This window comes from Rhea americana, unplaced genomic scaffold (assembly GCF_003343005.1).
Source record: "Rhea americana isolate MKP2758 unplaced genomic scaffold, rheAme1 scaffold_82, whole genome shotgun sequence".
In the NCBI taxonomy this organism is placed as follows: domain Eukaryota; kingdom Metazoa; phylum Chordata; class Aves; order Rheiformes; family Rheidae; genus Rhea; species Rhea americana.
This window is the reverse complement of record NW_028187001.1, coordinates 1241588-1296803: the sequence shown is the minus strand read 5'-3', so window position 1 is coordinate 1296803 and position 55216 is coordinate 1241588. Positions and strand designations below refer to the sequence as shown.

The 55216-nt window shown below is 37.4% G+C and overlaps 2 protein-coding genes across 9 annotated transcripts in view; one reads left to right on the top strand and one right to left on the bottom strand.

Annotated features, from left to right (window-relative positions):
* The first annotated feature begins 11238 nt into the window (after positions 1 to 11238).
* Positions 11239 to 43617, top strand: AP1S2 (adaptor related protein complex 1 subunit sigma 2). 7 transcript variants are annotated; one of them, XM_085323184.1, is made up of 6 exons: positions 11243 to 11362; positions 12747 to 12925; positions 20881 to 20989; positions 21965 to 22102; positions 30366 to 30460; positions 41575 to 43617. In XM_085323184.1, the coding sequence occupies exons 2-5, from the start codon at positions 12747 to 12749 to the stop codon at positions 30408 to 30410; spliced, it is 471 nt and encodes a 156-aa protein (XP_085179310.1). In that variant the 5' UTR covers positions 11243 to 11362; the 3' UTR covers positions 30411 to 30460; positions 41575 to 43617. The 7 variants fall into 7 exon arrangements, with proteins under 7 accessions (XP_085179313.1, XP_085179310.1, XP_085179311.1 ...); XM_085323185.1 differs by lacking the exon at positions 41575 to 43617 and adding an exon at positions 37877 to 39286; XM_085323186.1 differs by lacking the exon at positions 41575 to 43617 and adding an exon at positions 30958 to 30993.
* A 3825-nt stretch (positions 43618 to 47442) lies between these two features.
* ZRSR2 (zinc finger CCCH-type, RNA binding motif and serine/arginine rich 2) overlaps positions 47443 to 55216 on the bottom strand; it is a 15271-nt gene continuing 7497 nt past the window's right edge. For both annotated transcript variants that reach the window (XM_085323170.1, XM_085323169.1), the window contains exons 8-11: positions 52504 to 52717; positions 50094 to 50149; positions 49795 to 49904; positions 47443 to 49097 (exon numbers count right to left, since the gene is read on the bottom strand). In XM_085323170.1, coding sequence (XP_085179296.1) covers positions 48616 to 49097; positions 49795 to 49904; positions 50094 to 50149; positions 52504 to 52717 — 862 coding nt within the window. In that variant the 3' untranslated portion in view covers positions 47443 to 48615. The remainder of the gene's footprint in view (positions 49098 to 49794; positions 49905 to 50093; positions 50150 to 52503; positions 52718 to 55216) is intronic.

Genomic DNA, 55216 nt, shown 5'->3' with positions numbered 1-55216 from the left:
CCCTCTTCCCTCTTCCCTCTTCCCTCTTCCCTCTTCCCTCTTCCCTCTTCCCTCTTCCCTCTTCCCTCTTCCCTTCTAAACCCTACCAAATCCTTCCCTTCTATTCCACCCCCTCTTTTCCTCCTCCTCCTTCCTTCCCTCTCTCCTTCCCCCCTTCCCTCTTAGCTCACCATAAAGAAAAAAAATGAAAATTGACCTGTATGAATTATAAAGACCTAGAAGTCAAAAAGCAAGGAAAAGGCACCTTCCAGTGTATTTATTTTAAAATCATATAATTTTGGGCTGGGCTTCTGTGGGCCTTGAAAACACAGAACTGATAATAAGGTCATCCACTAGGATTTAAAGCCAGGGCTGTCTCTACAGCACAGTATTGAGAGTGGCAGGTGGCAGCAGTGCACAGATACAATCTGTTAAAGCAATAATAATGATTACTACTCAGTGTTCCTCTCCAGAAGCAGCACCATTAATGAAAATGTGATCTGCTGTAACCTAAATATGTCAGTACCAGCAACTTCTAAGACAAGTCTAATAGCATGGGTTGCATATATTGCTGGCAGGGCCCAGTGCTTCTGCTTCCCATGAGATGGCAAGGCACTGGCTCCACTCTGCAGCACAGAGGGGAAAAGAGCAACCTTGCAAATCAGCTTGACTACTGTCTAAAAAATCTGCCTTTTTCTCAGAGACAGACCCCATATGTCTGGCGTTGTCCATCTCCAGATGCATCTGACTGCTTTCTTGAACTGGTGATGGGAGGTTGTGCCTGCGTGGGGGAGCCAGGAGTGCTACTTGTCCCAAAGCTCACTCCGACCCCTTGCCAGGGCACGACCTCTGTGCCCAGCAGTCTGCTTCCTTGGCATCCCTCCCTGGCCAGATGCTGCGCACACCCCTCAGCTGAGCAGGATGATTCAGCACTCGGTGCAAGGTGAGCCTAGATGCTGCCAAAGTCTCCTCCACTGTAGTGATGTTCTAAGCTGCAGAGTTATCCAGGGCGCTCAGCCAGTTTTTAGCCTGCCCCCATCCATCATCGGCACTTCAGTTTGGTGCTTTCAGCCTGGTATTGCTTTAAGGCCTAAAACTGACTTAGCTTCCATCTGTTTCTAGAGCTGGGCTGATGTGCAGTGAGAATATAGGCAAAATGGGAGGGCTGGGGGCCCAGCCTTGCCAGGCACCCACAGGCAGCACAAGGGAGCTGAGCAGAGAGCTGCTAGCCCCATGCTCCACCCACGCATGAATGGGGACAGGAGCATCCCTCAGATGTGGATGTGTAAGTACTCACATGTCGGGCTAAGGGGTAAGCCCAGAGCTGCTTAGCTCTGAGCGAGGTCCTGAACGAACTGTAGAGTGGGCATGTACCCTGCAAGCACTGGATTCAACTATGCACATCCCGGTCTTAAATAAAATTTGCTGTGTGGTGAGTCAAGCCAAACACAAAGAATCTTTTAAATCCTCACCATTCTTGCTAAGGAGGTACTTGCTCACATAAAAGCGGGTTTGAGCATTTACTAGATATAAATGAAAGGCAGGGAAGAAAAACAATTATTTTCTCAGTCTCTTAATATTTTTAATGTAATCAATTAAATCAGTATGAAATATATTAATCTCCAGGTCAGACTCCATCTGTTTTTTATATTGCACAGCCACTGTCCATATTCTTTTTTCAGCAAGCAACCAAGCTATATAGTCAGTAATTCTTTTGAAATCAGTGCAGCTCTTTCTCAGACATACACAAACACACACTTTGGGCTTTTGCTGAATGGAGGCTTTTGACCCCAGGGAGGCTGAGCGCCAAGTCAGACAGTGAAATGATGATGGTACCTTCACCTCTGCACCATCTACAGTGATAACCTCCTTAATGAGCGACAGCGCTGCTTCTTGCCACTTTCTAGAACTGGAACAGGAAAGTCAGCTCCAGTGCAAATATTTACAGGGTACTGACACGTAAGAGAGGGGTTCTAAGCACTCATGTTTCCATTTTTAAATCACTATTTGTTCATTATATTGCCCATTCCATTTAGGGTGATAAAACTGGGTATTTTATTCCATCTCTACTTTTGTATCACAGGTAGTTCCTTCCAGCTGCCTTTGAAGACATAATCTTTCTCCTTGAATTTATGAGTAAATTAGGTATTCAAGAACTAGAGGAGCCCAGCTGAATTAAACAGGTTTGGTGGGAGGTAAACAAAAACTCTGTCCTGTACAACAACTCTAGGTGTGACATTCTTCAGTGTGAGCCCTTTTTGGGGGGGAATTCACCTCCATTTCTACATATATGTTTTCTTTAGACAGTATTTTTAAACATATTTGTTATCATGGGCCGTGCTCTAGCCTCTAAAGGCTTTAATAACCAACATATATGTTGTACTTAGGAATAAATCTTCAAAAAATGATCTTTTGAGTACAGAACTGTCACTTGAAGCAGGCATCCATGATGGAGAAACCATTCATCTCTAGTTTCGGACAACCATGCTGCTTTGCTGGTTTTATATCTACATCTATTTCCTTTTCTAGCTACTTAGCTGTGTGATGAATTGTAATGGGAGTTGTTCTAAGTAACGCATGTAAGAGTAGGGCAAAGAAGGAGCTCTGCTACATAAAATGTGCTGTTTGTTACAGCTTTTAAGTTTGATTAAATGGACATATTGATGAAATCTTGGTAACCATCTGCTACCAACATTTGTAAATAAATATAAACCAATTTAAATGTTCCCTTGCTGTTGCTCTGTTTCAGGCATGAGTCTCTCTTTTTTTTTTTCCTTGGGTTTACATGCAGTTTATGTACAGATTTCATTTCTTCAGCCTGTTCAGATGCTCTGAGATGATTTCACTACATTGCTCTTTGGTATCTCTCAATGCAAAATACTCATGACCAGAGAGGAAAGGTGCGTAATTCTGATTCTTCAGTAACCAAGCAAGCTGTAACACATCATTTCTTTGTGGCAGAGTGGGAAGAGAAGTGAATTATAATTTTTTTTTTTTTAATGAGTTCCTTCTGCAAATCTGATCAAGTAGGACAGATATTTTCTAGTTACAGAAGGAAGAGTTTTCAAAGAATCTGGGAGCCCTACCCAAAACTCATCTGTGTTCAACACTCTCTAGAAATAAGAGCTGGAATTTTGAAAGTTTGAATCTTTAGTTTTGGCCTTACATCAGGATTGACTATACTACAGAAAACTTCACAGAAACTCTGGAATGCAGCAACTACTCATTTTAATGCATCCTCTCCCATGCATGTCTCTTCTCCCGTTTATGATCGTAGGATCTCTCTTCTGTTTTTACAGTTGCTTACAGGGAAAAATAATATTTATAAATTTGTACTAGAAATCAGCCATTGGATACTTCTTCATGCATACAGCACAATAAATGTTATTTGTTGACTGTAGCTATCATTTTGCACCATACTGTCTCAGGGAAATAAAAACTGCTCAAACTGATCTGATTTCCTTTCTGACAGCTTGGTCTCTGTCACAAACAGTGCCTCTAAGTTAAGAGAGCTCAAAGAGAAACCCATATTTGGAATAAAGTGTTTACAAAAACAAATGATCAAAGAAAGGAGTTCTTGATGGCCAAATTTTACTATTAAAATGTTAACTTCTGACAACTGGTAGTTAAGTTTTACAATAGGAACTTACAACTCCTCTAACACATCAGGGGCTGTGCACATTTTAGACACCTTTTTTTTTTTTTGATGCGCTGCATTGAGTTATGACGTTGCATTGAGTTATGACGTCTCATTGAGCATGACCTCTAAATAGATTTATTAAATGTAATACATTAGAAACCTATCTTAAGTAAAAAAAAAAAAAAAGGTAAGTATTCCTTACCTGCTAAGCAGCTAGATCAAATATGAGCATAGCTGTATTATTTTGCACAAATCATTTTTTTTTCCTTCCAGATGACTGCAATGCTTACAAAAGCTGTCAGGATGGATTAAAACTATTCATGAATTTGTAGGAAGGGCCTTAGATTCAACACAGCAAGTATTTTGTAGTACTAAGGATGTGTTGCTAAAGGATCCATCCTTGTTAATAGCATACTCTGCAGTTTTGAAACACTGGCCTTTCAGACTTGAACAAATAATTGAACCTCATTTTGGCTTTGTTCCACTAATGGCACTTTGGTACATGTATTAGAATAGGACAGAATCCTAAAGTCAGGGAGCAAATGGGGTCTTCCTAATGGGACATGCTTCTTACTGTATTTGATGTGTTATTGTACAGAGGGAAATGAAAGTGAGATTTGCACTCGAGGAACAAAATGTTCAGGGAAAAAAGGAGCAGCTTCTTGGTTCTCTTGCAGTGATGTGTAACAAATACTAAGATTGGTATTAATGGAGTATGAATAGAAAAGCGTGTATGTATGTGTACAAAAGCACCAGAACACATAGAACACGGATTAAAAAGAAAGGTATGTGAATGAAGACTGACCTACAGATAAGAACAAAATGAAGAACAAGACCAGAGCCATAAAATACCCAGATAAGGACAACAAAAGAACCATGATATTCATGAATTTTGCCTAAGATTTGTGAAGGGTGAAACCAAATAATGAGAAAATAGATCCCAAACACTATCCACTTTTAAAGTCGATGTCCCAGAGACACAGTGAAGACTCAGCACTGAGCATCCAGGTCCTCTGTACGACCATGCAGGTGACCTTGGCCAGACTACCTGGCCTACCTACTACTGACTACCTACCTACACACATATCTTGGTGCTTGTATGTGTGTGTATGAGTGCTAAGGAATAAAATAAACTATTCAGATATTTCATTAAACAGAATTACATTTCTCTTCCAAAAGATCTCATAGTGAGCTTTATTACACTCATTACCTATACTCTTTAGCTCTTCAAAAATTCTTCAGAAACTAGAGACTTCAGGTATATATTCTTTCAATTGATGCACACATTCCTTATGCACTCCCAGCAAAGATGTTTGCTGTAATTGCTCTTCAGCAGCTTTGAACCAGGTGAAGGATAGCATTGCGAAGACAGGCTGTACTAAGCAAGGGCAACTGTGTGCATCAAGTTTGAAAAACTAGAATCTCTATGGATAAAATATTCTTTCATAGAGGCACAGTCAGCTCAAAATATATTCATCATTTAATTCTTCTTGAGCCTTCAAAACAGGGAGTAAATGGTTTATAGGTCTTTAGCTGCCTCAGTTTCATCCACTTTAAATAGTTCAGCCAAAAAGAAAATGGCAATAAATGAAGGCACTATATAGTATGTTTTCCTTTATGTTAGTAGTAAGAAGGATGCAGATCATGTAATATATTTTCTTTAAAATGACAGATGAAGTTGGACTGAGTTATCCAGAAGAATTTGAAATGAAAGTCTAGTGTAATACTGTAGGATCAGTGTGGAAGCTTGAAAGATTTAGGAATCTGATTATAACATGGAACATTTTAATTCTGGATTATTATTTCAGAATGAGGCCAGCTGCCAAGTTCCCATGAAAAATTACTATTTGCTGCATGATTAGAGACATACTGTGTGAGTCTGTATCCTCTGTCCTGGTTACACCAAGCAACATGCCAATCTAAGAAAGTCAGAAGATAGACAACGGATTGCCTCCTTGTTGCAAAAGGCAGTATTATACATTAGTCCACACACAAAAGGATCAATAGGATCATCACTTGGGTTTGTCTCATATTAAGGACCAGAAAACAACATAAATGCATAAACCAGGACTTCAGAGGGTTCAGGGTGATCAAACTGTACTACAGAAAACCCAGATTCTGTCTTGCTCTGAAGACACCTGATTCCACAGGTGCCCTATGCCAAGTTGTGCTCTGGTATATAAAAAGAATCACTTAACCTGAGCAAAACTGAGCAGCTCAGCACTAGCCTGCACAAGTAGTTCTCTGTCTTGAGGGGATGGATCCAACAAGCACTTACCGTTTAACCTGCAGCATCAGCCACTTTACAAAATGCATTGGCAGCTACTGTTCTCTTAAAAGAGCTAGAGGATGAAGAAGATGCATGTGACATGCTTTATTCAATGACTCCTTAAATTGAAGTAGTGACACAGTATTAGAAATCCCAGCCTCTTCTGTCCCTCCCAGCAACTACTTTGTGAGGCTTAAAAGCCAGGTTTGTCCTGTGCTTGCTTTTGGTCCAGGAAACACTCAATTCTTTGCTGCACTGTGGCAGTTTGTACCAGTGGACTGGGAAGGGACACTGCGAGCCCTGACAATTTCTTCATAAATGTCTGTGGAGAAGCGTGTTTCTTCTTCATTTCTGAGGCCCCTGGGCACTACTGCAATATAAACATTGAATAAAGAAAGGTAAAAACATCACCTAAATTATAGTAAGAAGATAATCCTGCTACTCACTAGCCCAACATACGTGACTACCTGCTGTCTTGTGTATGTCTTACTCAAAGGGCTGCTGTGCTTTGTGGTAGGCTCAGCTTGATGAACATTTTAAATAAAGGGAAGCCTTTGCTGAGTGGCAACTGTGGCATTCCCTTATCTCACCTATGCATATATAGCTATTTTAAAAACGGGTTTTTATTTATGAAAGAAAATGACATTTTTAATTTATCGTTTAGGTTCTGTAATTCAGATAATCAGACTGGAAGACTGACACTTTGGCTTCAAAATTCTCCTCCAGCCCTGAAAAGTCAGCTTCAGGGACGAACACGCTCAGTGCCCACTTTGTCGACGTGTCTATCCCAAATGTGGCCTGGCATCCATGTTCCTGAGAGAGAGGCATATGCGACTCTTAAAAATCAGTCGTATTTAACAGGATTTTAATGTCTAGAATTCTCTCACAGACAAACTGTAACACCTATACCAAGTGGAGGTAAAGATTCTGGATAGACTCTGATGATTTACTAGCACTTAGCAATCAGGCTACTAGATTGCATTAAATAGTATTTCATCAAGAGAAATAGCTCCATATAAAAAAGGAGCATGGCAATGAAAATTGTCATTTATGGTCTTATGTATACTTCTGGCTCCACTGAGAATAAGTGTTCTGCATGAAGCAGTGTTACACTGATAGTTTGGCCAATGATCAGACAGTACATCAGGGAAGAGAATTGCATATAATAATACAACACCCTGTTTAGAGGCTTAAGAGGCAAAAATCTAGCAGTAATCACTTCCAAGGCTAGTAACTCAGTTCTTATTGCCTTCCTAATGACTCCATGGTTATTCAGTCAATGAAAATGGAGTCTGATATTGTGCATCAAGGAGATAAATTAATAATAAAATGAGTCTCACTCATACATCCATTGCTTCCTTTAATGGAGACCTGCAAAGATATAGCATGCACTTTTAAAGTATGTTGCCCTCCTATTCAAGGTAAAGACATTTGAAAGGGAGGGGAAAGCAAAACATTTTTTCCTAAATATTGGCTTGCTGCCCTGCAAAAAAAAATGTTAATATTTAATAACTGATTGTTCCTTTGGAATTAATAAGTAGTTCATGTTATGAAAGCCTCATGTTACCCATCGTTTTGGCTAACAACAAAAACACAACAAATTGCTATTAGGAGCTTCAGATTTGGCACTAGAACAGTGCATGAAGTGCCAGGTGCCAGGATTTTGGTAGTTTGCCTTATTAATTTTCATATCCATATTCCAGACAAACCTAATATATTCTAATTAATTGGAAAACAAAACAAAACAAGAACAGACATAAACTGTATCACGCAAAACCAAGCAAATGTAATCATATTTTGTGTAAGCTTCCTTCCTCTCTTCTCCCTCTCCCCCTAGCTTCAGGCAGTTCTCGTGTCTCAGATCATGCTGAAAATAATCTAGTGAGTTAACTCTTGGCTGGGGACCCCAAATGTTCTACGGTCAATGGATATATCCCCTGAAGACTTGCCTTACATCTAAAATGGAATATAAAGGACTTCTACTACTACAGCAGTTAAAAAATACATACATTATTAAACCAGGAGCTTATCATTCATGGCTTAGAAACCAAAATACTGAGCTCATTCTTTAAAATCCATCTTGCTAAAGCTGGTTATAAGACAATAAACAAAGGCTAACAAACAGAGGACTCACTGTGTCATATCTAAAATTAGGCTGCATGACATTTGCATTGTCATGGGCTTGTGGAATACACAAAGGCTAGTATATTATTATTATAAATATCATATGTATTTTTATCAGTTTGTTAATTACAGTTAACTCAGTATATTGCTAGATCAATGCGTAAGTGACAGCATAATTTCTTACAGGAAAGAAAGATGGAGTGAGTATAAAGAGAGGTAATTAATACAAATCACACATCTTGCAAACACAAGTTGTCTGAAGTTCCTAGAAGAAACGGCACAAATAGAAAGGACAACATTACCTCTGTCACTGCTCTCCTACCAGAAGTACTGAATCCTCTGACTGATTCAGTTGTTTATTTTATCCTCACCTATGCAGCCCAAACAAGCCTCATTAGCAATGTCCTGTTGTTTAAGTGAGAGGCAGAATAAGCACTGATGTCAGTACAGGATAAGAGATAGCAATGTGAAGCTGAGAATAAGCTGAGGGATGGGAGAAGATAAGATTTAGATAATCTGAAACCACCATGGAATCACACCTTAAACTGCATAAAATAAGCGGGCTCATTTTGGCAGAAATGAGTTAAAGAATGATCATATGAGTGGTGGTACAGGCATGTTTGAAAAAATGGCATCCTCCAGCTGGAACAGAGATGAGGAGGCAGGAACAGGCTGAGAAGATGGACATGGTGAACTTCAGTTCACATCATGGTTCGCACATGCCTTATCATACCACCTGAAACTGCACGTAACAGAGTGATTCTGACCAAGAGGAGATTTAAGCAATAAACTTCAGGCTAAAAATTCTGAAGGAAAGGAATCCAATCATGTAATTGATAGGCGAGAGAAAAAAAAGAGAACAGTGCTCTTCTATCATTGGAAGAAGCAATAAACTGAAACTAAGCAGGAAATATTACAAAAAAATAAAACAAAGATGCAGAATACAAAAAAAAGTGAAGTTTTTAGACTTTGTCTTTAGGATACCAGAATACACATATTTCTTGAACCATCTGGGTAGTTCTAGTGTTTCCAATTAACTAAGCATTTGTAGAATATGTGATTTGATCTATATGCAGAAATACTTCAGTATGCTGGGAAGTGGCAAATCATAATACAGATCTGGTGCGACTCCTTCAGAAATTCAATTTTGAGGTCTCATTACCACAATGATGCTAATATAGTGGCTCAGATAAAGAGAAATGAAAGCTTGGTGCTGGATTATACAATAATTTAGAAGATCTATAAACACCTGAAGTGTGTACACACTTGTGATGGAGAAATTTATGAAGTACAGGAAGCTAAAAATCAAGAATAACAAAGCAGAGATTAGAAAGGAGAAAGATTATGAAAGCTTACTGAAAAACAGAGTATTTTAGACCACGGAATAACCTCACAAGGAATCACCAAAGCTGCACTGCTTGTAAACTTTAAAACTACTGAGGACAAAACAATGTACAGAAAAGAGTAGTTCCACATTGGCAAAAGGGTAGACTGTCTGAGCTAACAAATCCATATACATCTGTTCCTGGACCTAGTAAAAGACAAGTTCAAATGAGAACAGGATGGATGCTACGTAAATATTAAATATGACGAATACAATCACCAACAATAGCAGTTCTCCTTTTCTATGTTACTCTAACATTGTAATTGCCTTATCCATTCAGTTTAGTTTCATGCATGTCTCCTTGTCCCCACGTCTTTCATCTTACAGTTATAATCTGTACTATGAGAATGTAACGTATCTGCAATTTTCCTCAAGTACAATTGATCATAACATTCCTTGAAATGCCAGAAAATTGGCTTTCCTTTCAGACTATCCACATTTCTATACAAAAGCATTTCCACCACTGGTTTCTGCTGCCACAGCTGTTTTGTAGCCAGAAGAATGGATTTTTTTTTTTGGTGTCGATAATAAAAAGTAATAAAAGCATGACACATCCCAGAGCGATTGAAGCTACTCTTAATGATGAGGTAGAGAGGTGAACACAATCCTTCTCCCTTGTTCTGTCAGTCACTGTGTTAGGACATTTAAAGATCACCTGGTAAAAGTCATCTCGTCCAGTTATTTCCATCCTTAATATTGATAAGGTGAAGTGCACCAACAGCATCAAGAGATACAAGTCACCAGAGATTTTTTAACATACTCCAATTTCAGTTGAAAGAGTCGTTTCTCTTAAATTTGTTTTCAACTACATTTGCACCTCATATTTTTGGCTTAGCAGAATTAAAGCCAACCAATCCCCATGCAAAACAAGTCAAGCTGTATTGGTGTGGAAAACCTTTCTGGCTGTAAACTAATGAAAAAAATTGCATTTTCGTAACTCAACCCCCTAAACATACGACTGTGGTTAATTCTGAGAATTTAATTAGTGATCACAATCAAGGTGACTTTGGGAAAAACGCTGATAAGTTCAACCCTGCGTACTGAAGCCCACCGCCCTCCCGCCTCCACTCCCACCCCCCCCCCATTCGGGCGCTCCGCCACTGGGCGGGGATGCGTCTCTTCAGGGGGAAGCGCCCGCCGCGCACACCCCCTAACGGCCGCCCGCGGCACGCGCCTCGCCTCGCTACAGCGCCCCGCCGCGTCGGCCCGCCCCGCGCGCACCTCCACCCCCCCCGCGCCTCGGGGGTGGGGAGAGCGAAGGAGGAGCCTCTATCCCCAGGCGCCTGATTGACTGATGTCATTTCCCCAGCTCCTTGCCTTGCCGGCTTATTGGCTGCTTGCGAACCGCTATCTGCATTGCGCTTCCTGGTTGGCTGTTGCCGCACTGGCCGTTGCCCTATCCTAATTCGGGCCACGCGGATTAAGTTCTTTAACACCCCCTTCCTGCCCCAGCCCCTCCCACCGCCACGGCTAGTTCCTCCCTCCCTTCCTTTTCCCTCCCTTTCATTGGCCATCACCGTGCTTTCATCCCGCCCACCGCCGCGCTGAGCTCCCCGATTGGGTGGCGGCGGGCTCCGCGCCGTTTCCCCCCCACCCCGCACTGCGCCTGCGCTCTGCGGTCCCCCCGCCTCTCCCGCGAGCCGGCGAGCTAATAAAGTTTTGTTCGTGGGTGGGGGAGGGAGAGTGAAACGGCGGCGCCCTCTGGCCCCGCCCCCGCCGCCCGGGAGCGGCGTCCGCGAGCCGGGCTCCTCCCCTCCCCTCCTCCCCGCTCGGGCAGGTCGGGGCGGGGGTGGCCGTTGGGCGGCGCGCGCGCTCCCGCCCGCCCGCGCCGGGCTCGAGGCGGCGGCGTCTGCCTTCCCCTCCCCTCCCCTCCCCTCAGTCCCGCTCGGCAGCCGTGGCGGCAGCACCAGCCTCGGTAGCGGTGCCGCGTCCTCCTCCTCGTCCTTTCCCCGCGCCCCGGGGCACGGTGAGCACCGCCGCGTGGGGACGGGCTCGCCTTCCCCCCGCCGCGCCGGAGCGCGGAGCCTTGCCTTCGGGGTGCGGCAGGACAGCGGGAGGTGCCCCCCCCACACGCCCCTAATTGTCGGACCCCCCTTCTCTGCGGTGCCCCGGGGGGAGGCCGTTAACGGCTGAGGGACGGGGCGGCCGGCGCTCCCAGCTCCCCCCCTCCCCGCACATACAGCGGCGCAGCTCGGCAGCAGCGCTGTCCCCCCCCCCCAACCCCGCACCCGGGCCGGGACGGGCGGAGCTGCCTGCGGCGGGCGCTGCCCGATGCTTCYCGGCCGAGGGAAGGGAGCGGGCGCTGCTCTCCTCGCGGGTCGGCCCGCAGCCCTGTAGCTGCCCCTTATCCCCTCGGCGAGGCGACGGAACCGGTGCCGCCCGCCACCGCTGCCGGCTGCGGAGGAGCCGCGGCGGCTGCTCGGGGACAGCGGGAGCCGCGAGGGTCCCCTCATGCCGGGGCGGGAGCTGAGGGAGTGATGTGGCGCCGGTGCCCCCGGAGGGGAGGGCGGCTGCGGGCACCGGGAGCGCCCCGGCACCGCCGCGCTTCAGAGCTGCCACCGCTGGGACTTGTCACCCGGGACTGGGCTCGGCTTTCTCGTGGTATTTCACGCTTGTGTGATCGCTTGGGAAACTTCCTCAGACCGGTATAACTCAGCGAAAAGGGTGAGGGGGAAAAAGGAAAAAAAATACTATTTGCTTTAATGTTGCAACCACTGAAAAACATAGCCGGGAAGTTCCTCTTAAAATACAACTGCAACATCACTCCTTTAGAGGAAGCAAGACCTGGAACGTAGGACTGCAGGAAAAGCGCTTAATGTGTATTGCTTTTGTGTAATACGAGAGCAGGCAAGGCTTTCTGTGCCATAGGACTCTCCATTGGGAGGTTTAATGCCTCTTAAAGTATTCTGAGGCTTTTCAGAAAGATCTTAAGAGCAAATTGCTCTTGCTGTAAGGCCGTAATCCAGTCAATTGAAAATGAGTTTGGGAGTTTGGGGAGATGGCTGTGCTGCTTTTCATCCTTGTCTGTAGTAAATGCAAATGCAACTATACCACTACTGGACATGATTTGTCTGAAATTTAGGTTTGTTTGCAGTTGGGTGGCTTTGACATCTGTTTCTGAAACTTGTGCATGCTTTCTTCTATCTTGTCTATGACTAACCTTGTTTAGTTGAATCTTTTATTATTTATACTTCTAAATCTTGTATAATATTTGCCATTGCTTTAGAAATGCTTAATGTAGTTAGAGCTTTGGATGGCTATATTGCTTCCTATTTGGTTCCCCTCATAAAAATCTTTATGAAACTAAGAGATTGAGATTAATCCTTTTTTTTTTCCTTCCAATTCAACAGATGCAGTTTATGTTGCTTTTTAGTCGTCAGGGGAAACTGAGACTTCAGAAGTGGTATGTCCCATTATCTGACAAAGAAAAGAAGAAAATCACAAGGGAACTTGTTCAAACAGTATTAGCCCGCAAACCGAAAATGTGCAGCTTCCTGGAATGGAGAGACCTGAAGATTGTCTACAAAAGGTTGTTCTGTCTCACTAACCTCGTAATTGCCACATATCACAAACAATGTAATAAGTAGCAAGAAAATAGTGAAGGTTGATTTCACTGCCTTTTTCCCCCTTTCTCTCCTTCCCCACCCTCCGCTGGTTATGGAGGAGGTTAGAGTTTGAGGGTGTTTCCTCAAATCTAATTTGATAATCAAGTAAGAATCATTCATGTGTGGAAAATCACTCATGCATTTAGAAATATGCTGAAGAAAAGAGATGAGATTTCCTTCTACTTTAATAAGAAGTGGTTCTTACTCATTCTCTATTTAGATGCCCACAGTAAATAAATGTATACAAATATGAAGCATGCGTGCATGATTTAATAGGTAATAAAAATAAATTTTGTAAACATTTACCTCAGGCAATGACTTCATAAATCATCTGCAAATGGAATTTGCTTTTAAAGGTTCATAGAAATAAGAATATTACTCTGTTATTTTAGAGTAAAAAATTTTCTTTGCTAGGAATACAAGAAAGAACATCTCCTAATWTGAGAAATCATACCTAACTTTCTTTTTGGTGGAAGTGCTATGTAATTTTCTTTGGCTTTGGTTTCATTTCTCACTTGTTCGCTAACATTTCTAAAGGTATGTGACCAGAACCTTTTTGCTTTATGCTGCCCTTTAGAATGTAGTGCAGAGTAGAAGTGTGAAAATACTTTTCTGCACAGATGACTAATTCTTGTCCTGATTTGCTAGAATGCATCTCTTCCATCTAAAGCTGATGCTATGAAACCTTGRGTTAACTCCCTTCCCTAGTTATATGTAAACTTTGAAAGGTTTGTGCATTTTATTTCTCTTTGATATAGTAAGTARTTTCTGTGCTGTACAATATTCTCTCTGAAGGGAAGAAAAAGAGAATTGGACTTGAAATTAAGAGTTAGTAACTTTTCTCTAAGGATCAGACCTTTATATATCCTGATCTGATATATCAGTACTTGTAATGTCATGCACGTGAATGTTACCAATGTATCTGGGTGTGGTGCTCTTACACTTGTAAGACTAAGGATGCGTACATGGGGAAGGAAGAGGAGCAATGCATAAGGTCATGCTTAAAGAAAGCATACACCGTTTTTTTTTATCTGTTGATTTGCTTGCAAAAACTTATTGTGCATACATGCAGACAAGCTGGCTTAAATTCTTTATGTGTTCCTTTAAGTGATGATGTATGTAAGTACTCTTTCAGATGGATTTTATGGGACTAGATGAGAGGGGGAAAAAAAAAGGCATGAATAGGCTGATGGATTCCCCTCCTTGCCCAGCATTGCAGAGCTGTAGCTGTTCTGGTGGGGAGTTAAGTCTACACAGCTGTCCTCCCTCCTTGTTTATTTACTACTATTAACTATTTCTTGTCATGCCCTTCTTTGCCTAGAAAACTGGTGGAAACTCAGGTTTGGGTGTTAAAGATGCTCAAAGTTGTGGTGTTCATATATTGTGGTAGCATGCTGTGGGGCCTATGGTCGAGCAGAATAAAGTTGACTAGTAGATGTATGTAGACCATTTTGGGCTGGATGTAGACCACAGTCCATCTGTTAGACTGCTGGTGGGCACAGATGACTGCAGTAGCTTATTTCACTGTTTGTGAACCAGTCTGGTACGGTTAGCGTATAAAATCTTTGCTTAAGATGAGCTTTTATCAAGGTAATTACTAGCTCAAAAATTCTATTTTGCTTTTGTAGGCAAGTTTCATTAGGCTAAAATTTCACCAGAAGGATTGGGTATAATAGGTGATAGTGCATTTAAATTCATGTGATCTGATAAAAATAGTTACTGCTTTACAGGAAAGATTTTTCCAGTCATCTTACCTTAATTAAAGTTGATGAGTACCAACTAGCATAATCTCTTTGAAAATGGAGATCTGTTAGCTCAAGAAGATAATCCCAAGAAGACAACCTTAATAATTAGAGTCCAACAGTTTCTGAAGCATGGGTGGCCAAAGAAAGAAAAGCTAGATGACATCTGCAAACATTTGGGGTGATATGTCATTTGCCTCTGGTTTATGAAGTTGCAGAAGCTGCTCCCAGTTGGTAACAGACGAGAAGCTCCTGGACCGTATCTATTATGATGCATTCTCATCTGATCTATTTATAACAAAGAGCTGAACCTTTGATGTAAAAGWTTTTTTACATAAATTATTAAAGTTTGTGCATATTGCTATTAACAGATCTTAAATTGCTGAAACTGATGTGTAGTACTTAACTTTCTTGGTTTTAGAGTCTCAACTGTCAAAGTTTCATGTGTTAGAATTATCAAACTCAAAGATTGGGTGGCCATATTAAAGGTATACCCTGGGCTCTTATTAATTTTTGCCTTTTTGCAACAAAACCAACTGAAATATAAAATTGACAAGTCAGTAGCTTCAGCTGCATTCTGATATTTCACGTTGTCAAGAAAGCTGGAATATTTGATTAGCCTCTGTAGTTCTGTAGCACTTCATCCTTATCATTTGTATAGGACACTTTCTGAATGAAACTTCAAGAAGATAGAGCAAAATGTTTTTAAAATCCATGTAAATGTATATGAATACTTTTTATTTTCATAAGTTTAATACATGCAGCATTTATACAATTGCAATTATGGTTGCAGAATTGGACTGGTCGTTGTTGTCTTTATAGTTATTTATTTATTTATAGCTACAAAAAAAAATATGGAAAGGTGGCCCTGCATTTGACATAGCTCATAAATTAGGATGGAAAAGAGTTGTTCAGGTCAGTGGACACCTGAAGACTGAAAAAGGTTGTGAACTTGTTACTTCAGGACACAAATAAAGATTTGAAGTGATTTGCAGAAAAAAATTCAGTAAGCCAGCAACTATTGCACTTCATTACAATAGAGGAGGAGTCATCTGCAGATAGCAGTCAGATGATTACTGTTCACATATTATTACCTTCTAAACTACCCCAGTAGTAATATTGGGGCATATAGGGTCAGAGTTTGTGCAGCTTTCCCCTTGTGGCAATGGAATTGGTGTTAAATATTAAAATTTCCAATATTTTACTGAAGAATAAGATAAGAAGCATGCAGTCTGAAATGTTAGGGGCAAAGGAGGGAGGAGGAAAAAACAGGAATGTGTGTATGGGCAGCTTTTTTCTTTTTTTTTTCTAAGGTACTCTGCTGTTCAGAGCTTTAGCTTCTGATGTTATTTTCATTGTGTGATATATTGCTATCAAAATTAGAAATTGTAGAATAGCTACTTTTTACATAAATTTACTTTATTAGCATTTGATAGTGAAGATAATGAGATCATGGGACTTAGTTATTGTTGACTGGTAACTCAATCAAGGATTCTTTATATACTGCGTATGGAGTTACGTAATGCAGTATTTTTTGTGTTGCTCTTGTCTAACTCAAGTGCACGTGTCTAACTCAAAGTATTTTAATTTTAACTGTCTAATGATATGTGCCCAGTAATGGACATGATCAGTATCCTTCCTTATGTACATCTTAACTTCCAACTACATCTGTTAAAAATGGTGTAACAAATAGGAAGCTCTGTAAAACTGACTGAATGCAATAATTATACTGAACTGGGTGCTTCGATATGTTTTTTTTAATTTGATTGGACTGTCTTTGTAGAATATCCTGGCTCTGTATCACTTGAATGATCACTCAGGATCAAGGAAAGGAAGCTTCCTCTTAGAAGGTTACACAGCCTTTGTTAATTTCTAAAACAATTGGATATTTTTTTTAGGTTTGAAATTAGAAACTGAAAGAAATACGTGTCTTGGGTGTCATAATTATTATTGATTTTTGTATCCTTAAACAAATAGTAAGTAACTAGTCTGTCTGTCCTGGAGTCAATGTCATGCTTTTAAAGAAACGTGTAAGTTCTCTGACGGAGGAAAAAAGTTTGCTGAGCACAACTCCTGTGGTTATAGCTGTCACTGAGTCAATCATGGCAAACTATCACCAAACCYCAGATTCTTGAGCTCTCTGAAGCACCTGCCTGCTGTTTAAAGATAGCTTTGTTGTCATTTTCAGTTCAGCTCTGCTCCTACTAAACTCTGTAGGCTTTAAATTTCTGCAGTTAGAATTTACATGCAAAGCTACTTAGATGCTGACATTTGGCTTGCAGCTTTATGTCATGATGCTTCCGGAGATGACTTCAAGTGGTGGTCTCTTATTTGGTAGGAGAATGCAACTGGATCAGTGGGACTTGAAAAGTTATGCTCTGCTCATGCTGACCTGATCTGTATCATATCCTGTAGCAGAATGATGAAATCTGGCTGTGAGCTGAGTAAYAGAGGAGAATTTTGTTGGGTTAAAACATTGCCTACCGAATAAGAGACTTCTGACTACTGAGTTAGTGTGACTGTTGTAGGAAGGTTGTATTTGTTTCCTTCTAACAAGAAGATGCTAAAAGGAGCTATCTGAAGGTAAGAATCTGTGTAAGTATGTTTCCTGTGCTGCTTTTCTGCCCTTGTGTCCCTATTACAGTCTTAGTTTGGGTGAGTCCCCTACTGTTTTTTGCTGTCCCTTTTCTAACAAGGATAGTATGGTTATTGTAAAATACTTCTGTAAATGAGCGCAAGCAGCTGACTTAGGATTGAGGATTCTGCTAATAATATCTACTGTGGCAAGAAATTGTAATAGGAAGGAAAAGGGCAGAATGTTCCTTATAGACTGTGCCACAGTTCCTTTTCAGTGTGGGATGACTTACGTTCTTACCAGGATTCGCCATTTCATTGGATGTGTCTGAGGGCTAGTTTGGAAGAAATAACACTTCTGCAGAGTGGAAACTTTTTCGGCCCAGGTACAGAAATAYACTCATTTGTGTGTAGACACTCTTCATGCAGGCTTCTGGACTTGAGAAAAATCTCTAGTTTTTCTACTCATGAATATATATTGACACATTTTTTTCTGAGCCCTGGCCTTTGAGGGTGGGAGGGAACTCAACAGATGGCTGTCTTTGAGAAAGTGTCTTACATATGTATCTTTGTCTGCAGTGTGCACATGCCCATTGCAATTATGATTAATTTGTGCATACTCTTCCTTTTTTTTGAAGAATAAGCATATTGGGTCTGTGTTTGTTTTCTTTTGTTGGGCAGTCCTATATTAGTCATGGCTCCCACTCGAAAAAATTTGAAAAATGTTTTCTGCATATAATAATAGATACCCAGGCCTCCATTTTCTGTTTAGATGCCCACCAGACAGCTTTGTTTCTCAGTAGTCTATTCTGTGAAACTGTGGTTGGCAGAACTTGAAAGTGTACTGTACTCAATAGCTACTAAATACAGTCTTTCAAAAGTACGTTACATTTCTTCTAAATGAGGACACTGAGAGCAGACTAGTTTCCTGCAAAGTGTTCTAGGTTAAGTAAAGTTTCTATCTTTCTTTTTTTTCCTAAATAGTTTTGTGCATCAAAGAAACTTAAGTAATAGAGAAACATATCAGGAATGTCCTGTGTGGAAAAAATTTAAAATATTTGAATCAAAGTTGATTTGATGAGTCTACTGTTAATGAGGTTCAACTTGTGTCTAAGCACTGGAAGTGCTTACAGTTTGACTATACTTCATTGTAATCAGTGCTGCTCATTGGAATAAGTTTTGTTTAAATGGATTTAGTCTGAGTGCTGTTAATTAGAGTAAGCATCAACTAATGTCCTAAGGCTAATGTTGAGCTTGATTTAGAAATTTCTTATTAGGCTTGAAAAYCTTATTTTTCTGTAGAGGATCACTTTCCAATACTTCTTTTAAACAACTTTGTCTAAAAAGCACCTTATACAAATACTGCGTATTGCAAGCTACTACAATGACTAAATATCCTTGAAATATTAAAGTTAGGGACAAAAGCAACTGTGTTAAATCAGAAGACTCTACTCAGATGGGACTTCTGATGAATTAACAAGTCACAACGGTGAAAGAATAAAARAGCATGCAAATCTAAATGTTCAGAGCCTTATTGGAGGGAGATGTCTCACACAACATCTGAAGTCAGTTTTTTTTTGGCAGGATGGAAACAAATTGTAGGCACTAACTTTTTTTAAAATAGGAAGTTCAAACTTTTGGATAAAAATGATTCTGAACATTTGTGCATGATGAAGCCATATCAGTTTGATTCAGCTGCAGTAGACTAGAAGTGGGACTTGCAGATCATAACTAATACTAGCTTAGGAAGTGGGAGACAGATTTTAACAGAAATTGGATAGAAGCTTTCCTCTATGAGTACCAAGACAGAGGTATTTACAGCACATCAGACATAGGAGCAATAGTCCAATTATATTTTTGAGGTGAAGAGCTTGAGTGAAGTTTGGTTTGAAATGGGCAGAATAGGTACTGTTATTTGAAGGAGGACAGGAGTAATTTGTTCTTTTATAGCCCTGAGATACTTAGCTGAAGATGTCTTTGGCCATGCCTATGCTAGAGGGATAAGATTTTTTTTTTAATAGGGAATAACACAAGAAAGCAAGATGTGCCTTTTTCTAAAGGTAGACAAGGCAAGCGGTAGTTCATTTCAAGTGCTAGCAAGAAAATGCTTAACATGCTCTTCATGTTTATTTATTTATTTATTTTTAAAAAGAACAGGCTTATTTTGAGGTGATGCTGTTGACATCCTGGAGCAAGCAGGGAAACTCAAAGATATCCTGAAGGAGAGAGGGTGAAAGTAGCGTGAGGTTTAATTGGCCAAAATCCCTTCCCTTATTAAAATGCTTACTTAAAGCAAGAAGCATAGGTGTAAGTCACCTGTATAGTAGTATTGATATTCATATAATTTTGTATTTTTTCCATATTACAAAGCAAAAATTTCTTGTATGACTTCTAACCAAAAACTCTAAGAATTTCTTCTAGTACTTACTGTTTCCCAGCTGATAAAATTTGTTTGCAGCCTTTAAAAGATGTGCATTTCTGTGTGTGGGAAAGGAACATGCATCTTATAAACTTGGCATTCACATCTGAATGACTTCTGTTTCAATAGGGTTAGCTACTCAAGGAATGCTTATTGTTGCCTGTTACTCTCTAAACAAGCAAAATAGAAGCTGTTCTTGGTTCACGTAAGTTAGCAGTTCCAGCAAGTGTTGTTTGAAGTCTCATTTCTACCCTGTGTATCTGTATGGTGTATCATTTTGGCACTTTTTTATAGAAGACTGAATGGATTTTTCAGTTTTCCTGTTTCCTTTTTGCATTATTAAAAACAAAACAAAGCACAAGTGTATGGAGGGGTACAGTAGAAGGGATGCAGGAGTCTTTTGTTAAAAGTAGAATTCAAGATCATATCTGTAGTAAAGAATTTAGTGTCTTCGGGATGGAAGTGGATTGCTCGTGATTTGCAGATGGCCTTTCCTTTACCAACTGATCTGATACCAGGTTGAGATAGAGATGTTGACTTAATAGCAGTTGAGGTATATAACATTAGTGTTTTGCTATTTGTTTTTTTTTTTTGTTTGTTTGTTTTTTACTCTCTAAAGACCAACTTCTGAACTCTAGAGATTACAAAACTTGGTATATCTTAAATTGGTAGTTCATTTTACCTATCCTAGTTAGCACATTTTCAGTGGCTGTTTAAATATCTGTGTGTGTATCTTATGTGTTACAAACTTAAGAGTGTAACCTGTTGGTTAGAAGACCAGTGCTTGGATGTTAGAGATAACAGAAAAAAGCATCTTGCCTCAAAACTTAGGGGGCTAAAAAATTAAAAATATATTTTCTTTTCCAACAACTTTGGAGGCTAATCTAATCCCATCAGTTAAAAGATGATAAATACTGAAGTCTTGATTAACTCAAGGAAGTAAATGTGCCTTCTGTGCTTGTGTATGTCTCCTGGTATCTTAGCCGTTCTCCTGGTGTGGTACTTCTGAAGCTCTTTATACAAAATAACAAACAGTGTGATGGTAGACTTCAGTATGAAGGACTACTGAGAACTGAACGCTTCTCAAATACATTCATTTTGCCGATGTTCTTATGCTAATGTAAAGATTATTTTGTTATTACAGATACGCAAGCCTTTATTTCTGCTGTGCTATTGAAGATCAGGACAATGAACTAATAACTCTGGAAATAATTCACCGCTACGTGGAACTTCTTGACAAGTATTTTGGCAGTGTGAGTTAGTGCTTCTTTTTTAGTTAATTTTTTACAGATTGATTGTGTATACTGTGTTGTGTCACTTTTAAGTGCTGTGCCATAAARCAAGTAATGATCAACTAGCTTTTGAAAAGATGTATCTAATAAATTTCATGTTGTTTGGTCAAACAAAACTGATAATTGACTATGTAACTTAAATTAGAAAACTAAATGATGGATTTATGGGAAGATGATTGTTGTTAATGTGATGTTAATTGCCCATATTTGTTTCGTTTCTTAGTACTCAGTGTTCTCGCTTGAGTTTGGATAAAATCTTACGATTTCTTAGCCTTCTGTCCAGTCTCTCTGCTTTCTCTCACCTTGGCACTGCTCTTTTGTGTATGTGCTACCCCCAACAGCACTTCTTACATCTGCTTCCAACTCAGGCAGTTGCTTGTGAACTAATAGCAGGGCTATAGAAAGAGAAGATGGGCATCTGCTATCCCAGATACTGAATTCAAATGGAATTGTAGTAGTATGTATTAGTGCTTTTAGAAGAACTCCTGGTTATCCTTCTGCAGTCTTTGACTAAGACATGCACAGAGTGAACAAAAAATTGAGAATATGATGTAAAATTTTTGTAAGGCTGTATGGAGTTAGAGAAAATCACTTTGGATAAAGCAAGCAAGCAAGAAGAGAACTTTAACAGGGGTGTTCTCATGCCTTATAAACAGCCACATAAGACTGAAAGTTACGAATTAAACCTTTTTTTAGGTATGAAAACACTTTTCAAAGAAAGAGGCTACTATAATTGTTTTTAATCGGAGCAGAAAAATACTTTTCATTTAGTTCAGTCTTGAATGATTTGTGTTGCTTCATGTCTTAAAAAAGGTGTTGTGTAAGGCTAACAAACACCTTCATTCAGTGAAGCTGAGAGCAAGTTAAGTTTTGTAAGAGGACTGGTCAGTAGCTGGTATCAACCTTGTTTGCAGTAACGCTGGATGTTCTTTTTAGGTATGTGAACTTGATATCATCTTCAATTTTGAAAAAGCCTATTTCATTCTGGATGAATTCCTTTTGGGAGGGGAAGTTCAAGAGACTTCCAAGAAAAATGTTCTTAAAGCTATTGAGCAGGCAGATCTTTTACAGGAGGTAAGCAATTTAAACTTCTCTGGTCAATGCATCAGCATGCTATGCTGTGATTAGAGAAAGCTCCTGGTTGCCTAAGCTTGTAGAAGGTGATTTTTAGCATGCTTAGCATGTGGTTTGTAGTTAGTTCTAGTTGTGCAATTCTGCTACATTATCTGTTCTTTTCATCCGGTGTATCGTGTTTGTGTGTGTGTGTGTGTGTGTGTGTGTGTGAACTACTATGATCTTTGTTTTGCAAATGGCTGTTTAATGCCTTATACCTAAGTAGTTATAGCTCATTCTGATTTAAATTAATATTGTTCATGTCTATTTTCTTTTTTTTATTTATCACTATTAGTTTTTTCTCATCCTTGATGCATGTTAACTTCTTTACTGTTTCATTCCTGAAATCCAGAAGCTAGGCTCTCTTCTTTGAGACTCATTCAGGTATAGTTCTTATTCTAAAGACCTTCTGCTATAGGTAGCTTACTTGGGCATGTTTCTATCTTTATGCTGGCAAGGCAGTAATAATGAGGTATAAAAACATTCAGTCTTTGAATGCTTTTGTTGTTCATTACTAGCTCTGGAGAAAGAAATACAGATTGTATCATTTCTCCCCCCTCCCCCTTTGGAAAACACTTGATGGGGAGGGGTTCAGTGTTACAAGAAAATTTAATGTTTCCCTCTTGTTCCTCCATAGTGTTTTTATCTGTACTTACTGTCTGTAGTCTTAAAGTTAACATTAAGTCTCTTGAATGAATAAATGAAAGTCGTAAAACTCTTGTTATGATACTGAGGGAATAATCAGTTCTGTGTAGGAATCTGTGAAACATACCGTATAACAGGGATGTTGAACCTTAATAGTTTTAAAATATATTGAGGTTCACTGATAAGATTCTGTATAAATATAAGCTGATCATTTTTTTTCCCTCATGAACATTCAGTTTGTTGTTTTGTTCTGTGAGCTATTTGCTTAATTCTCATATGAGCATTCTGTGTTCCAGGTGGTACTACTTTTTGTTGAATATGGTGTTATTGATAGGATGGGGAAACASCTAATGTCTTTAACCCTTCTGGCTGTGTTTTGTAATCCTTTTTGGTGTACAGGAAAATCCACAATGTGTTAACACTTGTTTGTCATCAGCTAGCTAGTGTCATGAATAGGATCAGTCATCACACAGATTTGATATCCTGTTGTTCTAGGAGGCAAATATACACACTTATTTACCACTTGTGTTCTGAAGCAACTTCTCTTTGTCCCTTCTTTATTCTTAGAAGGGATTATCTTAACTGGGAGTCCTGTTACAGTTTCCAAACAGACAAAAAAAGTCTGTTTACTTTCTCTTAAAATATTTTACTGTTCTTTCTGTGAAAACAGCTGCAACAAATTAGTTACCTATTCTAGTCTGTCTTCTGCAAATGCACAGTTGATTTTATGTGTTTGTTTATATAGAATTACATTATTTTGTGTTATTTTTGAATTTTAGTTTCACCATTTTCTTAAGGCTATTCTAAAGCAAAATGCACTCTATCACTAGGAGATAATACTGATATTTCAGCCCAAATAATAATGATCATCTTTTTACTCTTAGTTACATTTTGAAGTTAAAAATGTGTGTATAAAACGAAGTAGGAGTCTTTCAATGGCAGACTTTTCCCATGGCCCTGACAACCTTACTCTGATGTATTTCACTTCTGAGATTATATAGCCGTACTTTTCCCATYTCTATGAGATTTTTATGTATGTTTCATCAGGGTTTATTAACTCTTTTTTCTGATTAAATTGATATGTAACAGTGTTGTGGCTCTGCTATAATCTTAAGTTTGATTTTTTTTAATAAACTAATTGATTTTTTCATTCTTAATAGAATGATAATGACTGCTGGTCAAACATAAAACTACTCCACACGTCTGCTTAATTTATTTAGAAGCTTAATTTGAATATAAAATGAGTTTTTTAAATGAAGTTGTACTCCTTCTGCAGATTTTTTTTTATGTGCGTTTTGAGTCTGGTGAAGAAGGTTGTTAAACAAGTTTGTCACAGCCAGAGACTTTTTTTAATGCTTTTGGTTAATTTCTGCTTTCCAGAATGCCTTAGAGAAATCTACTGGAATAAAATGCGTTTTGATTCCAAATGCAAAACATTTCTATTGTGTTTTGTTTTGGCCATGTCATGTTCTAGTTATGCTCAAGGAAAGGACTTYTTGGCCCTTGCCTTGCCTCGTTTCAAAATTTTTAGTCTTGAATACACTACATTATTAACTAGTTAATGATAGATACATTAACGTACAAAGCCCCTTTTAAAGGTTAAAAGCTGTACAGTCTACACAAAAATCATTGCAATTACATTAAGTGGCTATCTGGGTGCGTTTTAAAAGAAAATACGCAGAAGCATAAGTTGCTGAATAGTGAACTGGTCCTTACCTACTTTTATCCTATGTAGCAGTTTTCCAGGATGTGCTTCTGTTTCTGAGCACCTACTTCAGTGTATCATTAAGTGGACTACACAGCACCAGGAACTTACTAATACTAACAGCTAGGGTCTATGTGACTGAAACATAGTGGTGTTTTGAGTCTTTTTCACCCTTTGGCTTCTTACTAGCTCTTCAATAGCTCAGATCACATGTTCATTCCCTGCTCCTCATTTAATACCATTTGATAATTTACTGTTATCCAGTWATCAATACTGACAATATTGTATGAATGGCAGTAAAACTAGTTATTCCAGTGCTGCTTCCATGCTTCATTGTAAGTCTGTTACTGGAAATAATTCTGTTTAAATCAAGTATGCTGTTCAGTGTCTTGTTTCATAATTTTATACCTATTTTACTGACCTGTTTTACTGTAGAAATGCAGTATGTTGCTGCATAACATACATACATGCAGTAGCTGAAACATAATCATGTGCCCAACTTCATGATTTTTTTTTAATGCATGAAACTTTAGCAATGCAATATATTTCATGGAAAAGAGAGGAATTTTTTTGTTTGCTTAGAAGTTTAATATTTGCTGTGTTCTTCTTTGATGGTCCAAGAGTGACTATACATAATCTAGTATGCTGCTTGTGGGAGCTCATGGTCCTTCCCAATGCTAAAACAATAAAACTAAGTATAGCTGTTAACAATTCTCATATGTATAACTGGCAATTATGTRTAATTTCTGAAAGCTAAACTAAACAGAATTGCTATCTCTTGATTTAAAATAGGAACAGGTTCCTAAACATTGACTTCTAGTGAAAACTTATTACTTACTTACATTTTAAGAATAAGTTTTTTATGTAATAGAAGTATAATTTATAAAAGTATTTCAGAAATGACCCCCCCCTTTTGTCCACCATTATTCTTTTAGACAACATGTATGTATTCTTCTAGTAGTTGATTGCAGAACATCAATATTTTAGTAATGATCAGAATTGTAAAAGCTTTATCAGTGTGTTTTCTTATGCTCTTGCAGTTTGGCTTCAGTTAGTACCTTCTGCATGAGGAATAATAGATACACCATCCATCAATCTTATTTCCTTAGCTATTTCAGGACCCAAAGCCTCCACCCCTGCTTATGTCCACAAAGGTGCTGAAATCCTTAGTGCCAGCTGATGTAGCTTAATTGTCCAGGAATGCTATGTAGATTTAAGCTTTCAATGTTAGAATTAGCATTTTCTTGGACAAGAAATGTAGATTTAGAGAATTAYCTATATACGTCATGGAAATTTTGCTTTAGAAGATAGAATGTGCTAACTGAAAATTGTAGGTATTCTTAATCATGGGAAAATGGCATTAGACTGTCATTGGGTTAGGACAAAATAAATTTTAGCATTGGCAATTATGAAAGAAAATTCTGATATTTAAACCTGCAATTGGTAGGAGCATATAGTTTTTTTGGTTTTTTTTGTTGTTTTTTTTTGTCTGGTTTAGGAAACAGTCTTTGTAAGCACTGTTTCTTATTAGTCTCCTGAGAAACTTACCATAATTAATGCAATTCAGTCTTTTGCTTAATGTTAACTCTTAAATATAGACTCCTGAAATAGACTGCCTTCCTAAGTTGGCAATGACATTCTGTACCTTGGCTATACCTGTATTCCTATCAATGTGAAAGAAGAATGAATAATGAAACCTTTACAAAAATGAAGATCTGAGTGCCTTGACTGGGATGTGTTTTTCAGATATAACTTCTAATGCAGTCAGTATTTCAAGTAGTAGAGTAGCTTTAGACTTCAGTTCTTAATGCATGTATATTCTTGATTTTATGAACAGGTAATGATCTCTAATTACGTTTTATCTGTAGAGAGCTATATGCATGGAGGTGGAGGGAATATGCAGTTAGTTAATTATTTAAGGATTAGGAAATAGTTACGATCTATGTTGGCTAGGAATCTGTCATGACTATTGGGAAATGCAGTAAACTGTGGTAGTATTTTGGTAGCTGGAATCCTTTGTAAACAGTTCAGACTGCAGTCCCAGAAAGATGTTGGGTAAGTGACAGAGAAGAGATAGTAATGTTACCTGTTTTTTTTTTTGGTTTAAATATGAAAGTAAACCTTGCTTAGTTATATTAACAGTTTTGACTTTGGTACTTTAGTCAAAAAAGAGAAAGTGGGCTTTTGGTATTGAGTTGAGACACTGATTAAGAACCTATCACCTGAAGAAAGACTGTTTTTGGTTTTATGTAATAGCTGCTACAAAATGTACGTGTTCGTGAGACATTATAATATTATGACAAGTGTCATAGACAAGCCGGTAAATAAACAAAATAATTAAGTCCAATTGGGAATGTGCATTCAATATAATACTTTCCCTTTGAGGTATTACATGTTTTCTTACTTACGCTGTTTAACATGCTTTTAATATAGTAGATGAGGAAATGCATCTGTGTGTGGAAACGACTGTTCGTGAGATACTTTGGAACTGAGAGGTAGATTTGTCTTCTAGTCTGTGGAATAATATGTTGCCTTACTTAAAGACTAGCATAGTTTGTCACAAGATGTAACGCCCAAAACCAAGATAAAGCATGTTGATACCAAACAAACAGGTTAGTTGCTTCATTTTAACACATCAGTTGGACAGGCAGTTGTTAATTTTTGAATGATGAAAACCTTGTATGCATTATGATAGAAAAAAGTGTTCCATGCCATGCTTGACTACAGTGGTGCCAGATAAGATTGCATGTATAATAGCCTTCACTTTGGAAGAATTTATTTGTACCTTGCCTTAGGTAAATTAGGTTACTTGTTGTTCAGTTATACTATGGATTGTTCTTGTCCTGAAAACTGGACTTATTTAAATACAATGTTCACAGGATACAGAGCAAGAAGATACTAAAATTAAGAAGTTTTTGATTCTGTAGAACTGCGTAAATGTGATATTTCCCAACTCGTATGAGTTCCAAATCTTGCCATATTATAATCTATTCTTTGTGCGTGTCTTATGTTATTATTTCACTTCTTAGTGTTCTATTCAAGAAAAGAGTAACTTAAAATCTTTAGAATCTATAACTTCTATATATGAAGTATTTTTAACTTAGTAATAAACATTTAATCTATATATGATCTTGCTTGTCATTAGCTGTCCTAAAAACTATTAAGTTTATAAACTCACTGATAAAAACTGTCAATGAGTTCTTGAAGCTGTCACCTTTGCAAAATGAAGATCTGAGTACCTTGATTTTTAGGGAAATAATTCTCTAAATAACTAATAAAAATTCAGCTGAACTATAGATAGAATGAGCAATTAAAAATATGCATAATGAGGAATGCTTTAGGAATATCACTTCTCTTTGGGACAAACCTCTAAAGACAACTAGTTGTAATTTGAAGTGTCAGACCTGTAATTGCTAATATCAAAGGTGTCTTCATTTTTTTAATAGATATTTTTCAGCTGTCCTCTTTGTACTGTGGAGTAGGCTTTCCTGCAAATACTTACCAAGTCATATTCTTATTTATTTAGAAGAATAGGAGTTGGGCAAGCAAATGAGTAGCTGAAGCTGCATCTTTCTTTTTCTCCTAAAAAGAAGAGAGACGGAGGAAGGTTAACCTTTCCAGTTTTAAATGTCATCTTCAAAAAAGTGGCACTGAGTATCCAGGAAGTTGTCATGAAGTACTTCACTCCTCCCCATTCTCAAACTGCTTTGTTTTTGATCACTGAAGTATTTAGTGATGCATATTGGAGTCACTGACTTTTTCTACAAGTGCAGTTCAGTGTCTTAATGACCTTTTGAAGATCATTGCTTTTTCTGGATGTGTCGTGACACTTAAGACTTCAGTGTTATAGCTTTAGAGACTGATTTCTAACTGCTTTAGAAATCCAGTTGTCTTTCTGGAAATACATTGTCAGATCATAATCTGTCCTTCACTTTAGGAATTGAAAATGGGAGAGCAGTCTGCTCTTCACCTGAAATGCTTTTGTGCAGACCCTTGAAATCTCATTTTAGTAAATCTATCTCCATAATATTCATTTCTCCTCTTGACTATTTTGTTTAATCTAAATGTATGTAGGATGCAAGTAAACTTATTAATTAAGAAAATAAGAACTTGATTAGACTTTTGTAAGAGCCAAAAAGATGTGAGGAAGGAATCCTCCTTGCAAGTATTAAACATGCATTCATTCAGTTCTGAAAGCTGAAACATTTGGAAGTTTCAATTGTAAGAAAGACAGAATAGTATAAGCTTGCTGCTCATGTACCCTCTGATGTGAATTCGAATACTAATGAACAATATGCACTTCACATAACTACCTATGAAATCGATTATTCAGTGGTATAAACAATCCTTGTAGATCTATTAAGGGTCTATTATCTGTGCACTGAACTTCTGATAGATTTTTTTTTGAGTTATTTTTCTAGAGCTGTCGGTAGAAGCACTGCATCAGGGTGATGTGATGAAAAYTTTAGTACTGCTGCACATACCATTCTCATTTTCAGGAGTTGAGTCCTCAGCTTTTGGTCAGCAAACATGGCAAATTCATTGAACAACTGAAGATGTATCTTATCACAACGAATACAGTGAAGATGTATCTTATCTTCCAAATTAGGTGCTCTTTTTGAGCATGTTAATCTCCATCTTAATAGAATATATCCCTTGAATTTGACAGAATGCTGAAAAGAGCGGTGTTAGATGTTTGAACCCTGAGATGGTGAGGACAAAATTCTGTTTTACTCTGGTATCACTCAGAACTGTGTGAGATGATCTGTCATCTTGCACGGCTACTGATCTTTCTCAAAACTCAAACTACCTGTGCCGATAGCTTTTGAGCTCCATGGAATAGTAGGTGAAAAGAATATTAACACCCCTAGAGGCCTCCCATTATGTTGTATTCTATTTTTAGATTGATTTCTTTGTTGTCTTATCTGTGTGTTGTACAAATGTCAGGCACGTCGCTGGTGTATGTTTTGGGGCTTGTGTTTTATTTTAAAAGGACAACTATGTTTTTTGTTGCTAAGCTAGCTAGGAAAAGTAATAGTTTGGGTGCTGGATATTAAGATGCATTAAAAGTATATGTATTTTAAGTTTTGTGCTGAAAATTTTATTTAAAAGGGCGAAAAAAAGGCTGTTGTCCAAAATTATTTTTAGAAATCTAAATACAATTGACTAATAAGCGAATTAAAATGAAAATGTTAAAACTTTTTGCACTGTTACTGCCTGAATATAGCTCAGCAAAAAAGTATGATAATTATTAGAGGAGTAAATATGATCATATAGCTCTTGAGTTAAATTGTTTAAGCTACATCAGATATGATAGATAAATCAGTTGAATGCAACCGTTATTTCCCATTATGAAATAAATCTTACCCTAAGATTAATGTTAATAATACTATGTGAAGCTTATCACTGGATTAAGTATATGTAAATTTTGTGGCATCTTGTTCTGTTATGCTATCAGTCTCTTACAGTGACAATAATGAACAACTGATACTACATTCTTAATAAAACAAAACTTTGAATTAATCTTTCTTCAAGCACAGATAAAGGTTTCCAAATAACTCTAACTTATGCTTTTAATGTATTAATATGCTTTTTTTCATTAGAAAATAATGAAGATTTTTATTGCATCTAGCTTGAACAGTTGTTCTTTACTGTTGCATTTGTTTGCTTTCTTAACAATAGACTTCTAGTGGAACCAATAAAATTATTTTAACTTAGAGTAACAATACTTGAAGTACATTTGAGTAGAATGACTGACTTTACTTTTGTATATAGTTTAAAATGTTTTCTAACTTTTATTTTAAATGGAAGTAAGTTATAAAGAGTTTTTAGTTGGTATTACATTTTCACTGCTGCTTGATTTTGTGTTTGTAGAGCCAGAATGAAGACTGGGGAGGTTTGTCTGAGGATATCTTATGATTAAGAGCAATCTAAGGCATTAGCCCTTTTGACCCCCATCTAAATGATTGGTAACTACCAAGTTTACCATTTTGGTGGCATGGATTAAATGGTGCTATGTGAAAACTGTTGCACGCGTAATTAAGTCCTTGCAAGGGTAAACAAAAATGGGTGATGGGCTTAACCTTCTGCAACACTTGCATGATGGTCTTTGAAGAGTGCTTTGAGTTTCCCTTTTATTTTTCCTTTTTGTACTAACCGCATCAACTTGAACTATGTGACTTCTACTAGCTTTCTTTTGGTGTTGATAATTAAGTGGGATAATGCAAGTTAGAGAAATGGATACCAAAACTAATTACTAAACAGATGTTTGGCTTTGTTTACTTACCATCAACCCATGTAAATGTATATTTACTGGAAAATGAGCTATAACATCTGCTATGCAAAGAAAATGGGCACTACAAAGAGTGGGTGCTGCTGAAATTGACTGTATTTCTAATGCCGGATGCTGCATGACAGAACCAAGCTTTATTGCATATATAGTGCATTGCAACATATTTTTGTCCAGATCATAAGTGGATTACATTGTGGCAGTCCTACTAAAAAAAGGTAAGATTCTTTTAAAATAAGGCAAGCTTAAAACACATATGAAAATGATTTACTCAGGAAAACATAATCAGTACACTGCTTATTTGATACAGTGATGTACAAGTGGTTCCCTAAAATTGACTTATAATATAGAACTGCAGTAATGGATCTAATTTCATATGCAGCTTTAGCTTTATAAATATCAGGATTTAGTTTTCAAACCAAAGAAAATCTTTATGAGAAACAAAAATATTTGTAACATATTCAAAATCAAATTCACTGTTTGCTTCTCTCCCCTTCTTTTTTTTTAAAAAAAAAAAGTTTAAAAGCTAGTTTGTGTATGATACAACCACTGATTTGTTGTAAGTGAAGAGAACTAATAACTTACTTTTACATCAGAACTGTCAGATTGGAACAATCAAGAAAATTCAGTCATTCAAAATAGAATTTCGTATATGAATCTGGACATATTCTAAAACAACTAAAAGAAAACCTAAATGCCCAGGCTTGATTTTTTTTTTTTTTTTTCTCTCCACAACTTTTCCTCTCATTCTTTGCTTTTTCCCTTCTTCATGATAGGAAGTTCATCTATGAAGAATGTGAATTCTCATAGTGAGACTAGTATTAATACTGTGACTATGAAAGTTTGATGCTCATGATTAGAACTTTATAAAGGATTCATTTTGTTTGGGACCTTTGCTAAACAAAGCATTTGCTCAGTTTAACATTCTTATTCTGTAAGACTTCTACACAGACCAATTCTGGAACATGCAAGCTCAACCCTAGAGAATTCGGGGTGATTCGAATTTGTTTGTACTATGTTCGTGGTTATGTCTACATATGGGCACAGTTTTAGCTGAAAAAATGTGCCTAGTTCCCGTTAATTTACACCACAGTGGCATTGTCAGATGGCCCAGGGAATGCTTCCTACAGTACTTTTCCCTAGAAGGAGTGAAGGAATAGACACTGTGTAGGGAACTTAATTTCATGTTTCTCATGACTCTGCAGAATTTGGAAGAAATGGGAATGACATCCACTAGAGAGAGTGGAGAGGGGCAAACAGATGGTTGCACATAAAAAGAAATAGTGATGGTTTGCTTGCTGGAGAGAGCTGCTGCTTAGATGGAGGAATGGAGATCTGCCCTGAAGAAAGATCAGCTGAGGTGAAGAGAGCAAGTCTGTGGACAAGGGGAGGAGTTTAACTCCTAAAGCTGCTGAGCTTGGATTATCCTGATATTTAACCAATAGGCTATGTACTGCTTCAAATTACTTAATCTGTGTTACTTTAGCAAGTATAAACAAGCACTAGATGAATAGAACTTTGATTTTTGAGGGATGTTTCACAGAAATTTACTTAAACTTGTGTTGAGTTCTCCCAGTACCTTCTTACTTAGCTAGTTCTGTTGCTGCAAGTGTAATAAGTCAGATATTCAGAAATAGTCTATTGCATAAGGAATTTGGTTAATTTTAAAGGGAAAGCTTATGTAATGTTGAAAAAATTAAACAGTGTTTTTTTTTAATTTAGAAGTCTCTRATGACTTAGGCTGAAAGTTTCAGAGTATTACTAGGCATAACTAGGCAGAGTGGAATCTGTTTATTGTGCACCCAACTCCTACTTCTGCTTTCCTATTGGAGCAGAATTTGCAAGTGTTAAAATCATGGTTTTGAGTCAGGGTGCAGTTCCCTCATCACCTGAATCAAGGCTGAGTGTGACTGCTGTTAAGAAGGCTGGTTCAGTGTTGATCCATGTGCCCTGGGGGCATGTGGCTCCTGGTTTATTGACTGAAAACCAAGGACATGCAGGGGAGTGTGGGGAAGTGCCAGCAAAAAGGGTGAGGTGGAGAGGGTTGAAAAGAGTAAGGCTGCTCGTTTTGGCAGTAGCCTGCACTTTGATTAGCTAAAGCTGATAGTGTAACTTGAGTAGTTATATTTATTTTTAACTGTTGCCAGTATAGCTATTTTTTTTAAAGCCCCTATCCCTCAAAGTAATTTGTCTGGACTCATATCTGCTGTGCATCCCCAAGTCAGTAGCTTAAGTAAATTCCTGTGTGCTGCACCTCTGCTGTTGGCCTGAAGATAGTTGTGTGGCACAGAGCCTCAGCAGCACCATTGGCTTAGGGAGTTTTCACCTGTGCATTCCCCCCTCCTCCCATTTGTGATAGAGAAACTACTTGCTTGGCCATGCTAGAACTAGGTTGCAGATCCAATTAAAATGATCCAATTTAAATTGCCTCTTTTTAAAAGCATATAGTCAGCAGCTTTTATTTTCCTCATTCACAATTTAACCCTGCAAACATTTGTCCAAAAAACTCTAGGAAGACACTGTGCTGCAGGACAGGGAAGGAATAGGAGTGCTTAATTGTTACCAGCATGCAAGCTGAGTGATACTGGACATGACATGGCTGTTACAGCAGTATATTTTAGTCTTTCCTTCAAAAATACAACCCTGCAGTTAAAGAAATAGTTCCTTAAGCAAAAGGGAATAAGTAATGCAAACCTCTAGCTGCACTGCAGTACTGGAAAAATTGGAAAAAAAAACTTTAATGAATCCTTATGTGCATAGTTTGGTAACCTGCCAAACATACACTGTGGAATTATCTGATAGAAAAGAACTCGGTGATTTGTAATAATTTTGGCTATATCTTCACAATACAGAGTATTCACTAGTATTGATTTAAAGTATCTTGTGTTCCTGTGGTGGGAAAGTGGACCCTCCAGTGGATGCTTATAGCTGTCCTTACCCTTAAGGATTAGATTGTGTTAATTCTTTTTCGGAGGTCTTTGCATAGCAACTAACTGAGTGATTATCACCTCTGATAGCCAGCAGATGAGAATAGCAAGGAAGAAGCTGGGAACACTTGCTTACCTAGTCAAGAGTATGTAAAGTTTCCACTGATATTTTTACTCTCCCTCTTGAGAGGGAAAGAGGTAGAGGGCCACCACTGTATGTCATTCATTTCCTTTGGTCTATTGAGGTGATGTGTTAAAGCCTCTGTGTGTGCATATACTAGAATACCTTGCAGAATATCAACYGAGTGATGACTGTTGCTGTTTCAGATTCTAGTTGAGTATTGTGTTGGCTAATTTGCACCAATCTTGAAGATGTTTTGTTGTCTGTGTATATGAAGTTGCAGACAATCTCTCCTGGAGTTAGGATCAGTGTAGTATTATGTTCTCAGGTTTTGAACAGAATCATAGTTAATATTTGCATTTGAACACATTCAAGAGCTCTTGGATATTTCTAAGTTCTCTGAGAAACATGTTGCTCTCCATTGATAAGTAAAGTAGAATTTTCCCAATAACCATGTAATTGGATTTTCTGAATGCTTAACCAAAAACTAGGGAGCAGGTACTCTATTCTGAAATCCTTGAAACCACAAGTGAACTATAGCAATTTCCTAAAGCAGCYTCTCATTAAAAGTATTCTCTAACAAAGATTCAGAAGTAGAGTATAAATGTAATTGCTTCTGAAGCATTGCTAAAGTAGTACTTGTTAAGTGTTAATCTTTTCCTACTGTGAAAACTTCATGTTTTAAAACAGAAACTCTTATCCTTCCCTTTTCCTTTCCCCATTAGCTGTTTCTGTRAGGCTGTTCCTATGCTATTGTGCACTCTGTAGTCATGCTCTTTTTCTGTTCTAGTTTGAAATTTGTTTAGATGATGGGAGAAAAAAAGCCAAAGGTTTATCAAAAAATAGCCATTATATTTTTGCTGGCAGTTTAACATGGTTTGTGTTTGTAGGGTTTGTGCGGATTTTGATGGAAAAGAAGCTGGAACAAATACCTGAGCAAATTTTCCCTGGAAAAAAAGAGACTATCCAAACATTTAAGAGTCTACTTTGCTGCTGTGTGAAGTGTTCAGACAGTAGAACATAAGCAGTATGAAACACTGAACTTCAGTCTGTTTGGTGTAGCCATACATTATTTCTTGTCTGTTTTTTGAATGCAGGAAATGAACTRTTTTCTTGTCTGCTACAGACATGAAATAGCTTAAATTACATCAAGAAAATTCAAAGCAGATACTAAGAAAATTTTCCAACAGTAAGGATAATGAAGCATTTAAGTGAATTTCTTGGGTGCATTAAAGTGTCCATGACTGGATGCCTTTAACAGATTCACTATCTCTCAGGAATGCTATAGGTACATTTGATCTTGTGTGTGGGACTGCATAAAACTAAGTCCTTTCTAACTTTAGTTTGACTATAATTTTTGATTAGGTTGAATCATGACAAAGTTGGGAGAACTGTATACTCAAGGAGAATGTCGGTTAGGTTGGGCTAGCTAATTACTTCTATTGATTGAAATCTRCTCTTCACTATTTTTTTAATGACTTAGGCTGAAAGTTTCAGAGTATTATTAGCTTTTTGAAGTGAGTTGTAAACACAGATATCAGTCTGAAAAAGATGAGCTCTAGTAACTTTCAAATATTGTGGAACTGGGATGTKCAACTTCTGTCCTTACTGATATTGTAGGGCTATTACTGTTTTTGGTAAAACCAGGTTCTAAACCCTATGTATTAAACTCAGACAAATGATCTATATCCAAATCCAAATTTTTAAAATCAGTGATRGTTTTTCAGAAGTAGTATTTCATGACACAGTCTGCCATTGTATTTGCATTGCAGGGGCACCATTACCCCTTTTAGTTGCTAGATCCACTCATTCCTAACTTCATTAGATCCAGATAGCTTAGCCACTGTCTTAAGAAGTGCTTACAGGCTTAGATGTTGTGTGGTGTCTGCAGAGTCACAGCAAAGGAAAGTAACATAGATACTGATTCTAGAAGGTCAACTTCTAGAAGTTGATTCTACTCATGGCAATTTATAGTTGGAGCATATGAGAAAATGTAGTTCACTGAAAGGAAATAACACTTTCCAAAACTTTCTCTCCCTTTCTATTGTTAGTCAGACTGCCCATAGTGCTTATCCCTCTGTGTGTGTGATGTTCTGGGATATCCTCAGTGGGCTGTAGAAGTCTGACTGAAACTGCAAAGTTTTCTGTCTTTCAATATTGCTTTGTTACCACTTCATACTCAAATTTGCTCTTCTCTTCTGTTTAATCTTAGTTTCACCACCAGAATGTTAGTTTATTGCTGGTCTAATTGTGTGTGGTGTTCACACACCTGTGTTCCATAGGTTCAAAAGCTGCCAGGAGCGAAACAACCACTTTCTTCGTATAACTATTTGACCGTCTRTCTTGCATCATCAATAGATAATAAGTTTATGTTAAGATGAGGCCCTAATCCCGTAACAGAAGTTACATGATTTTTACAATCTAAAATGACAATTTTTCCTGTTTAGTTGATATTTTCAGGGGTTTATAATTTCAGGAAATAAGCATCTTTGTGAAAATTTTGGTACATGATTGATTTGAGTCGATGTGCCTTTTTTCAGTTGTGTTCATTAATCTGTATTTTGCAGGTAGCATGAGTAAAGCATAAGTTTTCTGTAATTATCTTTCTAAGAATGCTTTGCCTGTGGAGGCCTCAGCAGTTGTAGAGTTGCTCTTTCCTGTTTTGTCAAAACACCTACTTCATGGGGCTATTAATGTCAGCCCACGATTTCCTTCAACAGTTGAGAATATGCCTCAAATCTCTTCCATTTTGATGGTTAGTGTAGATTAAACTTGATTAAAGYAGCGAGAGAGCTTTTAAGAGTTACCGTTCGTATTTGTGTTTCACTGTCATACACAAATCTTTTAAGTTCTACCAAAAATCACCACAGATTTCRTACAATTTGCAGCTCTCACTGAGCTATAGGTGCTGATGCTTGAGAACCATTAGATTTGTAGTTGGCTTGTTCATAATAATTTAAAATAGTGTGAAGTAATRTTTAGATTACTGCTACTGAAAAGCAGCATTAATCCTGTAGAACTTCTAGGGTATATTTATTGAGTTTTGTAATTGGAGATTAAAAATTAAAAATTCAAGTTTGAGGATTTTTGTCGACAAACTGAGGGGGCAATATTCCTTTAAAAAAGTGCATAGGACAGAGATGGCTGTTAGGTACTTTCTCAGTTMTAAGACTTTCTTCTACAATTTTTTTGGGGGGTGGGGGGCTGAAATAGATTTAAGATTTTATTTGGTAATTAATGTAAAATGGTAACTGACATTCAGAGAGTTTCTTCTTCCTCTCCCTCCCAGAAAATGCTTAATTGGTTTATCTGGGGTTGATACTCCTAAATTGCTTTTACTCTATTAAAAAACTTTCTTATCTRTTTTTAGGGCACTGATATGTATAGAAAAACTTTGAATATTGTTTGCTTTCTGACTCATCTTTCTACAAATAGTTTCATGCTAGTAATATGAGAGAGGACTAACTTTAGTGGCATAATTCAAAAGCACAGAAAACATTCCATACTGTGAAAGGTGTCTCAGATACCGCCTGTCATTCAACAGGCACTCCTTTTTAGAAGGATACTGTCTTAAATAATTCCATTGCTGCACTGCCTGATACAGTGCTGCTCCTARTGACATTCTTGCAGCCTCGTATCAATATACATTTATTGCACTGAATATGGTAGGTGATGTCAAACGGTAACCAGTAGTGGATGTCTACTAAAGAGCCTAAAACTGACCAAATATGTAGTGATACATTTCTGGAACAGTTTCTCAGGCTCTCAAGCATTTCTTGGCTAAGAAGCTCTGAGCTTACATAATACAGTAGTTACAATGTGAAGTTCTCCTTTATGTTGGTGTTCCCAGCATGCAAGTTTATGGGGGGAGTAACATCATAGGTTTTTCCCTCAAAAGTTTAGAGTAGTCAAAAATAGAATATTATATTTCTGTATCAAATGTCCTTTCCATGTTAGAGGTAAAACAGTAAGGTATTCTTTCTGTTTTTTTCTTGCATATCTGTCCACCTTTGTACTACGTGTAAAAATGTATACATTTCTTTTGTAGCCACGTCATGAATACTTTAATGTCCCAGTGTACTAAATGACTTCATTCATCATGCATGCAGAATTTCAGAGGAGATAGACCTGTGACTTACTCATGGCAGAACATTATCCTCAGCTTGGTGAATTCAATCATCTTGAATCCAATAGAATATCACAACCATTTTGTGCTTTTGTACTCTTCCAGTTCCTCCTCTGTTTTACAGTGTTGTCTCTTCGCATGTCTTCATCTCAACAAAACTTGTTCTTGTTGGCGTATGGTTTAACTTTTTTATTGTGTGTAAGTTTGAAGTCTTGTGTTTAAAAGTTCTGTAGAATTTTCTAAGCTAAGCATCTAGATATTGCAACACTTATACTGTAACATTACTTGACCTGTATTTAAGTTGTTTTGTATTTAAACATACAATTAAAACCTGTAGGCTAAATTAACATTTACAGAGAAACTGAAGGAATACCACTATGTGGAATGTGTGCACAAGTGTTAAATGAAGTTACACAGTTCTACACAGACCGTGCATTTTAAGTGCAAAGATGCACATACCAGTATCCTTTTCTGACACTGACACAATAGCATGACTGACTCTACAAAGAGGAAGAAGACTGAATTGGTTAGGGCAAAGAAAATGACTGATGTAGATCTGCAAGTTACAACATTTGTATTTAAATATTGAAAACACTCGTGTGAGTAGTTGAGCAATTACTACTACCGAAAAAGAGGAAAGTTAATTGCTTTGCAAATGGTTAAAATTGGAAATGTTTTTTTATTCAGTCCATGGATAGCATATTTGAAATACTAGCCTCCTTTAATTGGCATTTCCATTTTTAAGTACAGAATAGTGTGTGTAACGAAGAGAACTGCCACACAGATAAATATTTTAATTGAAAGGCACTTATCATGGATGTAGGCAGAGTGAGAGGGAATGTATTGCATCCTCTCTTTGCCTAGTAGAAGTGCATAGCTAAAACTGACTCAGTTTTTGAAAATTGTGTAATTATCAAGGAGCTGGTTATTGAAACTAACTGCAAACAGTTAGTTCCRCATTCTATATGTGGTAATGCACTACTTTTCAAATGTTAAACTGACATAGAAATGGGAGACYTAGGGGGTGGGGTGTTTGGATTAGACCTTGCAGCATTCTGAAATCTTGTAGGAAACAAGATCATAGAAGTGGTTTTCCATTTCCAAGATTGCTTCGTTGTTTGTAAGACATTAACAGTGTTTGTGAATGTCTGGGTAATGCTGCTTTAGCCTGCATTATTTCATGCCTGTTGGCTTCAAATGCTGTGCATTGAGCTGTAATGAGATGCTGTTTTTCTTGTTATCTGTATACAGCTGCTTGCTTCTAAATGACTAGGTAATGAATTAGCTTTCCTGGCATGTTTGAAATAAAGTATTGCATGCACTTTTGTCTCATGTGAATGGCTTTTTTCCTCATCTGTGTTCTGATATATTTCAAATTTGCATTGTTTGCCTTGGGTAATTCTGAGCTGCAGGTAGTGTATAATACTGCAAAATGCATTCTGTAACAAGTGGATAAAATGTGTTTGGCCCTTCCTAAAACAAATAACGTGAACAAAACATAATTCATTCTGTTTGTTTCATAGAAGTCATAATTGATTAAATTATTCTAGTGAAACACTTTCGTTTTTAGATGTTCCTTTTGAGAATACGTTGTCGATGTGCACGCGGGAAGGCATGTCTGCTCAAGATTACTCCTGTAGTACTAGAAAATTATAATGTTATAATTGCACTTTACTATTTTACTGGTGAGGTTTACCTATAGACACGTAGTCAGTGTCCTTGAAATACATTGCTTTAAACTCACTGTCTACCAAAGTCTTTGACTTATTTGATGAAACTTCATCTTGATTTGAGCATATTTCTCGTTGCAACTTTGAATAGGCAGTGGAGTCAGTAATACTAAACTACTCTGAAGATAACCTTGGTATTTCTTCATATATTCATACAAATATATAGTCACTGATCAACTTTTTGTTCAGGTAACTTAGTAAATAACCAGGTTCACCACTCAGTAACTGTAAATGTCCGTTGCTATCTAATCAATTTAAAACTTTGAAAAGTTGTGTTTTATTACAAATATTTTAAAGACMCTAAAATTTTTGAGTCATGTTCCATTTATTTTATAACTGAGTTCTCCTGCTGTAGTTGGCTAAAGAGTGTATGATTTTTCTACAATAAAGGCTTACAGTTAGTGGATGCAAGATAAGCATATCGTCTAAAATTAATGTAACCAAGTTCTGAGAATRCTATAGGTTATATTAAAAACTCTCTTCCCTCTTCAAGCAGTGTTACCTRTTGGGTGATATGTTAAAATACACATTAATGCCTGCCATACTATTTTATGTTATCAAGGTCACTGCAGTTCTAAATATTACCTCAGTGAGAAAACACCACATTCTTAATACATCCAGTATCTTGCTTCTAGTTGCTACTTGCCTTTTCTTGGAATTTCTTATTTGCTGGTGGATTTTGGAAGCTAATGTTTATCTCAAGCTACTCAGCACTGGCCTTTTCTGAGCACTGACATACTTTAAAATGAAGTTGCCTTTAAAATACTTCTCTCTTTTAACATTGAATCATCTTATACATATGAATTSAATTGAATGCAGATTGTAAACGCGATCACTCTATGCTATGTAAGTGAAAGTTGATAGAGACAATCTGATGTTCTGATCTTACGTGCAAGATTTAAGACTCTTAAGTATGTGGTTTACTGACATACTAGTTTTTAAAAAAAAAAACTATTTAGAAAGCAGTTGAAAAATATTGCTTGCTGCTTTAATTGTTTTCTGGCTTTTTCTTGCTTCATGACATGTCTTGTTTTAGGATGCTAAAGTAAGTTTATTCATACTCTGAATGCTAAAACAGCTTATGTTTCATAAGGACACAGTATCCCTTTTATTTGTTATGATATTGCTAATTATGGAAATAGGTAGCTTAATCTTTCTAATCAGAATATGTTTCTCAGATGCTCTGGGAATAATAAATACAAAACTATTAATAACCCTTTGGAGTTTTGTATAAAACTACTTGCTCTGAATCTAAACAAATATTTTAAAGCTAGAATTAACCTCAAACTTTATGCTGGCGTAGAATAATATATTCCTAATTCTCACAATTCTTTYACTTTTGTAGTTGTCAGTTTATTGACATTGGCTGTACGAAGGTACCTTGATCTGGTTTTATGAATTGAACAAGCACCATGGTACAAAATCTAGTGTTTTTTTAATAAGGAGTTTAAGGGATACTGTGTCTAAGTTGCATCAGTCATTCCGTTTACCCACTTACTTATTCCTAGCAGATTTTTGAGACATGTGAAACAAATTATCACAAAAACCACTAGCTGACTCCATTGCAAGATGCTTCCCCTTCTCTCCCCAGTTCATACTTCTGTTACTGGTTGTGATTTGTTCCCTGCTGGTACATCTCAATTGCTTTCTTTTTTTATTATGCTTAAAGGCAATAAAATCTACCAACTATTCCTGTGAACCATGACAATCTAATTAATCTAATTTGAAAAGTGCAGCTAATACCATGTTTGCAAACTGCAGTGCTTTTATGTTTTCATATTTTTGGCTTCTCATTTTTAATTAAGCATTTCCATACTAACTCTCATATATGATACTGTTCTGTAGGAGCACAGGATCCATTTACCACTGTTTCAAATTTTCCCTCCACAGGAAGCAGAGACCCCACGTAGTGTACTGGAAGAAATTGGATTGACATAAATCTTCTCATCAGCTGATGACATCTCAGTGTTTCATACTATAAATGTTCACTGCCTTCATTGTAATGTTTAGCTAATGGTGTAAAATGCTGTTTGTCAGTATTACTGTTTTGCTAAGCTGCTTCATTCAGGCCTCCAAGAAAAATACACTTCAAAAAGGGAACAGAAATTAAAGTCTGAAAATCATAAATGAAAGGGAAATAGAGTTAATTTAATATCTCTTTTCATTGCATTTATAGGATAATTGCATTTGATTTTAATAAGTGTACTGTTTTTTATAAGCAAATGACTTCAGGAACTAAATTCATTGTGACTTAGCATATCTAAATGAAAAGAGACTACATGGATAACTTTAAAATTTAAAATGTTACAGTGTAGAACTTGTGTTTATACAACCAAAGACTTCTGTTCATCTACATTTTAAGTCAACACTTGCGATAATTCTACTTTGTTTCAGTTGATACATAAAGATTGGAAATAACTGTTTACTACTGAATTTGTCATTATACCAAAGAATCCTGTTAGGATCTGCTTGTCAAACTGGTAAAAACTGTTAAGGTGACATCGGTTTTAACAAGAAAACTGCAAACTGATCATTCAGGAGAAATTAAAGTGTAATCATCTTGAGTAAAACTGTGCAAGTTATTATATGATAAAGGGGAGCCATCTAGTAAAAAATAGTATCCTTCCAAATAAGGAAACTTTTAAATTAGCTTACTCTGAACATAAACCGAAAAAGGGAGTTAGCCTTTCTAACGGAACAGAGGGATGCATAATTAAAATGGGATAATTTTGATGATAAAAAAGAGGGAGCTTTACAAAAGGGACTTCTCATGTTCTTATTTCAGACTCTAGAAATTAATTTGTGTTTATTGCTGTTTTATAGTTATTCTTTAATGGATATATGACCGCCTATACTTAGTGTGCTTTAATCAGCTTCATTTTGACTACTTTTTGTGACTTACACCTTATGCACAGGTGATACAACCCTTATGAAACTACCAATTGGTGTAAAGTGCAACTAATTAAAGTGAGAACTTTTAAAAATTAGGTTTGTATACTAGACTCTTAAACTATAAATCAGGCAAAGTTATGTTTAGTAGTACTTTGATACTTCTGCCCAGCTTTCAGTAATTATTCACTGAAAGTATTTTCACATAGGAAATTTCAGTAATGTATGCTTTTGAAGTTTGAGAAGGCAGTGCCACACTTGGGGGTAGCAAAGTTGTGGTCCCCTACAACATGAGGATTTGCTTCCCCTCTCTCTTCCCCTCYCTGCTCCTAATAATATCACTGTGGAAGTCAATGTTTTTGTTTATTTACTGCAGTGTATAGTGTCACAAATATAGGCTGTAAGTTCACAAAACTTAGCTTTGGTGTTGTTGCTGGAAGCAGTCATGCCCTGCTCTCACAAGCCTAATTTGTACAGCCATCCAGAGAGCTAGACTGTAAATTTGACCTAGGTTAAAATTAACCCAGCAGAACTGGGTTAATGTTAACGCTTAGTGGTCCCCTGATCCAGACCGCAGTATAAATGCTTGTGGCAGCGGAAGGGACAAGCTAGAGGCCAGGCCAGGAGGGCCTGCGCCTGGCTGGGGCAGTACCTGTCAGAGGCAGTGCCGGGGAAAGGCTTGTGAACCTGCAGCCTCACCRTTTTCCTGTCTGGCCATGCCATTCCAGGGATTTAAACATAATTACTAGAGATCATGTTTCACCTGAGGTACGCAAAAGCACTGTTTTGCATTTCATCAGTGTACAGGGACAGGTGAGGTTCACGTGGAATGACCCTGTGTATGATACTGAAGTGGTTAAATTACCTTAATTTAAGTAAAACCTGAAGCAATTTTATATGTATTAAACATGTTTTTAAAGTTTACATGTCACGTGTATGTGCTTGGCTGGATTAAGCTTTGTTGTGATTGTGCCAAATAAGCTGTTTGACCTCTGTCGTCTTATCACATTAGTTTAGTCATAATAAATGTCCATTTTTACATCATTGCTTTGTGTCTATACGCAATCAATTTTGATTCCCTTCCCCCCCACTGCCCCTGGAGGAAAGAAAAGGCTACTCAGTGCTAGCTTAAAAAAAAACAGGGAAATTTTATTAGTGCTGAACCTGCTCTTGAGCACTTTATTTAAAAAAATGTGTGAATATACTGTGTCCAAGATTAGTTATTTACATCCATTTAAATTCTACAGAAAGCAATAAATTAGCAAGTTTTTGGAGGGCTTATCACATTAAACATGAAATTTATCAAAGTAGATGTTTAATTGATGCAGTAGTGCCAGTTCACTTGAAAATTAAAACAAACCAGATGTTGATCGAATGTTCTCTGGATAATACAAATTTGATATTCAGTTCCTTACATGGAATTACGAACAAGTCAATGCAACATTCACAATCCTAGCTTCAACCACAAATTTATCTGATGAATCTGTTCTCACACTTTCCAAAAGAACTGAACTGGTAGACATGTTATCAGCAAAAGCATCTTTGGGCATTTCTTGAATCTAATGAGAAATTAAAATTTTATTGCTTGATTTTCTTATCTCACCTGACCCTCCCCCCCCCCCAGAAACCAAAGAATCCATTACAATTTCTAGACTGTTTAGGCAAGTGCTTTTTTTGAGTGTCTTCAGCTTCAGCGTTGAATCTCACGGTCCTTGTTAAGTTGAAGAGGCCCTTCCTAAATACCTGCTGTTCCCTTTGAGTTCTTAACACTGTGATGATAGTCACCCRATGGCTGCTGCAGTTAGATTACTGTGTTCAGTGGGTTATGCTTGTAACAGCTGCTTTCTAATCAGTCTCATAGTTCACTGAACTGTAATTTCTCAATGTCATTTCCAAATTTTTTTTTTGTATCAGAGATGGATATTGCATCCAGCTGATATATCAGTGCTGAACAGAAGGGTATGTGGAATAATAGAAGACTTCTTCCCTTTTAATTACAAAGAACTCACGAACTTACAGTGAAAGCAAAATCAGCTGCACTCTTTAAATGATGTAAGAAAGTAAATTAAATTCTTAAGTTACTAACTAGCATAGACTTCCACATTTTGTAAGAACTGATCCAAGACAGGACCCAGTATCATCTCCAACAGGCTCTTGTATTTATTTCTTCTGAAAAAATAGTGCCCCGAAGAATGATGCTATTGGTACAGGCTTTTTTTTTTTTTTAACTGTTAAACTACCAGGCAATTTTGTGTACACTGAATGTAGTAATGCAAAACTAAATCTGAGAAAAACTTCCTATTCAAGGAGCTAAAGCTGTGAAGTTATTTAGGATGCATTTTTCAGGCTGTCTCCCTCTRTAAGCAGAGGAAAGCCCTTTTCTTGTGTGCTTGCTTCCTCTCAGTAAAAGCAAGTCTTGCGTTCAGCATGGGAACATGGGCTAACCCCTCTGCCACAGCTGCTCTAGGCAAGCACAGCTGGCACTGGGGAAAAGGAAACCACAYGGAAGCAATCTCCAGTCTGAACTCAGGGCAATGCTGCTGGGGGGTGTGGGGGGGTGAGGGGCAGCCTGGCCCTGCTGTCTGAACACCGCCAGGCAGGAACGCTTTCTGTGCTTACAAAGTACAGTGTGGTTGCAGCAAGGCCCACCATGCTGTCTTTATTCCCCTTCTGCTTTTGGAAAACTGCTGCTGAAAACGAAGCCTTCCACGGGAGAAAGGTACAAACGGCTTCTGCTCTCCCTTCTGACGCTGCCTTTCGGGGGTGTCTAGTCATAATCATCTGTCCTGCAGGCCTTGCTGCCGAGTGCCCCATTAGTGTTTACCTTCTTGCAGCTTTGTATCGATACTTGCCTTCACAAGCACCTAAGTGAGCCTCAAACTGACCCTGCCGAGCTTCTGATCAAAAAAAAAAAAAAAAAAAAAAAAAAAAAAAAAAAAAAAAATTTGAAAGCAACTGTTTTACGCCATCACGGAGAAAAATAATCAATTCATTTTGTAAGGTCTAGTTATGCAGAATAACCCATAGTGCAAACAAGCTATTTCTTGCAAATTTAAACCCTTTCTGTGTTCTTCTGGGCCCTTTCCCCTTTGGAAAAAAAAAGAATTAAGCTTAACACCTAAGAACTTGTAGTCTGTCTTCAGAATAAATAGCTCAGCTAATAAGGAAACACAATACCATGCATATGACTTGCTACTTAAGCTTATTATGAAGTTGGGAAACAATACTGAAACAGATGAACTTTGAAGTTAGAAAACTGGTTGAATTGTAGGTTTCATTCTAACAAATGCAAACAGTGTCAGATCTACAGCACTCAATTTCTGTGTATTAAACGGATGATTGCATATRAAAGTGAATTATAATTACAGCTCCCAGTCCTGCACTGCATAGGTATAGCCAGTAATTTTGGATCCAGATCTCAAGTAAAAAGCTGAAGCCTCAGCCATTATAGTAACGAAGTATATTTTAATTTTTTACATGCATCTCTGAGCAAGCTTTTTTATTATAAGATTTAAAAACAAAAGAAATACAGCAGCTCAGCTTCCCAGATCCCATTACAAAACTGTAGGAATGAGCCTAATTATCTACGGAATTCTCACATGGGTCTTAGTTGGCACTTGGTTTCTAATCCCACAGAGGCTTATTTTGCGTATGTCACCTGACTTGTAACAGAATTTCATAAATAAGCATCCCATCACCCATTTCACTTCTGTTTGATCTTGCTGATTAACCTTCCTCAGATAATGCTTGGCAATAACCTGCTGCGTGACACAAGAGAATATCTAACCTAGTGCGGTAGAGGTCATTCACTTTGAAACAGCATATATTACATCTTCTACCTGAGAGCCACAACCAGCAGGCTAGTTTGCCAGAATATTAGTTATGGGAAGCAAGGCAGCACCAGTGAAATGAATACCTTATTCGCCTGTTGGTGATGTGTCTCAGCAGGTAGGAAATACCAATTCAATTCTACTTCAGGGAACTGAACCTGAGTTTGCCACATTTTGTGTTAAGTACCTCAACTAGACATGTGAGCGTCTAGGCAAAAACAGAAACCCTGGGGAAAATCTGTCCTTAAGGTCTAGTCAGAAAAGATACAGTATGAAAAACTGGTTGTCACAAATTTTTTAAATATAATTTAAAACTTAGTGCTGTCTATCCTTCAAAATATGCCTTTCAAATGAAGTTACATTATTTCAAAAGTTATGCTATTAAATTACAATTCCTACATCTGTTAATAACTAAAACATTTAATCAAATTAACTAAGCTACAATTCTGCCTACAGTTATGACAATATATAGTGAAAGTCGGGTTTGAACTGAACATCAATATATAGCACTTCCGTTGTATTACTCCATATTGGACAACAGTTACACATGAAAGAAGGAAAATGTAAAATCAGCATGCTAGGTGCAGTATGCATTTAAAAAAGCAAAAAAAAAAAAATATATATATATATATATATATATATATATTTATATATCCAGAAGCAAATGTTCACTCTATCTATTCTGGGGGAAAAGAGTTCTTGCTGTGAGGAATGCTATGGTAAAATTTGGATATCCAGATTTTCTACTGGAATTTCTGCTATATTGTTGAATTCATAACAAATACCTGTTTGGGAGTATTTCCTGTCTACTTTAGGCTTCTAACTTAGGTGGCCTCAGCTGTATCCTGAAGTTCTTTGGAGAAGCTGAGGAGAGGGAGGTTCCTATGCAGACGATTCAGAGCACCTGCACCTTAAAAGTGCCRTGAACTCTTTCTGAACATTTCTCTCTCTGAATATATAAAGATGCCTAGGTGCCTAAGTTAAATACCTGAAGTTAAACAGTGTGAAGTACYGTTCATTTAACAGCACAAATCTCTCATTCAAAATCGAAGGAATATTTATTTTTTAAGGACTTTGCTAATTACAGTTACTTTGTTATATAACTGTCACTTCAAAAACGTTTTGTCCCGATAACTTCATTTTTAGGTACACTACTGTCCATTTTGACTGTAGGGAAGCTAGGCAGTAGGGTGCCTGAACCTGTATGTAAAATAAGCCTAAAAAAAAAAAAAAAAAAAAAACTTTAACCAAGTCTTCCTCCCACAAAAACTGAAGTATTATTTCAGGTATAAATCCTTCAGTTTCTTTAGCCACTCTGCAAGATCTCTGCAATCATCTTTAGCCTTTACTACTACATTTGCAACTTCAGTTACCAGATTTACACTTTTTTTTTTTCTTTTTTAACTACTGCATCATAAATTAGGCAGGTTGTTTTTTTAACAACAAATGCTATGCAACAAAGAGTATTTTCTATTTTCACTCTAGAATTACAAGTGCATGGTCTCCACTCTTACTTGGGGATTAGGGTACTGAATAAAGGGATTGTTCTTCTGTGTACTTCCTACTTAATTTTGGTCTACTGCAATCCTTACAGGCAGTTAGCTCAGCAGCTCAGTCACAGGAGAGAGAGTAATCCAACAATTGCGACCACAAAGCTCCTACTGGTCAAGTACTGTACAAAAAAAAGTTTCTTCTGTGCTGAAGCTTTAGATCTCTTTTCTCCAGCTCATAACATGATTATATTTACTTTGTCTAGAACGAGATTTCCCATAAACATACGGTAAATATATATGGTTGTCTTTTACAGACTTAGATTTGTAGTATGCTGTGGTGAGAATTTACAGCACACTGGCTGTTCTGAACTAACTCCTTATGGGAACAGTGAACACTTAACACACACATAACACAGAAATAAGCGTATACCAAATAAGCTTTACTTCTCTTTCTATTTTGCACTCAGTATGCATCCAGATGTTGCAGTAGTTCAGAGGGACAGAGTAGCTAGAGTACTTGACATTCACACCTTAATAGGACTTAAAATTTTAATTTTCTGAAGCTTAGCACACAATAAACTAGGTTCCTTTATTAGGAAGAAACTGATTTTAATGTGCAAGAACACTTTATTTGTAACTCAAATATATCTGGTGCCCTATTGGAAAGATTTTTTTGTCAGCTCTAAGTTTGATCAATTAGCAATTTCTAAAAGTAATTCTCACTTTGTTTTAGGAGTTTCACTATTTTTTCCTCTGCTGCTTGATCTCTTTTTACCCCTGCTCCTGGATCGAGAAGAACTCCGACTTCTGCTCCTACTGCGTGTTCGACTATGACTTCTGCTGCGACTACGGCCTCTCCTCTTTCTCCCTCTGCTGCGGGATCTCCTCCTTTCTCGGCTTCTCGACCTGCCAGACCGGCGTCTTCTCTTGTTTTTGCGGCTATTCTTTTTTCTCTCCGATTCTCCATTTCTTCGGTAAGAATGTTCTGGGCTAGGGCTGCCCCTTCTCCTCGACCGGCTGTAATAGTCATCACGATGGCTTGTTCTGTTTCTCCTTTCAGAGTTTTTAGACAACTGATTAGTCCGCTCAGGAGAAATACGTATGTCTCTATTGGCCTCCCAGAACTCATTGTTTGGATTTTTGAATACATGAAGAAAGTTGCAGTGTTTCCCTCTTGGACACTTCTGCCTTTCAAATAAGCCTGCAACAGATTTATTAGTTTGCTTTTCTTTTCTTTTTTTCTTTTTTTTTTTTTTTAATCTATCACAAACACAACACAATTGCAATTAGGAACCAGGCCTAACTATTAGATTTGTTTCTTCATTATATGCCTGCTGGAAAGACACTTAATGCACAGCATTTTCCTTCTTTCAACAGAAAAAAACATGCATCTGAGGATCTATCAGTTTAATTAATGCAAGGTTCTTTTTACAATAGTAACTTTTCTAAATATTACCTTTCTAACATGTATTTAAACTAGCTACTAAGGCTTTAATTAAAACAATCTTCATAAATAATTTTACTACTATAATCTTCCTAAGAATAAAAATGCAAAAAAATCAAATCTGATAGTTACTGTTAAGAACTATTGATAGCTCAAAAACTGTTGCTGTKTTTGAAAGAGATAAATTAGTACTTCCTATATGCTATTATATCCAAAGCTATGATCCAAATTTTCTTCTCCCGTCCAAGATGCATCGACTAAGATAACTTGAGCACTTATGTGACATGGTATGAATATTCCCTTTTCTTTCTAAATATACACAAGCGTTATTTGTCTTCCAAACACAAATGAAATGTAACTGCAACATTAATTAGATCTGAAAGCCACAGGCCAGTTCTTTTCAGTAAAGTCTTTCAGCAGCACACATTCTCTTTTCTAAGTGTTTGTGACTCACCACATATAGCAGTCTTCCATCTTGTCACAGGACAAAATTCACAATGAAGCTGTCGTCCTGCATACCATCGTCCGCTAAATAGAGCAAGAGCTGCCTGACAATCCTTCTCCCTTTACAAAAGAAACAAACAAAAAAACCCAGCCTGTAACATTATCATGCTGCAATCATTTAAGTAGTCACTTACCAATTTGGTGTTCCCATTGCAATACGAGAATGAATCCCACATACTATATAAACAACGTTTATTACTGTGCTCTGGACTTTAGTCATAGAACTTGGTAACACTGCAAAATACTTACGTCTGGTACTGGACGTACACATTTCCTCGCAGGTGAGGCTCATAGTTGCAACTGACCTAAAGGGAATGAAACAGTAAGTTAGGGCAATTGAAGACCAATGCTATACCASAGCTCAAGCATGTGGCATTGACCACTGTTCTGATTTATGACAACATAGCAATATGAACATATACATAATTTTCAGTTCTTCAGTGCTTTTATTTTACTAAAATTAAGTGTTCAGATCAGAAGAAAAGCCCTTCTGGTTTACGCTTGCACGTTTCCAGCATTTTGCTTTAATTAATGCTGGGACCTCTGCTTCATTTAGTCTACAAGATAGCCTGTACTCAAGCTGCCTTGCACTTTAGTCCGTGCCAACCCTACTGAGCAACAGCCAAATCCTGCTCTGAAAACAATTATTAGTATCCTTATTAGCTTTTATGTGGGATTCATTATGGCAAAAGCATCTTTAGAATAGTTAATAGCTACCTAGCACCCCTGCAAGATGAGCTGGAAAAGCTGAAGTCAAAAGTTTTGAATGTCCAGTTTTCTGAAACAAGATTTTTCATAACAATTTAGAATTCCAGGCATATCTAAATCTCTGAAAATACAATTTTATTTCTAAAAGCTTGTTACTAATTGCCAGGGATTCCGAGATGGGCAGGCCCAAGCAGGCTAGAATCCAGTTGTTCATGGCAGAAGTGTGAAACCAGCCTCTTTTGTCTCCAGTCCTTCTATTTCCRTACCAAATGAGGCAAGCAGCTTGTTTCATCACTGAACTCTGATTCACCCTGAGAGCACTGAATTAGGCAAGGACTTCCGGAACAACAGCATGCAATTTTTTAATTAAATATTACAGAACAAGTAGATGAACTATTTGAGATAAATAACCACRTCAACACAAAAACACACAAGAATAACTGCCATGGACATATTTAAGTGGAAAATTGTAAGAACTGTGTTTTTTCAGGATCCTCCAGTGAGATTCTAGAATAGCACTCCAGAAAGAACAACAGGAATAAAACCCCAGGCTACTTAGGAAATGGAAGTCCATTGAAAGAAGTGTGTGTATAGTTTGATTCCAAATGGCAGCAGAGASCACTCCGTCACAGTTGAGATCTCTGCAGCCAACAAACAATTTCTAAACATCTATAATAAAATGAAAATACCCAGAAGAATCAAATTACAGTTGCACAATTACTGCAGAAACTAAGAAACGCCATGCTAAAAGTTCTTACTTGATTATCAGCTGTAAAGACCCAAGATATTTACGTATTACACACGAAAGATAACCAAACTCAGATTTTCAACTGAGTAAGGCAGCATTTCAAMCCATTAACTCCAGTCGGAATCTATATCCCACCTTATAGGACAGAGTACCATTTGCTTATATTCCGCAAGTCAAAATAAGGAGATACTCCTTCACACAAGCGGATGTTTCTTACTTACAAAGCTCATCAATACAACTGTTGAAAATTCACTTTYTCTACTTCACTTTCTTCTTGCTCGAAATACTAAAAAAAAATTCAATTCTGAGGCAGTTTTCAATAGCAAGAAACAAAAGGAAAAGAGACACTGCATGCCTCCTAGTGACTTCAAGAAGACATTCAGGAGTGGCAAGCAGAATGGGATGCTGCAGTAGGTTCTGCTGTAAGGGTATTTCACCATCCAAACGGCACCTTTTGGGGCAGCCTGGGTCTGTTAATACACATCATTCATCTCTGAGGTCTCCATTTACAGATACATCTTCTTTCCGCCATAGGAAATTTTAACGTAAATGGGAAGAATTGAGGAACAATTCAGTGAACTAGGTACAAAAACTCAAGATGGGTGAAATATCTCAACATATTTATATAACATACCTTTTCCTAATACAGCCAGTTCAAATCAATTCCTGCTACTGAAATACCTAGTACCTTTTCTGTTCATCATTGAGTTTTACTCCAGCAGTCCTAAAATCACATTCTTTAGATGTATACCCCAAATACATTTTACAGCCCTACTATTTCATTGCTCAGGCATTGCTTTAAGGAGTACACATGCAATAGCTGATCTATCTTTATATTTTCTCTAAAAGTCCCTAGGCTCTCTGAGGTCAATCACAGGCTAAGTAAGGAGGGGACAGTGAGGTAAGTGGACTACTGAGCTGCRTGCACATCTTCCAAATTTGCCTTAGCATTAGCTTTTATAAAAGTTTAGAGGTGAGGGGAAAGAGGATTTATCCAGAATAAGATAATGCTCCATAATGGCAGTGACACAGGCATAGGTGCCRTAAGAGATGCATAGTTTGCAGTAAAGACAGCTAAATTCTGTTTACATTAGAGAACTATACGATATCGCATGCTGCATGAAACTCCAGTTAAGACAAGTAAAACGCACCTTACATGATGTATGCTAAGAATTTAACAGACTGCTGCACTTATACGCATACCTTGAATTGAACAACCTTCCCCACATTTTGAAACTCAGGGAGAACATCCTCATAGAACTCCAAGAACTGCTGGTAGGTCTCCTCATCACTGTATTCAAGACTCGCGTCTGTGTCATAGTCGTCTCTCCGACACTGCTCCATGCCAAAAGTAAGGAACATTCCTCGGACGAGTAGCGTCTTACTAGATGTTGGATAATTATGCTTGCGAGAACACCTGGATATTTGCAGTAAAGAAAGAAAACAAAAGATTTTCACTTTCAGCAAAAGCTGCACCTGTTAAAATTGCAGACACTTGCCATTTTGAGTAACAGTTTTGCATTACAAAAGAAGGTTCATTAGTAGACCATATTTCAATTACTAAAATAGGATTTTCAGAAGTGAGTTTCCATGTAATCTTAATGCTTTCTGCCATAGATAAAGATCTTTTTGCTTACCAAAAAAAAAAAAAAAAAAAAAAAGCATTGGTCTGCAAGAACTATTATAGACTGGAATGATATATGAAGAACCAAAGTCATTTCCTTTTAGGCTGCTAAGCTTGAATGTTTTCCCCATTCCTGGAAGCCTTTACAAAAATACAACTTTTAAGATATTTTAAAGAAAGTCTCTGCTCTTTTATTAGTAAATTAAACAACTTTTACTGAAATTGTTCTTACCAAATTTCGGGGTGGGAAAGGGGGTCTAGGAGGGAGGGAAATCTAGACCTGGGGCTGGATGAGTACCAGATGGATATTTTTCCTCCTTTTAACAAATACATATTATGAAGAAGTCTTCTCTTAATCTGCATCTTCYGGGCTGCCATAGAAGTGTTAGATCTCCTTTACTGCATATTGTCTTCATGCTACCTCCACCCCACACTAAGAAACAATTGTCGTTYACAAACCTTTAGATTTGGTAAGCACACAGATGTTAACCCCCCTGTTTATTTCACTGTGTTTTATAATCTCAGTTTCAAACACTTCCCCAAGTAACTAAGTCATGTACTCTTTAACACATTTTGCTTTTCATGACATRATCAGAAAAACAGCCGGACTACTCTACTCTCTTATCTAGCAGTGGAAAAGCACAGGCAACTGGGGGGAAGTCCAAGTCATGAAATGGGCTATTACTGCCCAGACTTCAGATAGAAAATTTCTTCCCACATCCAATAAGTCAGAAATTGACTCATACTTTCCAGTTTAGAACTTAAGYGTTCAAAAAGAAAGAAGACAATGAATTTGATTTGAATTTTAAAAATTGTCTTACTTCAGTGTTCTATATGGATTATAGAACTCAAAATATTATAGCCAACTATTATTGTCTGTACACAGAATGACAAACAGTAGTGCATAATGATTAGTGCATGGCAGAACGATAGCAAGCCCAAGGAAAATGATGCAAAAACAAATACTATATACATTAGGGCCTGAGTTACTGGGGAAATTAATAAAGATGAACTCAGACAGCTTTATTTTCCTCAAAATAGAGTTATCTTTGACAATATTCAACTATTATTTTACTGATAATACTGGCACTGAATTACCAGTTCTTTTGTCCATTTCAGCTTCCACGCCATTYTCCAGTCCTTACCCTAGCTGTACCTCAGTCCACCAACTTATAGTCAATGCCAGAGGCTGAAATGACCACAACAGGAAAGAAGTAGGTATGTAAAGAGGAAAGATGGTGAATGAGAGGGAGTTGAAACCAGCCAGCAACTACAGGCAAGAGAAACAGGGTAGAACACGATGTTTCTCAGTATGTATTTACTAAGTTTATTAAAACAACATTTTGAAGTAAAACTGTTTTTTATCCAATCGATAATTAACTCAAGGAGGTTATCTCCATTAAATAGTGCCAAAATAGAAATACTACAAGGGTGGAAAAGAACTAAATATTAAAAGTTGGACAGCAAAAACACTGTCTGCAATGAAATAGCTGGCTTAAGTTTCAAAACAGAAACTAGATACAGACTTGAAGCTTCCACAGAGTTAAATTATAATTATCCATAATATAGATCACTCTAAAACAAATTACTTTTGGGATAAAKAATACTTAAATAGATGGACCACATATATTTCAGCGATACAAGTTAATAATAATGGCCTTATTAATTTATGCTGAATTTATGTTTATCTAGTAAGTATTGCAGTCTTTCCCTGCTGAGGTGTTGTTCCTCCTTAACACACAAATTCAGGGATTTCCTAGCCAGATGCTGCATTTTGGTCATCATCTTTAATGATCCCTGTTGAACTCCATAAACCTATTTGTATTTGTGGCCTCCATGACATCTTGTAGCAACAAGCTCAGTAATTATGTTGCATATAAAAAAAGTACTTTCTTTAAAACTTGAAAAAGCTCAGGGACAGCTAATTAAACTGTTTCATAATAAAAGTAAATAATCCTTCCCATTCTGAGTTCAATGTTCTTCTACCACACCCAGCTTCCATCACCTCTTCTAAAACRAAGAGCCTAGAGTAGTTAGTCACTCCTCCTACAGAAGCTCATCTCTGATCACCTTTTATTCTTTCTCTTTTCTTACCTTCTACTCTATTTCACTTTGAGATAGGGTAGCCATAACACTATATGAGATTCAAGAATGAACACATCACAGACTCACACAGTGTACAAATATGGGAATTCTGGAAGTTGCACACCTTTCCCAATTATGCAGCTGTATGCTAATTTGCTATGGTCAGTGTGTGTGTGTGTGTGTGTGTGTGTGTCCTTAAAAAAAAAA

Excerpts from the sequence above, each read along its gene's own strand:
- AP1S2 (XM_085323181.1), top strand. The coding sequence starts at position 12,747 with ATGCAGTTTATGTTGCTTTTTAGTCGTCAGGGGAAACTGAGACTTCAG. Across the intron at positions 20,990-21,964 it reads TTGACAAGTATTTTGGCAGT|GTATGTGAACTTGATATCAT; the intron begins GTGAGTTAGTGC and ends TGTTCTTTTTAG. Across the intron at positions 22,103-41,574 it reads AGGCAGATCTTTTACAGGAG|GAAGCAGAGACCCCACGTAG; the intron begins GTAAGCAATTTA and ends TTCCCTCCACAG.